Here is a 70,951-nt window from a genome sequence, read left to right as displayed (position 1 = left end):
CAGTAATTCACTTAAGCACGGGGATGTAGATAACACCCGGCTTCACAATTGTACTTCTCAGACATAATCAAATTCACAAAATACAATCTTTATAAATTATAGATCATAATATATGTATATGTACACACACATATAGAGACATACATATATTCAGGAATAACCTCATATGAAAACATATGTAGCATAATTATATAACACAAATAAGTAAATTCACTAGCAAACAACATAATTAAAAATAAGCTAATTAAAAATAAGCTTATACATAACTGGAATCAAGTAAAATATGTAATAATAAAGTACAAGCATATAAACAAGCTTACATAAGTAAATATAACTGAAATTGTGTGGACAAATTAATATATATACATAAATATATATATATATATATATATATATATATATATATATATATATCTATAATTAAACTTGAAAGTAAATGTGCAATAAAATAAAGGTACTGCAAATTAAACTTGAAAGTAAATGTGCAATAAAATAAAGGTACTGTAAATTAGAAGTAGTAAGAGAATATTAGTTAGTAGTCAAAGAGTTAGTAGTCCTCTTTTCATAGTATTAGAAATCTTAGTCCGAAGTGTCCATTCGTCAATCAAAATAATAGTACCAAGTACTGTCAACTTTCTGTTTTTATAACTTGTTCACTTCATGTCCGAAATAGTCAAGTGAGGACACCAAGTCATAGGATTTTTCATAAGGAATTCAATGGAATAAGTCATGTAGTCCAGATCAGAGTGATATAGTCCATAAATGGTAAAAGAACCATAACAGTGCTGAAACTGATATTTTTGAAACTGACCTTTGATGTTTAAATCTTTACGTACTGTGTATTTTACCATTACTTCTCAAACTTTCCAGAATAAAAGTAGAGGTCCTAAGCTTCAAATTGATATAAAGTTTGTAGAAAATGGATAAGAAATGAGGGAGATATGAATTTTTGAAGTTGTGATGGCGGTATGAGATTTCCAGCGAGTTTAAAAGTTGAAAACTTGGATTAGCCATAACTTCTTCATTTCTTAACCTTTTTTAGTGATTCAAAAGCCTAAACTGAAGGATTTTTCATGAAGAAACTGAAAATATAATTATTTTTGACAAGATTAACTTTTATCAAACACGAAAATATATGACTGCAGCAAAACAGATTCTTTTCCATTTTATCATCGGTTATGCATTTTGATAAATCTTAAAGGCAAAAGAATATAAAAATGTAATCATGTACTTACTTAAGAAACTCAGAAGTGAAGTGAAGATTTTGGTCTTGGATCCAAGCTTGGACTTCTTTGAGAAAAACAAAGGGAGTTTCTTGAAAGAAAAGGATGAAGGATTTGTGAGGTGAGTTTTCTCTACAACTAAGACTTCCAAATCAGTTTTGCACTTGATCTTAAGGCTTGAAGGAAAAATGATTCAGCTTCATGTTTATAAAGACTAGAAAGATGCATTAAAAATTAATCTTTAGCATCTTACTTGTAAGTCAAAAGTGAGTTGAAAGTCTATAAAGCATTTACAAGGAAATTTCCAAGAAATTTCCAAGGAATGTTATGGTTGTTAGAAAGAAAAATCAGATTAGTTCTTCTAGATGTATTGGCATTTGAATCATGTATACATATATACACATAGATACACATTTTCTCAAACTAATACGAAGATTGATATGTCATTTCGTAATATTCAAAATATGTGTTAGCAATAACTAGTACTAAAATGACATGCATCACAAAAATAATATAGGTAATAGTATTGGGCTCAATAATAAATATCGAGTATACACAAGAAATACGAACTAAGGTATTTTAGTAAGTTCCTAGAACTCTATTATAACTTGTAAGTATAGCATGTGGTATCATCGGTTTCTAATCGAGAAAATAAATGCTTAGAAGATACTTGGATTATTTCTAAGTTTAAGGTATCTTAGAGTGCTCTACAGTGATACTAAGTTTCGGGTTATTACAGTCTACCCACCTTAAAAGAAAATTCGTCCTCGAATTTTACGTACCTTGTTCTATGAACAATTGCGGATGTTTCTTTCTCATTTCTGATTCTAGCTCCCACGAAGCATCACACTTATCTTGGTGACTCCATAGTATCTTGATCACCTCGTCTTGGACGTGCTCATTCCTTGGGTTAGGCACTAGGGCTGACCATTTGGGCCTGAAGAAATCGGACCAGCTGCATTTCGAACCGGCCATTTGGGTTGACCATTTGGGCTTAACATTCGGGCCGAACATTTGGGCTGGAAACTCGGCCCACCAACTTTCAGCTCGGCTACGGTATGAAGTTGTACATACCGTTGGTATACCGTATCGACTTTACATACGTATACATACCGTACATACCATATGAATACCGTACAGACCGTATATACGTATGAATACCGTACAGACCGTATATACGTATGCATACCGTACATACCGTATATACGTCCGTATGTCGAGCATACACGAGATCCAAAAATATTTGTAGGAGGTAAGGTTCGAGCTCCCGACCTCGAACACGAAGGTTTTACTCCCAACCACTGAAGCAAGAGCTGATTTCATTAATATATGCACACGCGTTATATTTATTATGTCATAGGCGACATAAATAAAATAAAGGGGGAGGCAAGGTTCGAAACCTTAACCTGCTGCACGAAAGTTTTGTCCCCAACCACTGGAGCACAAGCTCTTGTACAAGAGCTTTGCTCTTCAACCACTAGAGCACCAGCTGCACTCGTTATTCTCCATGCAACTCCTTTTATTTATTCTATCATAAGCGATAGAATAAAAACAAACTGTCGGTACACTCCACGTGTCACGACACGTCGCTTCCGTGATTTACGGAAAGCAGATCCCTTTCGGCGAAAGCTGTCTGCCACAGCGTCTCGAGATTCGCTCGGTCCCCCTACACGCTCTCCACGCTCCAACAACTTTTCCGTGTTTTAGGGCTACTTTAATCCAACGCGTAGATTGAATCTCAGAGATCGTCCATCCAACGGTGGAGATCTGCTCACCTTGTTCTATAAATAGGTGCATCCTGGAGAAAAACTGTTCACACCAAAGAAAAGAAATTTTCCCCAGCCATTCTCTCTCAAACTCTTCAGCCTTCCTCTCAAATCCTTTCTTCATCAATTTCAATCCTTCTAACAACAATCTCTCTTAAACACTCATCATCCCCGTTCTTCAATTCTCGCCTTCTCTCAACCCTATTTTGTGCTCTATATAAACCCTTTTTTTTTTGTCTCCTTCGGATTGCACTAGGGTTTGTCTAAGCGTGTAGTTTTCAAATTTCTTCTCCTTCCTCATGGTTCGAACCAAGGTTACCGCTCGCATGGGCGTCAATCAACGCCGCGTTCTCTCTCTAGAAGAAGAAGGTCGTCAAGCGGCCACTCGCGCTGGCCTCATTCGTCCTGGGGACCGTCGTCCTATACGTGAGCGTAGCCGCATTCCCCCTCTTCTGCCTCGACGCTCTCCCAGACTGCATCCTAGCGAGTCCCCTTCCTCCCCGGCTGCTCGTGCTTCTCGACCTGTGGCCACCCTAGAGAGCTTGTCTGACTCGATCGATGCTCTGCGTTCCTCTCTCCGCGATGGTATCATGGTGACAGATCGGCGAGTCACATGCATGATCGATCACATCTCTGACATGAACTCCTCTTTGATCCGCTGTCACACTGCAATGAACAAGCTTGTTCAAGAAGTCAATAACATGCAGTGTCATCCTCCTGGGTTTCCTTGCAAGGACGTTGCTGCGTCACTCCATAAGGACCCTCCTCCTGAGGCTGAAACCAGCAAAAGGGCTGCCACTCGCCCGCGCACCGCTCCTCATGTTCCTTGGGAAGATCTTGACTTAACCAGTAGTGACTCGCAGGACAGTGAAGAGGTCGATGATCAGATCACCAAACTCAGGGAGGAGATTGCTGAGCTTTCCCAATTAAAGGGGAAAAAGTAAAAACAATTCATCTTTTACTTATTGTATTTCTTTTTCTGCATTCTAACTTTCGTTGGACAATAACTTTATTTTGCTTCTGGTTTGTAATAAGACTGAATGAATGTAGAGTCCTCCTCTTTTGCAATTTTCCAAAATTACAATAACATTCCAATATCTTCGAACATAACAAGATGAGATCCAACCTCGCCGAATTACTCATTAATTGTCACATGGTATTGCACACACAAACAAAGTTGTAAAATACTCATCTGTAACAACAACAAAAAAAAAAAAAAAAATATAACATGCAACATACTACATAGAACAACACTTCACAAAAGGAAGTCACTCACTAACATATCCTTCACTGGAAAGGAAAGTATATGTTCCAGAAGAGTCCTACAAAATCCTTCCAAATCATTATCGATAATTCCTTATCCTTAGTACCAAATCCCATCATCGTCATGCTTCACCCTAAAGAAGGGACATAACTATATTCTTCTATCGGCCATGGTCCTAATTAAAGAAAGTAATCTACAATTTAAACCAAAATATTCTTAAACCAAATGTTTTACACTAAACAAAATCTAGCATAACGGATTACACACAGGTTAGAAAAGGCTTCTAAGAGCTACTTTCTAAAGACAACTTAACTACAAGCATCAGACAAGGCTTTCCTAAAATATTAACCATATAATTCAAACACAAAACTTCAAGATGCAACAACTATAAGTGAGAAAGTAGATGCAACTTTTATATTTCGGACAATACATGCACATATAAATATAACCCTCCCCGTTCTTGTTAAGTTTTACAAAAATATATATATATATATTTGTTTTAGGCAAAACTTAAGAGAACAAATGCTCTGATACCAATCTGTCACACCCCCAAACTTGAGACCAATATTGTACTGAAATATGGTACCCGAATTTGGGATGTGAGCCAAACTAAATAGAACTTCCTTTTTGAAAGAAAGTAAAAGACTATATATAGATATATCTGAATAGTACTTTTATTAGAAAATGACATCATTAATTGTACAATACCAAAGTTTAGCAAAATATATTACAGTACTCATTCTCTTGAAATAGTAGTAGGAAAAAAACTTTCTTTTATTTAGTAGGTTCATCCCCTTTTTCCCCATGCATCTACTCGTTACCTGAAAACATGAAGGTGTAGCATCATGAGTAACACAGACCCAGTAAGTACAGCTTACATTCTTATACTAATGTGTCTTATAAGAAATCAAAACTGAACAACCAAGTAAAAATGTACCGAGAACCATTTATATGTTCACACCAAATCTTAAGTATGTATTTGTATACACACAACAGACACATATATCAATATTTGTAAAACTCATAATAATATCACATAGTCACATCTCTTTTATCGAATCAACAAATACTGCAGCAATAATAGGTGCAAATAACCTCAAAACAATGCATGCTCGATTCTCTTTTCACTTAACACCATAACATATTAACAATATATCATAGATAGATATTTGATCAAAACAATATAAGTACACTTTTCATTTTAGTGAATTTTCGGATTAACTGGTAACAAATTATAAATCCACGTGTTAGGGTCCATAATACCAAAACACGGGAAACCACATGCTAGGGTCCATAATACCAAAGCATGGGTAAGCCGCAGCATACCAGGGTCCAACGTACTATACCCAAGTATGTATACTCAAAGTAAGCAACCTTCCTAAGAGTATAATAGTGCACTATCTGAAGGGACTAGGGCCCAGGCTTAACGTCTCATAACACCAAAACACATTTACCAGTAATTCACTTAAGCACGGGGATGTAGATAACACCCGGCTTCACAATTGTACTTCTCAGACATAATCAAATTCACAAAATACAATCTTTATAAATTATAGATCATAATATATGTATATGTACACACACATATAGAGACATACATATATTCAGGAATAACCTCATATGAAAACATATGTAGCATAATTATATAACACAAATAAGTAAATTCACTAGCAAACAACATAATTAAAAATAAGCTAATTAAAAATAAGCTTATACATAACTGGAATCAAGTAAAATATGTAATAATAAAGTACAAGCATATAAACAAGCTTACATAAGTAAATATAACTGAAATTGTGTGGACAAATTAATATATATACATAAATATATATACATAAATATATATATATATATATATATATATATATATATATATATATCTATAATTAAACTTGAAAGTAATTGTGCAATAAAGGTACTGCAAATTAAACTTGAAAGTAAATGTGCAATAAAATAAAGGTACTGCAAATTAAACTTGAAAGTAAATGTGCAATAAAATAAAGGTACTGTAAATTAGAAGTAGTAAGAGAATATTAGTTAGTAGTCAAAGAGTTAGTAGTCCTCTTTTCATAGTATTAGAAATCTTAGTCCGAAGTGTCCATTCGTCAATCAAAATAATAGTACCAAGTACTGTCAACTTTCTGTTTTTATAACTTGTTCACTTCATGTCCGAAATAGTCAAGTGAGGACACCAAGTCATAGGATTTTTCATAAGGAATTCAATGGAATAAGTCATGTAGTCCAGATCAGAGTGATATAGTCCATAAATGGTAAAAGAACCATAACAGTGCTGAAACTGATATTTTTGAAACTGACCTTTGATGTTTAAATCTTTACGTACTGTGTATTTTACCATTACTTCTCAAACTTTCCAGAATAAAAGTAGAGGTCCTAAGCTTCAAATTGATATAAAGTTTGTAGAAAATGGATAAGAAATGAGGGAGATATGAATTTTTGAAGTTGTGATGGCGGTATGAGATTTCCAGCGAGTTTAAAAGTTGAAAACTTGGATTAGCCATAACTTCTTCATTTCTTAACCTTTTTTAGTGATTCAAAAGCCTAAACTGAAGGATTTTTCATGAAGAAACTGAAAATATAATTATTTTTGACAAGATTAACTTTTATCAAACACGAAAATATATGACTGCAGCAAAACAGATTCTTTTCCATTTTATCATCGGTTATGCATTTTGATAAATCTTAAAGGCAAAAGAATATAAAAATGTAATCATGTACTTACTTAAGAAACTCAGAAGTGAAGTGAAGATTTTGGTCTTGGATCCAAGCTTGGACTTCTTTGAGAAAAACAAAGGGAGTTTCTTGAAAGAAAAGGATGAAGGATTTGTGAGGTGAGTTTTCTCTACAACTAAGACTTCCAAATCAGTTTTGCACTTGATCTTAAGGCTTGAAGGAAAAATGATTCAGCTTCATGTTTATAAAGACTAGAAAGATGCATTAAAAATTAATCTTTAGCATCTTACTTGTAAGTCAAAAGTGAGTTGAAAGTCTATAAAGCATTTACAAGGAAATTTCCAAGAAATTTCCAAGGAATGTTATGGTTGTTAGAAAGAAAAATCAGATTAGTTCTTCTAGATGTATTGGCATTTGAATCATGTATACATATATACACATAGATACACATTTTCTCAAACTAATACGAAGATTGATATGTCATTTCGTAATATTCAAAATATGTGTTAGCAATAACTAGTACTAAAATGACATGCATCACAAAAATAATATAGGTAATAGTATTGGGCTCAATAATAAATATCGAGTATACACAAGAAATACGAACTAAGGTATTTTAGTAAGTTCCTAGAACTCTATTATAACTTGTAAGTATAGCATGTGGTATCATCGGTTTCTAATCGAGAAAATAAATGCTTAGAAGATACTTGGATTATTTCTAAGTTTAAGGTATCTTAGAGTGCTCTACAGTGATACTAAGTTTCGGGTTATTACAGATATGCTTCAGTTCCCAGTTTTAGAAGCTTCTGACGCCATCTTGGCGCGGCGCGTGGCGGCGCGTCGTCGCCGATCTGGAGGTGGTCCGACGTTGGGGCTGTAGCCCGCCTGGCGGTGTGTCTGCATGTCATTCATTTGGTTGGAATTAGTACCTTTGGCGGTACAATGAGCGTAGCCCATTAGAGCTAATTATGCTTGCAAATGTACATGTATGTACAAGCATAAATCCATGCCTACGTCCTCCCAAGAGATACCTGTTCTTCACTATGAGAATAATTACAGTACAAGATACAATTGAGCTAAATCACCATAACCCTTGTACACCCACACTCATAGAATTTCCCAAGATTTCACTGTCACCCAAGAGCTGTATTCACTCTTGAAATCTTTGCTCCCTTACCCAAGAGATATACACTCTCTTGTCGATGATCGCATGCACCGACCATGCCTTGGTTTACTACCCATACCCTCTATATATAGGCACCCCAATTATAATCCAATTGGTAGTAGGAAAACCAAACCTTCTTGTACAGGAGAAAAGATCCTATTCCTGATAGGAATAAACTTTGACATCAACCATGTCCAATTAGGAAGACTAACCAAGTCTAACTAGGACTTGCCCTTCCTAATTAATTCTCATCACATCCTAACAATCTCTACCTTGATGAGAATGCCATGCAAAATTCCCTTGCACCATCTTTAACCATTGGCTTTTTTTTTTACCAGCAACACATAGCCTGAATCAATTGTGGTCCTCCCTGATTCGTAACGGCCAATCCTATGTGTAACTGCACCAAGTCAACAATCAACAACTGACTCTGAAGAGGGACCTCAAAACAACCCCTTCCCTAGCAGGATTTCCTTCTCACCATCATCTGAACTCGGAAACTTGTCAACGACGTCTCTGCTGTACTCGCAAATGAGACTCGCCTATGCGCACTCCTGTTTCCCATTATCCATCGAGGTCTGACATACCAGATGATACCTACCACACTGTTCTCCCTGTATGAGGACCGTACCGCCATGTGTGATTTTTTTCGGCTCCACCTGCTATAAACACTTATAGCCCTTGGAAACCAACTAGCTCCTGAATATCAAATTCCTCTGTAACTTTGGGACATCGTCACACCACCCAAAGTACGCCAATCCCAAATCTAATATCCAGTCAAAGAACATGTGTCACCTATGGAGATTGTGAGAGCATCTCCATATGAAAATCGGTTTCTGCTACAGCAATGCCATCCAAGCCTTTTGCTTCATATGACCCTAGTCACGACGCTTGTAGCATCACTGCCTCTGGATTTAGACCTGCTATGATCACTAAATCCCTGCAGTTTTCCGTGCATTATCCGCTGTCTTCTCCAGTTTCACATCCTTTCCCTTCAACACTTTACTAAGCCCTGTTGAACTAGGATGTCTTTCACTCACTTATACCCAAAGAGTGAAACTTCCTTTTCTGTCAAACTACTCCACCTCAAACTATGAGGCAATACCTGAAGCCATGACGAACAACCACGATCAACATGCAAACCTTCGGCGAACGAATACCACGAACAACGAACAAACACGATCGTTGACACCACGAACCACCTTGGTGAGATATACACTCTTACCAACCATCATTCCCTTGAGTCATATCCTGGTCTCTTGCAACTCCACCTTTGATTAGGATTTTTCCTGAGTCTGGCTCGCACCACCTAGCCTCCGAGTCACTCCACCTATCGACTACCTTCGATTAGGACTTTCTTGAGTTTCTGACCCGCTCCACGTTGCAAGAAATTTTCCTCGAGCTGGCTCCACCTAATGCACTTTTGAGTTAACACCTTAACCATCTAACTGACTCCACCTTGAATGATGAGGTGTCCCTGCCGAACCTTCGGCTCTGATACCACTTGTTAAGGAAATTAGAATCCCTCTCGTCAAGGCTCACAGAGTAGACTGATAGAAAAGTAAACAAACCACAAGACAAGCGACAAGAGAACACCGAGATTTAATGAGGTTCAACATAAATCCATGCCTACGTCCTCCCGAAGATACCTGTTCTTCACTATGAGAATAATTACAGTACAAGATACAATTGAGCTAAATCACCATAACCCAAACCCATAACCCTTGTACACCCACACTCATAGAATTTCCCAAGATTTCACTCTCACCCAAGAGTATTCACTCCTGAAATCTCTGCTCCCTTACCCAAGAGATATACACTCTTGTCGATGATCGCATGCACCGACCATGCCTTGGTTTACTACCCATACCCTCTATATATAGGCACCCCAATTATAATCCAATTGGTAGTAGGAAAACCAAACCTTCTTGTACAGGGGAAAAGATCCTATTCCTGATAGGAATAAACTTTGACATCAACCATGTCCAATTAGGAAGACTAACCAAGTCCAACTAGGACTTTCCTTTCCTAATTAATTCTCATCACATCCTAACAGTTAGTTCAATTGGTGAGGGAGAATGGAAATAAATTAGGTTAAATCAAAGATTTAATCTCTTACAATGTAATAACCAGCCAAAAAAAATTGTTGGTCATTAGAGTTGTCTTAGCAACTTTAGTGTGTATATATGTATTATATATATATATAGAGGGGGCTTCCACTAAGGGATCCCTTTTTTGGGTCTTTTATAGGGATAGGCATTAGACCAACTTTTCGATCATATTTTCACATCTTAACCGTTCAGTTTTTAGGTCCTAATGTATAGATCACTTATGCAAATTTTCAGCCAAATTGGTGATCGTTAAGGCATCCAAAACTGCAATTTACACGAACGGACCGAAATCTGTGGAACCGGAACCGTCCGTATTTATAATGGTAAATTGCTGTTTTGCATGCCTTAACGATCATCAAATTGGCTGAAAATTTTCAGAAGTGATCTATACATTAGGACCTAAAAACTGAATGGTTTAGATGTGAAAATATGATCGAAAAGTTGGTCTAATGCCCTATCCCTAGAAAAGACAAAAAAAAGGGATCCCTCACTAGAAGGGCCCTGTGTGTGTATATATATATATATATATATATATATATATATATATATATATATATATATATACTCATCGTTTTTTCCACCTTGTTTGACATGAGTATTGAAACTCATGTTAAATCATTTGGTTTAACATGAGTGTTAAAACGTATTGACCCTGTTGAAATTGGTTTGATCTTTGTTATTGACTCTTATAACGTTGTAAATAGACTATACTCATTTTTAATTCGCAAGGATTTGTGCATGCATGTTCACTGGCTCTTCTTTTTTAACGAAAAAGGTCATCCTAATATGACCTGAGTAAATGAAGCTGTATAAGGAGTTTCTGTTGCCATTTTTATTTAGATTTGACGGTCTACACCTCATTGTTGTTTCTCATGTTTAAATTTATGGCATGTTTACTTACCTGAAATGAGAATGAAAATGAAGAGAATGATTTCGGTGTATGAGATTTCCCGCGTTATGTGGGAATGATTCCAATGTATGGGATTCCTTTGTTTACTATCATATCTAGTATTGGAATGGGTGTGGGCAGGGCCGGCCCTGAGTTTTTAGGGGCTCTAGGCCAAAAATAAAAATGGGGCTCCCCATTGTAACATAGCAATATAGCAATTCCAATATCATTTACCAAAATATTATATTAATTCAAATAAAGAACTTAAAGTTACAATAATCAGTATTTTTGTTACTGAAAAATTACCCTTCTTGCATTCTTAGCTGCAAAAGTTTCAATGAAGCTTGAATATTCAAGCTTTTCGACTAAATCTTTTTCAATTGGTCGGTTGGTCCCCCCAAAAAGCTTCAAAATTTAGCATATAGGACTAAAATATGATGACTTTATACCAAAGAAGACTAATCATATATTCATGATATATGTAAAGTGCTAGCTTGCATCATTGATACCACTACGGCAGCACTAGTATGAGTTACCCATCATTCCATTTACAATTAACAGGGAATCCAGACGAATCAAATAAGGGAAAAAAATCAAGAAAACAGACCCAACATCTTAATCATTGATTCATTGAAAATTATTTGAATTTTCAAAGAATAATTACAAACTTACCCAACGAAATTGTTGTGTTAGACTCAAAAATCCTTCTTGGCTCTTCCGCTCTTGCCAATTCCCAAATCTGCTAGAAATTCAGAAAAACCAATAAAAAACAACAAACATATGAAGAACAAGAAATTGAGACTTTGATGATGATTGCAGATGATGAAATTAAAGTGGGAGAAATTGAGACTTTGATGATTACCTGTTAGATTTGAGATGGGAGAATTTGGGATTCTGGAATCTAGAGAAGTGGAGATGGGGAAGATGATGATGATTGCAGGTTTTGCAGATGATGATGATGATGATTGTTGGCAAAGAACAAGACGGAAAGAACAAGACGGCCACTTTGGGAGTCAAAGAAGAAATAAAAGAATGAGAGTATATTGATATGATATATCTCCAGGTTTTTTTTTTTTTTTTACATATATATATATATATATATATATATATATATATATATATAGGATTTTTCTCAGGTAAGGATGTCCTTAGTTTTTCTTATGGAACGGATTTACTGTTTTCACCCACTTTCTGATCACATTTTCACATCTTAACCGTTCAGTTTTTAGGTCCTAATGTATGGATCACCTCTGCAAAATTTCAGCCAATTTGGTGATCGTTAAGGCGTCCAAAACTGTAATTTACACGAACGAACCGAATCTGTCGAACCGGAACCGTTCGTTTACATTGTTTTAATTTGCAGTTTTGGATGCCTTAATGATCACCAATTTGGCTGAAATTTTGCAGAGGTGATCTGTACATTAGGACCTAAAAACTGAACGGTTAAGATGTGAAAATTTGATCGAAAAGTGGGTGAAAACCGGAAATTCGTACCTAAGAAAAACTAAGGACATCCTTAGTGTAGCCGGACTGTATATATATATATATAACTTAATTTGATTTAGGGGGCCCGTGAAAATTGGGGGCCATAGGCACAGGCCTGTTGGGCCTATACCCAGGGCCGGCACTGGGTGTGGGTCTCACCTCATTATTAGAAATCGATTCCTGAATAACTTTTAGTTTGATAACCAAGGGGAGTATGGGATTAGGAATATTTTTTTCTTCTCCCATTCCAGTTGTCTCCGATTCATGACTTGGAATGAATCATCTCCGATTCATGACTTTTTCCTTTCTAAGTAAGTAAACGTGTCAATATGAATTTAGTTTTTAAGCACATTTAAATAGAGGATAATGTTGGTTTTAAGGTTTTAAGTTTGCCTTGCACCCTAAAACTTTATATTTTTTTGAGTTATGTAAGTTAGGGTGGTCAAATATTCTTGAATTTCAGAACATGTAGATTTTTTTTTTTTTTTTTTTTTTCCATCGTACACTCTCGTACCCTTGGTATTCTATAGGTCGGGGTTCAGGATTGACCAAGTTATTAAAGAGTGAGGAAAGGAGCTATAGGATTATCAAATATTGGCTGCTACTTCTATATTTGATGTAAACCAGTTTATAGGACAGGAAGATTCTTAGGTCATGTACTAGTCAATGTCTCTTATTATCAATCACTTGCTTGAGGATCTTAGTGTTTAAGAATATAGATAAGCAAAGTAATTGCCAAAAGGTAGTTGAGATAGTTAGTAGTCCATATATAACTGTAATCCATTTTGTAATATTAATTCAATTTCATAAAATGTAGTCATTTTGTATTGTTTTTCCCTCACTTGAAATACTTTTACTCTATCTGCATATTGCTAATGTGACAGGACCTGTGTATAATGATATATACCTAATCTTTCACCTAAATGGTAATTTTTGGGCTCATTCTCTAATTCTGCAGGTTATCAGAGCTGGTCGACAAGTTCCAGTTTCTATTTGCGATATTGTTGTGGGTGATGTTATATTCCTTGAGTTTGGTGATGAGGTTTGTAGATTCCTTATAATCCTGAAACACACCATAACTGATTTATTGTTTATTTAGTTTGTTCCTTTTTCGTCTCACTAAGATATTGCCCCATCATCTTTGGACTATAATACGAGTAACACTTTAATTACATGGCTCCAGTGTTATGTAATCTATTATATATTTTTGAATTTCATTTTAAATGCAAAATGTGTTGGTTCTCTGATTGTATCCCTAGGTCCCTGCTGATGGCATTTTAATCCGTGGTTGCTCACTTGCAATTGATGAGTCCAGAGTCACTGGAGAGAGCATGATTGTGAGCCTTCATGCTTGTTCTGCATCCTTGTTTATTTGAACTTGTCCTTTTTTCATTTTTTCCTCTGTTTCTTTTTTTGTGAGTACAATATTTTGTTTCTGCAGTTTCACGAGGATTCAAGGAAACCATTTCTACAGTCTGGCTGGAAAGTAGCAGATGGCAGTGCTACTATGCTGGTAAAGATTTCAGATTTTTCTTGTGTGCAGGTGATGCGGGAAGCGTGAACACGATAGTAAGAGGCTCCGTCAAGCGTCGAAAGCCATATGAGATGAGCTAGAATCCACTAGCAATTACGGGCACAACCGTAAGAAACACAGAGAAACTTCTCTAATATTTGGTTTTTTATTGATAATTTGAATGAATATTACAATCTAAGATGTGCCTTATATATAGGGCACATAGCATAAACCTAATACAACTAGAAAACAAAAAGAATAATTTATTATAGACTAAAACTAGAAAACTTAATTAAACCTGATTAAATAAAAATCGAAAATAAAATCCTAGATACTAAATAATATTACGCTTGGAATCCCAATCAAGATTTTGCTCGAGAATCCCGATATATCCAAAAGAGTAATTTATGATTAATTCCATCATTAAGAAGCCTATTTGAATACCAATTTCCAATATTCAAATTATTCTTATTAATGTGAAGACGCTTCTTTCTTTTCGAGATTTTTGGTTGAAATTGGCTAAAATCTCGTCCTACATCAGTCTCCTCCACTTGAAAAGAACTCGACCTCGAGTTCCTCTTGTATGCAGCTCGATCATTAGTAGGAATAAAACATGATAAGCCATCAACTTCAATATTCTCGAAATTAAAAGGTATCACCATGAATCCAATACCGTAGACAAGTTTAGAATAAGCATCTTGAAACTTGAACTCCTCCACTTGAAAAGGAATGGGCAATGATTTCTCCTTGGGTTGTTCTTGAACACAATTAGGCAAGCATGACATGGATATCGATGTGATGAATGAATCAGCTTCCTTATCCTTAATGAGTTTCTCTTCAATCTTCAAAGTTGCTTCTTCATGTTCCTTTTCACACACCTCAGGATGGTCATTCTTGACGTTCTTCCTTCTAGGCTTGATTTTAATTTTGTGCGACTCCCACCTAAATAAATATGTGTTGTCTTTGCAATAACCACATTTGACGCTTTCATGCCATGGTCTTCCAAAAAGCACATTAGTGTCGTCCATATCAATCACATGACAAGTAATCTCTTCTTTATAAAATTTTGCCATAGAGACAGGAACTTTACAAACCTCTGTTACTTGTGCATATTCATCCTCCCCAAATGGAATCCAGTATGGATCACTCAGCTTCACTGTCGGCAATTGAAAATAATCCACAATTTTGTTTGCTACAAAATTCTCTCGTAGACCACTGTCAATTATTACAGAGCATACCTTGTCTTTGATGACACATGTAGTTCGGAAGTCGTCGTAATCTGGCGTTGTGAATATCCAATGTTCCATGTTTCTTCTTTCTTCTTCTTTTTTTTCCCTTTTTTTTTTTTTTTTTTTTTGATTGATGAGGTTGTCCTAGGGCAAATCCCTTGGTATGTTCCTCTTCAACGAAACTTTCTTTGATAGATACTCTACGACCAGCATCGTTGAGGTTGGTGGTAGTGAACTTCTCCCTTGGATCGTCGTCTGCTAAGAAGCGGGCGATACCCGCTCTGATACCAAATGATGCGGGAAGCGTGAACACGATAGTAAGAGGCTCCGTCAAGCGTCGAAAGCCATATGAGATGAGCTAGAATCCACTAGCAATTACGGGCACAACCGTAAGAAACACAGAGAAACTTCTCTAATATTTGGTTTTTTATTGATAATTTGAATGAATATTACAATCTAAGATGTGCCTTATATATAGGGCACATAGCATAAACCTAATACAACTAGAAAACAAAAAGAATAATTTATTATAGACTAAAACTAGAAAACTTAATTAAACCTGATTAAATAAAAATCGAAAATAAAATCCTAGATACTAAATAATATTACGCTTGGAATCCCAATCAAGATTTTGCTCGAGAATCCCGATATATCCAAAAGAGTAATTTATGATTAATTCCATCATTAAGAAGCCTATTTGAATACCAATTTCCAATATTCAAATTATTCTTATTAATGTGAAGACGCTTCTTTCTTTTCGAGATTTTTGGTTGAAATTAGCTAAAATCTCGTCCTACATCAGCAGGGCACTGTCTAAGCTCACTAAAGTTAAAAATGTTACAAAAGTTGTACATGGTAACACGTAGCAGAAATTTTACACATCTATAGGTGGTTTAATTTGTAACTAAGTAAACACAAACAATACCATTGACCTTTGCACACGTACAAGCATCACATGCAGATTTTGCCAATAGAAGGGGAACGTGACCCAAACTAGAGGGAAAGATTATACTTTTCTGTTTCTAGTCTTTAAGTGTAATCTGGTGATTGTATCTATATGTATGGTTGAGCTTCTTAAGGGTCCAAGAGCACTCTTAAACTAAATTTCACTGGCTGAGAGAAATCATCAATGGTCATAGGTCAGTGACTTTAGTTATGAAAACATAATCCTTCGCAAAGTTATACAGAAGTCCTACCTGATTTTCTGTGTAGTATAGAATATGAAGTAGAGTGTACTTCAATAGAAAAGTGATCAGTCTGGGTCTTTGGAATTTTATTACGTAGTAGCTCTATAGGGCCAATGGCGCTAAATCCCTCCACAATTATAGCACCGACGTACCCCCTAGCTACCAACAAACAGACTTATCCTTTATATATCACATGTATGGTCATTTTATTACCATTTCTACTGCGCTGACATACTCTTGATATATTTGTGTGATCATTGCCTCATTGTTCTTAACAGCTTTTGTTACTTATTCCTCTTCGTTACAGGTAGCTATGTAGTTTCTCCAGACCCATTCAAAATATTATATCAAACCTTACCTGCTTGTTGCTTCTCTGTTTTTGGTAGGCTTGTACTTTTCCTTTTTCACTAAGGGTTGCTTTGATCAGGTAACTGGGGTAGGGAAATTTACTGAATTGGGAAGGCTCAGGGCTAGCGCCGATTCAAAAGACACGGAGAAACGGAAGAATAAAACCCACTTGCAGGTCAGCTCACTCAACTATTGTTGTAACAGATTTTATTCTCTTAATTGTAAATGCGCGATATATTAAACCATAGAGGACTCTTCATAGGTGCTTTTAAAGGAGGTTGCTACCTTCATGGGTGCTGTCGGATTCATGGTTGCTGCCATTGTTGCATATGTTGTTTGGATCAGGTATTCAACCCCCAGATTAATTTGGCTAACTCCCCCGGTATTTCTTTAGAATGACCTATGATTGCATAAATACAATTTCTGCAGAGACTTCTTTACTGGTGATAGTTCAAATGGAAGTCGTGAACCTGGAAGTACACTTGAAGAAGTCATTCGAATTAGTATTATTGCAGTATGTCTGTACATATATCTACATATCTATACACACACACGTACAGGTTTGCTGTTGACTGATAAGTGGATATTTATTCAGGTCGCCATTTTTGTCGTTTCATTACCTGAAGTGCTTCCTTTAGCTTTAAACATAAGGTAAGTCTACCCGACTGTTCATGTTAAAATAGGTCCGAATTATATTTACTTCAAACCTGTTTGCAACTGATGACCTGATTCAATAATGGCTTATCGATCCACAGGCTGATTCTGAAGAGGGAATTGGCAATTGTGGATGTGCAAATTAACACATCCCAATCAATCACTGCATGTTTATGCCAGTTGATCCGCATGTGTTAATGTGCACATACACACACTTATCCAAGTCCTGTTGATCAATGATATAGTGTCCTCTGATTTTAATACTCAGCATGCCACTTTTGGCAGTACCATTTAGTGCTAATGTTAACTAGTTGTGTTTAGTAGATTGATTTTAAATTACTTCGTTTCCAATTACTCATCTCATCCTATTGTATATATCATGAGTTGGTGATTTAATAAGTAAATGCGAAAGAACCCACATTAAATGCGATTATGTGACAGTTGATTTATTTGTGAACAATTTCCATTTATTTTAAAACGATAAGTATATGTTAATTACCATTATTTGGTCAGCTACTGTGGTATGAAAATATAATCGCATTGACATTACTTGTTTAGAATGTCATCACCCAAAGTGCTAGTCTTAGTTCTAGTGGGCATAAGGTGGATGGAATTAGATCGAGAGAAGTACACTTCTTTATAGTTAGAGGAAAACTTGACAGCATTTTATGAATTATTATCCTTATACCAAAGAATAAAAATTGTCTGCTAAGTTTCTGTCATATGTATTCCAAATTTGATTTTTCTTTCACTTAATTGTCTTTGACTGTGACACAGCCGTCTCAGCTCAATGAAAAAGATGAAGGCAGACAACATCTTGGTAGGTAACTTATTTGTTTGTGATTCTTCATATGTATACTTTCATTTCCCAAGTAGCTATAGTCCCTTCAGTTTTGTTATGGCCAGTATTCTTTGCATTCAATTCATATGTTTAGTTGTTTTTGCATTTTTTTGTGTTTAGGCCAAATTGGCCTCCTTTGTAACCAAAAAAAAAAAAAAAAAATTCATATGTTTGGTTGAACTTGAAATGTAGGTGCGGAGGCCAGCTGTATGTGAAACCATGGCCTTATGCAATGATGCTGTCTGTGACATGACTGGAATTACTTTGGACAACGTGGTAATTTTTTATTACCGCTTGAAAGTTCCGTATTATGATTATAGGCGAGTAATCACAACAAGAAAGGTAAACTTAATAGTATTCAAGAAGTTAAAACCTTGAGGATAGTTTTCGCAAAGAAGAGAAAGGTATGGATGATGTTTTACATTAACATCTAGTGTTTTTTGTGTGGTGGAGGTTGGAGTTTATTTCCTTTTTAAAAAAAAAAAATTATATTACTGTATTAGTTTAGCTTATGTAGACAACATATTGCAGGATGATGTTCAAGCGGGGATCACGGAAATGCAAAGAGCTGGCATTAAGGTACTACTTGGACACTTGGTAGACACTATTGACTATTGTTTATAACATCAACTTATTACAGAGTACAAGTAAGCTTCTACTGTTTTGTGTGGAAATGTGATTAAAAAGTAGGTCTCACAAAAAAGTCTTCATTAGAAGGCCTCAATTATTTGCCATTTCTTTTTGTCCCTAACAGACAAATTCCTTAAGGTCTCTACTTAGTTGTTTGTGCAGCACCTTTGTCATTTGGATTTTTATCTCTTTCTCTCTCTTGAAAACTGAAAGTTGATTTAATTTTCAATGTTATCTGAAAATGAATTCGTTTTGGAACCATTGTATAATTCGTTTAGGCTTTTTTCTTTCCTCAGCATGTGTTGTTTTATTTTTAGCGACTGAAGCATGTGTTGTTTTAATTGAACTATGTTTAAGTATCATGAGGATATCATATGGTTACAAATAATTGTGATTTCTAAAAAAAAAAAAAAATTGAAAAAAAAAACACTAAAGTTGTAAAACAGATACATGAGCGCTTGGGTTTGATAATTTTCAATTCAATATGATTTGAATCTGAAGAAATTTCCCACATCATGAGCCATATATAGGTACGCCTTGTTACGCATGACGATCCTCAAACTGCAAAAGCAATTGCTATGGAATGTGGCATACTTGCTTCTGATGGGTCAGATGCTAGTGAGGTAATTGTTGAAGGAGAAGTGTTCCGACTATCAGAACCTTGTCAGAGAGATGAATTAGCAGAGAAGATTTTGGTATGTTGAGAATCTCATATCTATTCTTCATAACTGTATTACTTATTGATGATATTAAGAATTAAAGTATTATGAAATTTGTGTTGAATATATATCATTCAATATATACATGTGTAGGTAATGCCACGGTCTACCCCCGATGACAAACTTTTGCTTGTGCGAGCACTGCGGAAAAGAGGAAAGGTTGTTGCTGTCACTGGATCTGTCAGTAATGATGCTCGTGCACTACAAGAGGTTCGAGAGCATTTTCTTATTTGCTATATATTCTTTTTTCTTAATTATGAAAATGACCCGTGGAGTTTTTGTCGCTCATTCGATTAAGGCCCGGATGTTTTAGCGTTGTCATTTGTCAATTGCTCATGTAGCTGTCAAACTGTTGCAATTCGAGCACAGGGTGTATTTGGCCTTTTCTTTTTGCTTTTTTCTTGTTATTTATTTTGACAGCTATATATAATCCTGCTTGTCACCATGATAGAGTTAATTTGTTGATTTACTACATTTCTATAAAGTTGGGATGTGAGTCAACAGTAGATTTATATTCTGACATGTGATGCGTGATGGTGTTTCTTATATGTTATATCTATTTCTTTCACATTTAGGCCGACATTGGTCTTGCTATGGGTGAACAAGCGACTGAAGTTGTTGTTGAGAGTTCAGATATCATAATCTTGGATGGAAATTTCGCTACTGTAGCCAAGGTTTGTTTATGCTGTTGCTTTCTTATCTTCCTTTTCTTCACTATTATGTGCTCATATGAATCTCCACATGCAAAATTCGTGAGGGAATGATTGAATTGAAATTTGTTCAGTGGGGGATTTTTATTTTCCCTTCTAGATACTTTCTGGGAGAAAAAAAATGGTGAGTTCTTGATGGACAGTTGTCAGGTCGTGATCAGCAGAAAATAATTCCTGCGAAAGTCTTGCTGGCTTGAAAAATAGTTTATACAATAGTACTCGGTTTTAACTGAATTTTCTGTACCAAATAATATTCCAGTAAATATGAGAGTATATAGTTGTTATAATAGTCAAATGAGGTCCAGACTCCAGAGTAAGCCCATATATGATAAATGAAATATTGCAATACAATTTAAGAGAAATTCTACGGTACCTGTATGTATGTGATACACTCATTTACTGTTGTTGTCAGTGTGGTAAATAGAGTTATTTTTTGGGTAATTTTAGTTCTATTTGAGGTAATTACTCCACCTACAATATTTTTACAAGTTTATGAACAAATTGTTATCGATGTGGTAACTTGGTTCAATTATATATGTAAATGTGTAAAACAAATATGATAACTTTGTTGTCAATGTTGTAAATTTGGTTCAATTAGATGTAAATGAGTGTATGATAAACATCTAAGTACTATAGACAACCCCTACAATTTAGCTACAAAACTTGATGACTGAATATGGTGAGAAATAAAATTCAGTGTAGCGAATCCTACTTCCAAACATGTTTATTATGTCCCTGGATGTTGGATCTTCTTTTTATTACTTTAAATTGCTGATTCATCAATGACATTAAAATTCTTCAGGGTTTCAGATGGGGACGATCTATGCATGAAAAGGTTCTGAGAGTTATGCAGCAGCAACTGACAGCCAATATTGTAGCAGTAACTATAAACTGCTTGGCGGCAGTTTACTATGGTCACATTCCGCTCAATGCTGTGGAGGTTTTCTCTCTGTTTCTTGCACTTTCTGTTTTATATCTCTCCATTGATGCACCTAAGGATGTTGATGTGTTAATTTGTTTTGCTTGTCCTTTGCACAGTTTGTGTGGGTGAATGTTATCATATTTGGTCTTGGACCACTAGTACTGGCTACTGAATATCCGGCTGAACGCCTGATGGACGAACCCCCTATTGACCAAGGGTAAGATTTCTTTGTGTGTGTGTCTAACTTTACAATTCTACATTGTAAAAAAAAAAAAGTCCAACCGTCTATTTTTATAACTTTACAATTCTCCATTCAGTGATTGTCCTTGCAAAAAATCAGTCAGATATAATGGTAGCAAACCCCGGTCGAAAAATCATAATCTGCCTCATGCTCAAAGAAGTAATAAACTAATTAGTTTTGATGATTATTTTTCTAGTCTCTTCACTTTTGCTTTTCGCTGATATAGTTATATTATGCTCTTGCTTTCAATATGGTTGCTTAAACTAGACCCTTCTTCTCAAAAAAAAAAAACTAGACCCTTATCTCTTGAATTTTGAGCTCAATAGTCAATAAATCCAAATTCTGTGATGGTTGTAGTAACGCGCTTCTGGTGCAATATTTTACAGACAACCTCTTACAAAATATATTCGGTGGAAGAGACTGTTGATACAGGTACATGTTCTTTTCTTGAACTAAAGCAACCAAAACTATTACCATTGTCTTTGTGATAATTTTTTTACTGTAAATGTGGCTTGGAACTTTCAGGTTCTGTACCAAATTATTACCCTGCTTGTCATCAATTTTCAAGGAGGGAGTTTACTGAAAAATGATACCAGAGACCACGCCACCAAAGTGAAAAATACAATGATATTCAACACATTTGTTATATGTCAGGTACTTTAGTCATCACTAGTTAAATAGAAAGTGATTTCTCTTTTCTTTGTTTTTAATCAGAAGAAAGCTTCTGGGTTTGATTTAGGGTGTTATAAAGCATAGTGATTTGTAATAGTTCTTTATTCATTTGCGGTTCTAAACATCAGAAGTTCCTGATGCTGCCTATGTTTGTATTTTACTTTTTGAGGTATTTTTTCTGTCTAAATTTTTCTAAAAGGCACCTTACTATGCCATCAGCAATATGAGGACTATGACAAGCTTCCCATTTTGATTTTGGATGTTATAAAGCAAAATGATTTGAAAAAAGTTATCTTTTCATTGCGTTCTAAACATTAGCAATCCCTGATCTGCTGCTCTCTTCCATTAAATTCCATATGCTGCGTTATTATCATTTCAAGGAATCCAATTTCTTCATATCTCAGATTTCCATTGAATTCGAAGTTCGAAAGACTGGTTGACTGGACCATCCTTTGAAATGGATTACTGCTAACTCCGTGTTTCTGGGAATAGTGGGAATAATTCTTGTGATTCAGGTGCGACATTTTGTACTCTTTTTCTTTTCTGTCGTGTGTGGCATACATACACTCCCATCTGTTTACACTTTATGTTGCTGTTCTGTAGTTTATCATCATTGAGTTTCTTGGGAAGGCGTTTTTCGTAGTCAGGCTTGACTGGAAAGAGTGGCAGTTTTCCCTCACTCTTGGAATTGTCGAGTAAGTTGATGATTGAAGATTACAGTTTTAAGGGTGTTACCCAAATGTTATTTGTTGTTACTGAAGAGTTTTTTCTTTTAAGATTTCTTTTTATTCTCACCCCACCCCTCCTGGATACCAGTAAGATTTGTGTTGTTAATGAAGATTATCACATATAGTCATATGTGCTCGAGTTTCCTGAATTTCATGTTTGGGTGCAGGATGGTATTGGCTATCAGGTTAAGAAAAACAAAATAAATAAAAAAGATGGTTAACTCAGTGTCACAAGTTGAATATGCAAGTGATTTATCTTCTTTTGTTTGCTGAAAACTCTCTTTCTCTCTCCCAGGTTGTTTTTTGCACTGCTTCTATTCGTAAAGCACTTGACACAAAGGAATCATCATTAAGATTCGATATCGGTGATGTACTGATGTTCAACCTGATGATGTTCATGAAAATCTTGTGCAATCTGATGATGTTCAACCTGCCAGACGTTCATTGCTGAACTCGTTTACCCTCGCACCTTCTCTTCATCTTCCTCATTTTATGACTTGGTTCCTTGGGTGTATTTTCGTTATTGATACAGACTACATGTTGAATAACCATTCATTATCAATTGAACTTGAATAGTATCATTGTGTTGTCTAGGATCCCGGCTTCCCTATGCTGAAGCCAGGAAGGGCCTCATACATGACAAGTTAATAGAGGCTTCTAGGCTTCTAGGCTTCTAGCCCAATTGCAGAGCTAACTTCAAATTACCCAATTGTCAAGCATTTTTTTGGATCAAATTAATGTCAAGCATACTTGCTTGACATATGGGTATGCTTGACATATGGGTCATCATTTGACCCGTAGGCTGAAAAGCTCATTCGACATTACCTTTTTTTTTTTTTTCTCTCACAAATAAAGCCTACATTACAATATTCTTCGAGTTAAATTGGTATGGTCTGATACGGTGCGGTTTTTTAATTTTTCCATGAAACTAATGTTGGTACTTTGCCGGATTCATAGTCTTCATGGTCTACATGAGCATCTTTCTAGCCTCACGGTGTATTAGAGATTTATTAGTTTCATTGTTGTCCTATTAGACTAAAAAAGCCCGTTAGTAGCTCCTCAATTTTTTTTCTTATTTTATAGATGATCAAAATATTTCACTCATACCCCCATAGTGACTCTATATTCACATACTCAGTGAATTTTATGCTAAGTTGTAATGGTTGATCTATTTTCATCAAGTATTTTACCATTTTAGTATCGTTTAATGTGCCTTAAATTATATAAATTTTGGGCATTTTTGATAGTTCAAAAATTTAACACTTTTAAAGAAGAATTGACTTAATTAATAAAGATAGATATAGATAACTGGGTAAATTTTAAGAACAATTTATAAACTTTTCTCTACTGAGAATTAAGCTTACTTAACTTCTAAAACTATCACATAAAGTATATAGAGTATAGACTAATGAATCCACTCATTTTTGATACATTCCGTTAACTCCTCAGTTACGGAGTATGCTATTATCAAACAAGCGAAGGGTCAAAATGTATTTTCTCATACCCAACTCATTCTTACCTCTTCTCCTTCACCATTTCTGCTCTCTCTCTCTCTCTCTCTCTCTCTCTCTCTCTACCTCGCCATACTTCATTACCCAACTAATCAGACATGGAATTACTCAGCCTAACTCCATGTTTTGCATGTTTGCATCTTCTGCTCTCATCTTCTTCTTCTTTCCATCATCGAGCTCTTCCTCATTTCCGCTCGCCGCAAAATCCCACTTCCTCCTGGTTCCCTCGAGTGGCCTTATATCGGCGAAACCTTCCAGCTCTACTCTCAAAACCCAAATGTCTTCTTCGCCTCCAAAATTAAGAGGTAGCTAATCAATTACAGGTACTTCACATCATTTCATCAAAGTAGTCTTACTTGTGTTTGTAATTGATACAAGTTCAGGTATATCTTCAAGAGTCAAGACCTACATCTTGGGATTAAGAATGAGCAAACGGGGGATTCCCCCGCCCCCGTTCCCCATCTAGGGATATTTTCAAATGGGGGATTCCCTGCCCCGCCCCCGCCCCTGCATTTGCCATTTTCTCTATATGAACTTTTTTGGTTTGCTATTTTGAAATTTTTTATTTTCTATCTTTTTAGATTTTTTTTCCTTTCCTTTTTTGACAAAAAATAATTCACAAATCACAATTATACGACGATCCAACGGTCGGATCCTCACAGATCACCTAGAGGGATCATCTTTACCGATTTATACTATGATCCAAAGGTCGGATCCTCACGGATCACCCTTAGGTTCATCCTCTCAAAATTATACGAAGATCCAACGGTCAGATCCTCACTGATCACCTAGAGGATCATCTTTACCGATTTACACTACTAGCAAAATGAGCAACCCACACTGATGTTCACACTGATAAAACATCTGTGTGATTTGATTTCTAGATACAGACATCCGTGTGAATTGATCAACTGGACCCTACATAAGCACATGTTCACACTATTGCCTACTGAAATCGGTGTGATATAAAATCTCTCACAGATGTCCGTGTGTCCCACATATTTAGCAGATACTGACATCTGTGAGAGATTTTTACACACGGATAATTGTGAGTGATAACAAAAATAAAATTTATTAAATAATTTTATACTCACAGACATCAGTGATAAAAGTTTTACACAAGGATGTCTGATTGTCTGTGAATAATAACAAAAATATAATTTATTAAATAATTTTATACTCACAGACATCTGTAACTAGGTTTTACATACACGGATATCTGTGAATAATAACAAAAATATAATTTATTGAATAATTTTATGCTCACAAATATCTGTAACTAGGTTTTACACACACGGATGTCTATGAGTAATAACAAAAATGCAATTTATTAAATAATTTTATACTCACAGACATCTGTAACTAGGTTTTACACACACGGATATCTGTGAATAATAACAAAAATATAATTTATTAAATAATTTTATACTCACAGACATCTGTAACTAGGTTTTACACACACAGATATCTGTGAGTAATAACAAAAATATAATTTATTGAATAATTTTATGCTTACAGACATATGTAACTAGGTTTTACACACAGATATCTGTGAGTAATAACAAAAATATAATTTATTGAATAATTTTATTCTCATATAGTCATAGACGTCTGTAGCAAACATTTTTCATACAGTTATCTGTATGAATAATTTTTTTTTTCCTTTTTTTACTCTAATACTAGGAAAATGTAGAATTAAGTTGGAAAATTATCGCGGTGTACTCTGTATAGGATTCATCAGAGAGCACGGAGGATAGTCATCTTCATTTCAATAGCAGCTCAACAGAAACTCCGGTAGGTGTTTGGAGACAGAGAGAAAGAACCCAGATCTGATTTTCTTCGAAGCGAATGAGAGCACGACTCCTCCGTACCGGATCGCTTGATTTTCTTCCTCTCTCTCTTATATCTTTAACTCCAGATCTGATCTTGGATTTAAGAAGCAGATCGATTCCAGGTCTGTTCTTTGATCCTTTATCTCAATTCTCTATGTTCAATTTGTTATTGGATCTTGAATTAGTGAAATAGTGAAATAGCCTTTCATGGTTCTTTTCTGATCCGGAATTTCTTTGGATTTTATATAAAATCATACTCCGTCGTCTTCCTCCAGGTATTTCACTTCCAATACAATAAAAAGTGGGGTTCTGCATCATGGGTTCCAAACTCCAAGTCAAACTAAAGTTCCTCTCAAAAAAGCTGCTCATAAAATGAGTGAATAATTTTGGTTTAAGTTACCCCCGTGCCTCGTGCTCTTGTGGTTAAATATAAGCATCATTCTTCTTGATTTTTTTTCAGGTTATAAATTGATTTATAATCTGATAATCTGATCGTCGATGCTTATTTGTTTTAAATGGCTAACATTCCAAAAGATAGCAAATACTTGGGTCTTGATCTCAGGTGTCATTTGGCATAAGGTAATATTTTTTTCCCCTTGATTTTTGCATCTGCACTCATGCCTTTCCAATTGATATTGATCATCAATTGACAAAAACAGAGGGGGTTCTGATCGATCTTCTGTAGATGCAAACAGAGGGGGTTCTGGTCTTCTGGAGATGCAGCAGACGAAGGGGAAGATGAAGAGAACGGGAAGATGAAGAAATGAAGAATTAATCTGGAGTGTGTTTCTTTGTTCAATCATGTATATTTTGTTTGTATATTTATTGACATTCATCCCCTTCTCCCTCCTTGTATCGAATATGATGAGAATTTTAATAATTAGTTAATATTATTGGTTGTTCTTCAAATATATATTGTTGGTTAATAACTTAATATTCAACATTATTTAACTAATTCTATTTTTACTGTGTAGTTTATGCAGATTTAGTTTAGTGATTAATATTCTCACTGATTTTTAAAGATAAATTTTATATTATATTTATATGTATCTCATGCGAGCATGTGCTGGTCCCACAAAAAAGTTCACACTGATTTTTTTATCAGTGTGGAGAGACCAAAGGCCACCCCCCTCAAATGGGACAGAAATCCAATCCGTGAGATATTATACTCACTGATTTTAATCAGTGTGAATAGTCAAATTTGCTAGTAGTGTTATACGATGATCCAACGGTCATATCCTCATGGATCGCCCTTAGGTTCATCCTCTCAAAATTATGTGAAGATCCAACGGTTGGATCGTCTTAGATCGCCCTTAGAATCATCCTCACAAAATTATATGACGATCCAACGGTCGGATCCTCAAGGATCGCCTTTTGAATCATCTTTTCACAATTATACGAAGATCCAACGGTCGGATCCTCACGGATCGCCCTTAGGATCATCCTCTCAAAATTATGTGAAGATCCAACTGTTGGATCGTCCCAGATCGCCTTTAAAATCATCCTCATAAAATTATACGACCATCCAACGGTCGAATCCTCACGAATCTCCTTTTGAATCGTCTTTTCACAATTATACGAAGATCCAACTGTCGGATCCTCATGGGCAATCAGAAAAATTATAAAAATGCCCTGGTTGAAAAAAATAAAAAATAAAAAATGGGGAACCCACATGGGTAATGGGAAACCCCGCCCCCGCCCCCCGTTTGCCCATTCCTACTTGGGATGTCCTTGCGTGATGATTTCGAGTCCAGCAGCTGTGAAATTCCTGCTCCTGACGAAAGCCCATCTGTTCAAGCTTGTTCTCCGACCCTTTATGTCGGCAACCCTCAAAAACAAAGTCGAAGACATTGACTCCATCGACAAGGACTCCTTTCAGTCCTGGGAAGGCCAGTGTTTCGTCTTCCACCATCTGAGTTTTTCTTCATCTCTCTGTATTGGGTTGACTATCACTAAAATTATTTGTATTGGGTTGAAATGGATGAGGATTGGAATTTCTCAGATAAGTCTGAAATAGGTTGGGATATTTTTCTCAAAGGTGAGTCCTTGTGAGTAGGTGGGGTGAGATCTGAGTTGAAGAAATTATTGGGATTGGGCTTCACGAAGGGCGAGTTGGGCCATATCTTAGAGGTGGAGACAAGGCGGCCGCGGTTGATGGTGATACTGGCGGTGAGGAGAGGAGCTGGTGAGGGTGTCTGTATCAACTGTTGTGTTTCAACCCTTTTTTTCGACATCCTTGAAGAGACAGATTAAGAAATATGACGGAAACCACACAAACTAATGGAGCAGATGACGATGTATTTAAATTGGGTCGGGTTTTCAACTCCATGTACTTATGTGATAGTTTCAGAAGTTAAGCAAGCTTAATCCGTCAGTGTAAAAAAGTTCATGTACTATTCTTGAAATTTTGCTCAAGATAGATTACAATAGGGATTTCCATTTGGCCTACGAATCAATGGGTCGAGGAGGCCCGTGAAAGCCTGGCCCGTTGGTGTTGAGGGTCGGGCTTGGTTTAAGAGTTTTAAGCCCGACTCGCCCCATAGACCTAACCCGCCAAAGGCCCGAAGAATCTCATTCAATCAGGCCCGTAAATACCATTTGTCCATAAGTCCGCAAATAAAATACTATACTCTATGTGTAGTTATATATATATATATATATAGAGGCCCGATCAGGAGCGGACGTCCGCACTTTCGCTAAAGTGCGGACGTCGATGCAGCAGCGGATTCCAGGCGGCAGCGGCGGCGCGGGGCTGGCCGGAGGGAGGCAGGAGGCGTCCCAGACCTCTTCTGGGCGGCGTTCGAGGTCGGAGGAGGTCGGGCTTGCCGGTTTCTGGGCAGCCACCTCACCTGCAGTTGCAGGTTCTGTGCAGCACCGCATAACCATCGCCGGCGACTCCACCGGACCGCAGACCCCTCCGCACGACCCCCAGCGTCCCTCCGGCAAGCCGCGCCGCGCCGTCGCCTTTCGATCGAGGCCGGAGGAGCGACGTCCGCACTTTTTCTGGGTTGCGGACGTCCGCTCTCGAACGGCTTTATATATATATATTAGACAATACATAATATTTTATACAAAATTGCTCACCTAAGGGACAATTTTAAGGGATTGTGAGAGACAAATGCATCTTAACCACATATATTAAATATAAAAGCAGAAATTATAATAACTTAAAACTGTGCATTTATTTTCAGCCGTCATATTCACTTGTCCCTCACAGTCCCTTAAAAACTGTCCATTAGGTGAGCAGACCTTATATATTATATATTCACAATACACACACACATATATATATAAAGTGCTTCTCTGCTAAGGACCTCCGGATATATTAAAATATGCAGATTTCCTTGATAGACTCACTTTTCGATCGCATATCTATATCTCAACCGTTCAGTTTTTAGTTATATATGAGTAGATCATCTCTGCAAAATTTTCAGCCAAATTGATAATCATTAAGGCATTCAAAACTGCGATTTACAATTATGAACACGAACGGTTCAGCTTGGACAAATTCGATTCGTCCATTAATTTAATCTAGTTCGTACCTTAACGATCATCAATTTAGCTAAAAATTTGCATAAGTGATCTATACATTAAAACTTAAAAACTGAACGGTCGAAATGTGGATATACGATCGAAAAGTGAGTCTATCAAGGAAATTCGCATATTTTAATATATGCAAAGGTCCTTAGCAGAGAAGCATTATATATATAGACACGTGTGTGTGTGTGTGTGTGTCAATGTGTGTATTGTAATATATTAGACAATACATGCATATATATAGTGAGGGATCCTTATTTTTTTAATTTTAAGAGATATCTTATTAGACCCACTTTTCGATCACATCTCCACCGCTAAGTTTGTAGGTCTATATGAGTAGATAACTTTTGCAAATTTTCAGCTAAATTGATAATCATTAAAACATTTAAAACTGCGATATAAAATTATAAATATGAACAGTTCAGGTTGGACAGATTCGGTTCGTCCACTGATTTAAACTAGTTCGATACCTTAATGATCATCAATTTAGCTGAAAATTTACAGATTTGATCCATATATTATAACAAAAAAACTGAACGATCGAGATGCCGAAATATAATCGAAAAGTGAGTCACACGAGGAATCAGAAACTCCAGTTTTAGATGGTTTTCATTTCCAACGACCAGACGGAACTGGGCGGTTGCAGTTACAGGGGAAAAGCAAAAAAAGTCAAAAGCACAGAAGCATGGAAACGACGATGACTATGACTATGGCAAGCCTCAAACCCAAACCGATGCGACCCAAAAGCCCTTACCTTCCCCATCCATTGAACTCAAGAAGAATCTTCAAGTCCTTGTCTCTCCCCAATCATTCAGTGGGAGCCCCGACACTGGTGGATCAATTCGACCCGACAATCCCAATAGAGCGAGCCGTGACTCCACCCAGCTCATGGTACACCGACCCTTCCTTTTATGCTCAAGAACTCGACTCCGTTTTCTACCGTGGCTGGCAAGCCGTAGGTCAGCTCCTATTTGATTCATCTCTCTAATGATTACAACAATCAGTCTATGAGCTTCTGAAATTGTTTTCAATTTTTTCAGGATATACTGAACAGATAAAGAATCCTGGGGACTTTTTCACCGGCAGGTCTGCTTTTCAAGATTGAAGCTTTTTGACGAGTTATTAGTAGTTGAGTTGTGTTTGGATTTTTGGGTTCTAATGACTTTTGATGAACTGGCAGATTGGGGAATGTAGAGTTTGTTGTGTGTCGAGATGAGCATGGCAAGCTTCAAGCTTTCCACAATGTTTGTCGTCATCATGCCTCAATTCTTGCCTACGGAAGTGGCCGAAAGTCGTGTTTTGTGTGCCCTTATCATGTCAGTTTTACTTTTTTACATTGAGATTGCTCCATGTTGATTGCTAGCTTCTACTTAGGAACTTGTTTTGTAAATTATTTCTTTGACATGATTACACAAACATGCTGACCATATTGCAGGGGTGGACATATGGATTAGACGGCGCACTTCTCAAGGCAACTAGAATAACAGGAATACAGAACTTCAATAAACATGTATGCTCTGACATTTTTTTTTTAATGCAATCGTATTCTGCTATTGAATAATTACCGTCTAAATGGGGGGATAATCTAGTTGATATGTCTGACCATGAAGGGTAGGAGTTTGGGCTTACACCAGTAAAAGTAGCTACTTGGGGACTGTTTGTTCTTGCAAATATGGAGCCAGAGGTTGACAGTGATGTAGAAATCGTGGAGAGCGAATGGCTTGGGAGCTCCTCAGATGTTCTGAGTACAAATGGGGTTGATACATCATTAAATTATGTTTGTAGACGTGAATATATGATTGAATGTAACTGGAAGGTACAGTTCTGTACTTGTCTCGTTTAAAATTTCCACCCTATTTGATCTTCTCTTTGAAACCTAAGTAAAAAAATTTCTCTGCTATAATCTTCTTTGAGGTCTTTTGTGACAACTACTTAGATGGGGGATATCATGTGCCTTATGCACATAAAGGCCTAGCATCTGGTCTTAACCTTGATGGTTACTCTACCACAGTATGCTTACTTTTGGATGTGTACTTCATTTACCGTTTCTTGACCAATTGAAGTGTCGGTAACCCTCATGTAGCCCATCTGTGTATTTGGCCTTTTCTTTTTGCTTTTTTCTTGTTATTTATTTTAGCAGCTATATATATTCTTGCAATCCTGCTTGTCACCGTGATAGAGTTAATTTGTTGATTTACTACATTTCTATAAAGTTAGGATGTAAGCCAACAGTGGATTTATATTCTGACATGTGATGCGTGATGGTGTTTCTTACATGTTATATCTATTTCTTTCACATTTAGGCCGAATTGGTCTTGCTATGGGTAAACAAGCGACTGAAGTTGTTAAAGAGAGTTCTGATTTCATAGTCTTGGATGGCAATTTCGCTACTGTAGCCAAGGTTTGTTTAAGCTGTTGCTTTTTATCTTCCTTGTTGCTTTTTCGGTAAAATTCGTGAGGGAATGATTGAATTGAAATTAGTGGGGGATTTTAATCCAATGGTGGAGAGTTTGAACCTCTTATTCCCTTCTAGATTCTTTCTGGGAGAAAAAAAATGGTGATTTCTTGAAGGACAGTTGTCAGCTCGTGATCAGCAGAAAATAACTCCAGCGAAAGTCTTGCTGGCTTAAAAAATAGTTTATACAATAATACTCGGTTTTAACTGAATTTTCCGTACCAAATGATATTCCAGTAAATATGAGAGTATATAGTTGTTATAATAGTCAACTGAGGTCTAGACTCCAGAGTAAGCCCATATATGATAAATGAAATATTCCAATACTATTTAGCTACAAAACTTGATGACTGAATTGGTGAGCTGCGGTAATTTAATCTGTAGCAATTAGCACATGGGATGCTTCATTCAAGAATAAGCTCTATATCTGTTTAAACTGGAATTTGTAAGGACTTGTACTGAAATTTGGCGAATTTTTCTGAAACCAAAAAGGATTAGCCAATATCAGTTTGCATTGGTTTATTCGGTGTCTGGACACACCAAAGGCCATGATATCAAAGTTTTGACATCAAAAGATGTGACTTTTTCTAAAAATGTATGAGGCATGTGATTCAAAAATAAAATTTAGTGTAGCAAATCCTACTTCCAAACATATATTTTATGTCCCTGGATGTTGGATCTTCTTTTTATTACTTTAAATTGCTGATTCATGAATGACATTAAAATTCTTCAGGGTTTCAGATGGGGACGATCTATGCATGAAAAGGTTCTGAGAGTTATGCAGCAGCAACTTACAGCCAATAGTGTAGCAGTAACTATAAACTGCTTGGCGGCAGTATACTATCGTCACATTCCGCTCAATGCTGTGCAGGTTTTTTCTCTGTTTCTTTCACATTCTGTTTTATATCTCTCCATTGATGCACCTGAGGATGTGGATGTGTTAATTTGTTTTCCTTGTCCTTTGCACAGTTTGTGTGGGTGAATGTTATCATATTTGGTCTTGGACCACTAGTATTGGTTACTGAATCTCTGGCTGATGACCTGATGAACGTATCCCCTATTGACTGAGGGTAAGATTTCTTTGATGGTCAAGTAGAATCAGTTGGTTTCCATTGACCCCATATAAGAATAGATACATATGTATGTACGTATGTATAGGTGTGTGTGTGTGTGTGTGTGTCATGGTTTCCCACTCTACATTGTACTTCATCGATCCAAGTCCAACTGTCTATTTTTATAACTTTACAATTCTCCATTCAGTGATTGACCTTGCGAAAAATCAGTCAGCTATAATGGTAGCAAACTCCGGTCAAAAATTGTTGTATCATAATCTGCCTCATGCTCAAAGAACTAAGAAACTAATTAGTTTTGATGATTATTTTTCTAGTCTCTTCACTTTTGTTTTTCACTGATATAGTTATATTATGTTCTTCTTTCGATATGGTTGCTTAAACTAGACCCATATCTCTTGAATTTTGAGTTCAATAGTCAATAAAACCAAATTCTGTGATGGTTATGGTAACGCACTTCTGGTACAATATTTTACAGAAAACCTTGTATAAAATATATTCGGTGGAGGAGACTGTTGATAGAGGTACATGTTCTTTTCTTGAACTAAACCAATCAAAAGTATTACCATTGTCTTTTTGATAAATTTTTTACTGTAAATGTGGCTTGGAACTTTCAGGTTCTGTACCTAATTATTGCCCTGCTTGTCATCAATTTTCAAGGAGGGAGTTTACTGAAAAATTATACCAGAGACCATGCCACCAAAGTGAAAAATACAATGATATTCAACACATTTGTTATTTGTCAGGTAATTTAGTCATCACTAGTTAAATAGAAAGTAATTTCCCTTTTCTTTGTTTTTAATCAAAAGAAAGCTTCTGGGTTTGATTTAGGGTGTTATAAAGCAAAGTGTTTTGTAATAGTTCAATATTCATTTCCGGTTCTAAACATCAGCAGTTCGTGATGTGTTCTCTTCATGATGCTGCCTGTGTTTGTATTTTTACTTTTTTAGGTATTTTTTCTGTCTAAATTTTTCTAAAAGACACCTTACTATGCCATCAGCAATATGAGGACTATGACAAGCTTCCCATTTTGAATTAGGATGTTATAAAGCAAAATGATTTGAAAAAAAGTTATCTATTCATTGCGTTCTATACATTAACAACCCCTGATCTGCTACTCTCTTCCATTTAATTCCATATGCTGCATTATTATCATTTCAAGGAATCTAATTTGTTCATATCTCAGATTTCCATTGAATTTGGAGTTCAAAAGACTGGTATAGTGGACCATCCTTTGAAATGGGTTACTGCTAACTCCGTGTTTCTGGGAATAGTGGGAATAATTCTTGTGATTCAGGTGCGACATTTTGTACTCTTTTTCTTTTCTGTCGTGTGGCTTGATACATATACTCCCATCTGAATACACTTTATGTTGCTGTTCTGTAGCTTATCATCATTGAGTTTCTTGGGAAGGCGTTTTTCATAGTCAGGCTTGACTGGAAAGAGTGGCAGTTTTCCCTCACTCTTGGTATTGTCGAGTAAGTTGATGATTGAAGATATCTTTAGTTCATTACAGTTTTAAGGGTGTTACCCAAATGTTATTTGTTGTTACTGAAGATTTTTTTTTCTTTCAAGGTTTCTTTTTATTGTCACCCCACCCCTCCCTGATGCCAGTAAGATTTGTGTTGTTAATGAAGACGATTATCACATATAATCATATGTGCTCAAGTTTCCTGAATTTCACGTTTGGGTGCAGGATGGTATTGGCTATCTGGTCAAGAAAAAAAAAAAAAAAAAAAAAAAAGATGGTTAACTCAGTGTCACAAGTTGAATACTCAACTGACTTATCTTCTTTTGTTTGCTGAAAACTCTCTCTTTCTCTCTCCCAGGTTGTTGTTTGCACTGCTTCTATTCATGAAGCACTTGACACAAAGGAATCATCATTAAGATTCGATGTCGGTGATGTTTAAGATTTGAAGGTTCCATGTATACATCTTCATGAAAATCTTGTGCAGTGGAGTTGCAGTAAGTGAACTTGAAAGTTGTGTCATATGGTGTATATAAGAAATACGCTTCCCACTGAAAGCCTTACATTCATGTAAATTCTGATATTATGCAGTTGATTTTATTACAAAACTGCCTTTCGTATACAAGAATGACTGCTAAAAATCTCAACCACATAACCACCAATTAGTGGGCTGTTATAGAGTTGCAATGGATCTTTTGGGATACGTTGTTTCTTTCCTAGCTTAGTGTTCCCTATTCTTGGGTTTTTGATCAGCAATGACAACATATGGCAGGTTGTACATTATAGTGGAACATCATGTGATTTGATGATGTTCAGCCTCCCAGACGTTCATTGCTGAACTCGTTTACCCTCGCACCTTCTCTTCATCTTCCTCATTTTATGATTTAGCTCCTTGGGTATGTTTTTATTAATTATACGACCGACATGTTGAATAGCCTTTCCAATTATCAATATATTGAACTTGAATAGTATCGTTGTGTATAAATAGGTTGTCTAGGATTCCAGCTTCAGCATAGGGGAAGGGCCCTTAGATGAATCGATCTGAACCACAAAACGCTGGCTAATTTAGAGTATATATGAATTTTGAGTTGATGGATTAAACAAGACAACGAAGTTACTCATGTAATACGTCCCTCTTAATCTTCAGTTTGCCGGTAAATTGTCTCATACATAAGAAGTTAATTAGGTTCCTAGCCCAATTGGATGGCTAACTCCAAATTGCCCGATTAATATCAAGCAAGCATGGCTTAGGTCCTCATTAGGCCGCGCCCGCTTTAACATCAAGCCTTGACATTAAACCAGTTTTTTTTTTTTTTTTTTTTTTTCACAAGTAATGCCTTCATTACATTTTTCGAGTCAAATTGGCCTGGTATGATTATACGGGTGAGGTTTTTTAATCTTTCCATACCAGTCATTTACTTACTTCTTTTAGTACGCCCCACACGCGAAAGAAAAAGTAAAACTTAATTAGAAAGAGTTCTCGGCCAAACGCTATTGGAGTTATTGCTACAGCGTTCTGCCCAGAGAGGAGATTGTTTGCGTGGAGCTCACCCATTTTTGAATCTTGGTTTAGGTTTAGAAGCGGAGGATGGTGGTGATGTAGTTGACGTGAAGGTGGGAGCTGCAACTGAGTTTCAAGAGTGGGCCTGGAATCAGAAACCTGAGTTAATTTGGTTTAGTGCTCTTCGGCTTGGCTCTGACCCTGGTTCTCTATTTCAGGCCTGGTTCCCTATTTCGAGCCTGGCCTTGGGCTGAGTCTGGGCCTCTGGGTGTAGCACCTCTATGCATTATTTATTTATTTATTTATTTTCTCTATTTAGGTTTTTCTGTTTAGTTTCTTTGTTGTTTAATTAAGTCTGAACATAAGTGGTCGTGTTATTGGCTCACTACAATACCCCGTTGATCAATTGATGACAATTTTCACACCTTTTTATCACGTGTATTCACTGCTCAGGATGTGGAATTGACTCAAGCACATGTCAATCCTTCACATATTTAAAGCCACTTATCCGGTTGGTATGTTGATGTTCCACTTCTAACAATGTTGGAACTTTGTCGGATTTGTAGCCTTTATGGTCTATGTGACCATCTTTCTGGGCTTATGGTGTATCAGAGATTTATTAGCTTCATTATTGTCCTCTTAGACTGAGGACGTTATGTTTAAGCTTGTTAGTACGTAGCTCTTCATTGATAGAAAGATATGATATTCATATACTCAGTGAATTTTATGCTCAATTGTACTAAATTATCATTTGATTCATCAAGCATTTTACCATTTTAGTACTGTTTAATATGTACCTTAACATCGAGTAATTGTATAAATTTTGCGCATTTTTGGTTGTTCATAAATTTAACAATTTTAAAGGAGAATTAACTTCATTAATAAAGACTAGTCTTGCCCGTAGATTTTCAGTTTTTATTTTTTTCTTTTAAAATTTATAAATTAGAAGTATATGTTAAAGTAAAATGACAATTGGAATTGGTCTGCTCATTTCATTTCATAACCTCTTTATATAGGGAGAGAATTACAATGGAAAGAACAATTACAATGATGACATTAACTACTGATTGGTCCGTAATCCATGCTGATTGATGGTAATTGCTAATTGCTTGATTCCATGTCCGTCAATCACTTTGACGAAGGCACATAATGTGTTTTTCCTTTAACACTCCCCCTTGTGCCAAGTCAAAGATGAAATGGTGCATGAGTTGTTGCCTCACTAAAAACCTTGCCAAGTAACAATAAAAACCCTGTGGGACAAAAAATACACCTTGGTCGAAGGAAAAGAGCACAACGCATCTTTTACATTTGAGTATGACATGTGTGTGTTAGACTCCCCCTGACGTCTACACCTCCCCCTGATACTTACATTAATCTAGGGAGCTTGGAAAGTCTTCGCATTCCTATGCTTTTCACATGTTTCTCAAATGTGTCCTTAGGCAGTGATTTGGTGAACAAATCTGCCACATTCTCCTCAGACCTTACTTGATTCATTTGAATCTTGAGGAGACCCTGTTGTTGCTGATTATAGGAAAACTTTGGCGATATGTGTTTTGTATTATCACCCTTGATATATCCTACCTTCATCTGTTTGATGCAAGCTGCATTATTTTCATAAATGCAAGTAGGCTTTTCAGTGGTAGAACTCAAACCACTAGTCCCTCGAATATGTGTAATGATAGCTCTTAACCATACACACTCACAAACCGCCTCATGTAAAGCAATGATCTTTGAGTGGTTCGAGGAGGTAGCCACAAGGGTTTGCTTGGTTGATCTCCAAGATATCGCCGTGTTCCCAATGGTAAATACATAACCAGTTTGGGAACGATCTTTATGTGGGTCAGAGAGATACCCAGTATCAGCAAAACCAACCAAAATGTCATTTGGCGTTTCGGTGTAGGGAGTGGCGCTTTCTCCATCAACATTTCCTTTAGGGATTGTAGTTCCATCTGCGGTCCCTCTTGTCTCTCTGTAGGGAAAGAACAGTCCCAAGTCAATGGTTCCTTTTAGGTATCGAAAATGTTCTTGATACCATTCCAGTGACGCTGCGTTGGCGCTGAGCTGAATCTAGCTAACAAGTTCACTGAGAATGCAATGTCTGGTCGAGTACATTAGGCTAGGTACAATAATGCGGCTATTGCACTTAGATAGGGAATTTCCTTTTCGTCATCTTCCTTTGGACGAAATGGATCTTTCCTTGCATCCAAGCTTCGACCGATCATGGGAGTGCTAGCAGGATGCGCTTTGTCCATGTTATATCGCCTGACTTTTGGACATACGCAGACTGGTGGATTAGTATTCCACAAACTCGGTGTTCTAGTTCAAGGCCTAGATAGAATCGAGTTTTCCCAAGATCCTTTATCTCAAATTCGGATTTCAAGTAGCTCGCGGTTTCTCTTATTTCGTCAAGAGTACCTATTATGTTCATATCATCGACATATACAGCTACAATTGCAAATCCGGAACTTGTTTTCTTTATGAATACGCAGGGGCATACTTCATCGTTCTTATATCCCTTCCCAATCAAGTAGTCACTTAGACGGGTATATCACATCCGCCCGGATTGTTTCATTCCGTAAAGTGAGCGTTTCAACTTAATTGCAAACGCACTCCGTGGTTTACAGTCACTTGACTTGGGTAATGTAAGGCCATCAGGCACTTTTCATAGATATCTCTGAATCTAGATCCCCATAGAGATATGCAGTAACCACATCCATGAGCTGCATTTCTAGTCATTCGGAAATTACCAAGCTAACTAAGTAGCGGAACATTATAATGTCTATTACGGGAGAGTATGTCTCCTCGTAGTCAATTCCAGGGCGTTGTGAGAAACCTTGCGCCACAAGGCGAGCCTTGTACCTCAGGACTTCATTCTTCTCATTACGCTTTCTGACAAAGACACATTTATGTCCTACAGGCTTTACACTTGGTGGGGTTAGCACTACCAGACCAAATACCTGTCTCTTTGTCAAAGAATATAATTATGCTTGGATTGTTTCTTTCCATTTAGGCCAATCTGCTCTTTGTTGACATTTTGCAACAGAGCGTGGTTCGATATCATCGTGCTCTATGATTCCTTGAGCAACAGTATATATCATCAATGTGTATGGAAGATCTTTCTATCAACTCATACGCATTCTCATAATCCTTTGAGATTTCTTTGTTCTCTGGAATCATTTTAAACATCGGAGCGTCCTCCAGTATTGATTCATAGACATAACTATAATCAGAGACAATCTCATGAGAGGGATTCTATACATTGATGATTGGTTTGTGCCTTACTCGCCCTCTTCTTCCTTGGGTGAGTGTCAATCGAACCAAGTGGCCTCCCCCTCTTCTTTGGGGAGCCACGGCCTCAACCACACCTCCACTAAGTGTGGTTGCAGTGCCTCTATCTGCGGCACCGTGCCCCTTGTTGGGGACTTCTAACCTTGCAGGCACATTTGCAGCTGGTATATGTGATCTCGTCACTTTTGTGATATCAGTAAACGCATCAGGCATCAAATCTGCTACGTTCTGAAGATCGATTATTCTTTTCACTTCACTTTCACTTTGTGAAGTGCGGGGATCAAAATGAGACAGAGTGGGGACAAACCACGATAATTCCTGTCGTTCCCTTGGAAAATCCTTTTTCCTATCTCCCCCTAACGACGGGAAGACTGTCTCATCAAGTGACAATCCGCAAATCTAGCGGTAAAGAGATCGCCTGTCAAGAGTTCCAAGTAGCGGATAATTGTTGGGGATTCGTATCCAACATAAATACTTAATCGTCTCTGAGGACCCATTTTGGTGCGCTGTGGGAGCGCAATAGGCACATATACTGCGCAACCAAATATGCGTAAATGTGAAATGTCAGGCTCATATCCAGTTACCAACTGGTACGCAGAAAATGGTTGGCTAGCAGTAGGTCTGAAACGAATAAGTAAAGCTGCGTGCAATATTGCATAACCCCAGGCAGATATAGGCAGGTTGGTGCGCATAACCAATGCCCTGCCACCATCTGTAGCTTTTTGATGGTGGCTTCTGCAAGACCATTTTGTGTATGCACATGGGGTACAGGATGCTCTACATCGATCCCAATAGACATGCAATATTCATCAAATGCTTTTGATGTAAACTCTCCAGCGTTATCAAGCCTTATAGACTTGATAGGGTGATCAGGGTGATGAGCCCTTAAGCGTATAATCTGTGCTAGGAGTTTTGCAAATGCAGCATTTCTTGTGGACAATAAAATGACATGTGACCAGTGTGTCGAAGCATCCACCAGAACCATAAAGTACTTGAATGGTCCGCATTCTGGATGGATAGATCCACAGATATCTCCTTGTATCCTTTGTAAGAATGGAATGTTTTGTATTTTTAGCATAGGAAGGTCTCGTTCCTATTTTTGCTAAAGAGCAGGCTTTGCAAAACGAGTAATGTGCCTTTGAAATAGTCAATGAGGCATAATGGGATGGAGGTAGTGTTTCTGGTACTTCAGAAAGCAATGACTGCATTTGAGCAGTACTAGGACCAACACCGTGCAGTGTGGCGAATTTTTCTCCCATTTTATTTTTAACTCGATGTTTGCCTCAAAATCGTCTCGGCCAAAATTAGAGGCCGAGGGACTTGTGGTCCAATTGTCCTTCTTGATACGCAGGCGTGCCAACTCGCGGCCAATTGGCCAAGCGAGGTTTTGATAAGAATTGCGCTTGATCTGACTTCTTTCAAGTGACTGTGGGCCGAGGAAGGAACCGTCTCGGCCGCTGGGTTCTCTTGCCTTTGTTGCAAGGACTTTCGGCGTCTTCACCGATGTTGCTTCTAAAAAGATATTTTTGATATAGGTTGCAGAAAGTAAAGTGCGAAAAGTGAAAGAACAAGAATCTAAATGCGAATTAATTAAATTGCATAAAATTTAAAGAGACTGAAGAGTAAATTGCAGGAAAGATAAAGTGCGGAAGGTAAAGAAAGCGATAAAAATTAAAGTAGGCTAGAGAAAGAATGAAAAGATTGATATTGTAGAGAATTTGATGTATTGATTTTGAGTTGTGTTGGTCGGGGACCTTTTACAATGACCTAGGAGGGTCGTATTTATGCAGTCACATACATAAGGTTTAGGAAATAAATTACAACTAAATTAAATGAATTTCGATCTTAATGACCGAAATTAAGATATGCTCCATATTATCTCATTCCTTAACCGCACTATTAGTACTTCCTTCTTACGACACCATTATATTTGATTTGTTTTAATTTCTGCAATATTGTCTTCAATGCCTTCAAACTCAATAACATCTCGGCATTAATTATATCAAAGAATAATTATTGCCGTTATTTCCTTCCCTTCTCATTTCTTCTCCAAAAGTTAATATCTAATAAAATCTCATAAATATGAAATTTATCGAGTATCAACAAGAAAAGCACTATATTTTCCTCATCGATTCTATCGGCCAATTGATTTACGGGCCGGTTTACCAAAAATAGGTACAAACATAGCCCCCCCCAGTTCCTTGAGCCTCGGCTTGAGCCGAGTGGTTAAGGAACTAGTGAATAATGTCGGCCTCGTTATCGAGTGAACTCTTGGGCAAGAGAAGAAAATTACTCTTGGCCTAACATCAAAAATATTTTCCAGCCATAATCATAGAGAACCATGGCCTTTTACGGCTGCCGAATCACAAGATGGCTGCCGACAAACAATTCTTTCTCCTCTTGGTGGTATGCTTATAAATGTTTAGCTCCAAAACTTTCAAATTTACAAATGCTTGTTGCATGATAGCACTTTTGCAATTGAAAATTAAAATGAGATTCATACCTTTATTGGCTACACGTCTCCATTCCACAATTAATAAGCCATCAAGGTCACCATTCACCTTTAAATATCGGCTCTAGTTTTGCAGTAGCATGCTTACTGTTTTTACAACCATGCATCACCAACTTCTCCTTTTTATAAAAGCTCTCGGCCACTTTACTTTCTTTTGGCCGTTAAAAATCGCTTGTATTTTTTTTTTTTTTTTGGAAACGAAGGCAAGAAAACAGAACGTGAAAATTATCGTAGCCAATTTGGAGGAGGCCAACGATGTTTTATTGCAAACTTGGAATTTCTTTTGTTTGTGGCCTTTGATTCAAGCAAATGGAGGCACTATAACATTGAATTTGAATAACTTATATCTTCTTGATCTTCAACCACTAAGTAGGCTGAACGTTGAAGCTCACCAAGTGTATTTAAATGACCCACTTCGGCTTTCATTTCAAACTTGGCCGATTTTGATTTTTCTAGGTCAGTTTTATCTCCGACAATCATGTCAAAGTGTACAAGCTCCTCACTTAAATAATCAACTTCTTGATGGTGCATTAGCCCTCCGAGTGGATCAAAGCTATGAATTCCGTCATCTTCATATGTCTCATAAATAGGCTCAATGTCGAAATTAAATTTGGGCTCACCATCTGGAGGAAAATCAACCTCCTTGTCAAAAATGCAACAATATTGAGGTTGCGTTTTGGGTGTTTGTAAACGGCATGGCTATTGAAATCAACAAAACTTTTGCACGCAGCATAACTGTACCTCCCATTGACACCATATATTGAACTTGAGCCGTTTGAATTCCGCTCAGAGAAACTCATTGTGAATACGCCTAAAACATTAGTGTCCCACTGGGCGTGCCAAAAGATGTTTGCCTCAAAATCGTCTCGGCCAAAATTAGAGGCCGAGAGACTTATGGTCCAATTGTCCTTCTTGATACGCAGGCGTGCCAACTCGCGGCCAATTGGCCAAGCGAGGCTTTGATAAGATTTGCGCTTGATCTGACTTCTTTCAAGTGACTGTGGGCCGAGGAAGGAACCGTCTCGGCCGCTGGGTTCTCTTGCCTTTGTTGCAAGGACTTTCGGCGTCTTCACCGATGTTGCTTCTAAAAAGATATTTTTGATATAGGTTGAAGAAAGTAAAGTGCAAAAAGTGAAAGAACAAGAATCTAAATGCGAATTAATTAAATTGCATAAAATTTAAAGAGACTGAAGAGTAAATTGCAGGAAAGATAAAGTGTGGAAGGTAAAGAAAGCGATAAAAATTAAAGTAGGCTAGAGAAAGAATGAAAAGATTGATATTGTAGAGAATTTGATGTATTGATTTTGAGTTGTGTTGGTCGGGGACCTTTTACAATGACCTAGGAGGGTCGTATTTATGCAGTCACATACATAAGGTTTAGGAAATAAATTACAATTAAATTAAATGAATTTCGATCTTAATGACCGAAATTAAGATATGCTCCATATTACTTCATTCCTTAACCGCACTATTACTACTTCCTTCTTACGGCGCCATTATATTTGATTTGTTTTAATTTCTGCAATATTGTCTTCAATGCCTTCAAACTCAATAACATCTCGGCATTAATTATATCAAAGAATAATTATTGCCGTTATTTCCTTCCCTTCTCACTTCTTGCCCAAAAGTTAATATCTAATAAAATCTCATAAATATGAAATTTGTCGAGTATCAACAAGAAAAGCACTATATTTTCCTCATCTATCGGCCAATTGATTTACGGGCCGGTTTACCAAAAATAGGTACAAACACTCGAATGAAGGGATGTCTGTATGAGTTCTTTAAAATACGGATCATCATGTCACGACCGGGATGCCCTACGTGGTCGTGTCAAAGCATGTATGAGTCAGTGTCCCACATTTCATTGTTGGTGACAACATAGGATTCAATAATCTGAATCGTAGTGAAGTACAGTCCACTAGATTGACTCATAAGTTTCTCTAAAATGTGTTTCCTTCCACATTCATTAGAGGTAATATAAATGTATTCAGTTCCATTCTCACAGTGTGTTTCTACATGATAGTTGTTGGCACAAATATTTTTGAATCTTTAACAAGGTTCAATTAGCTCTTGGTGCATACAGAGCGTCTGTGACATTAAATATATCTCATATTCTTTAGAGTATTTCTATGTTAGGTAGAATGATAATCTTTTCATTCTAGTAATTTTTTTTTTTCTAGATGTATTGCTTTACATCGTTATAGTGCTTTTTCGAACCCTATAAATATGTGTAGTAAATAAATTTGAATAAATTCAGTGCTTCAGAATAAAATTCAAAATTTATTAATAAGCCAACGATAATCAAATCAATGTCTTGTTCTAATTCATCAAACCATTATTGAAATAAACTTTAAGACCAAGTAATAGTCTAACTAAAAATGAGGCATTATGCCTTCACAACTGATTTTGGAAAATAAAGTAAATAAAGCAGATCAGTCAAAATCTGGGGCATCGGTTGACTGAGCAAGTTCCTTGTTGCCATTAAAGTCTGCAATTGTGAGGTTGACGTCTGGGTCATGGCCTCCTTCTTCCATATAGTGAGCCTCTTGTTCTTTAGACTCCCTATACCTCTTGTAATTGGCTGCTACTCTGTTGCTTGCTTGGCAGTTCTTGTACCAATGCCCAATGACTCCACACCTATAGCATGGTTCATTGCCAACTGTATTCTGTTTGACTGAAGGGTTCTTAGGTGCCCTTTGCACCTTGTTTCCATGACCACTAGGGCCAACACCACCATCTCTGCGCCATACATTGGGAGGGCCTCCACGGCCCATATCACGACCCCCATGTCCCTTGCCACGTGGTGCATTGTTGCCACGTGGGTAGGGATCAGCACGTCCAACCCTCTTTGCATTGGGGTTCTTTCCACCTTTCACTTTGCCATAATTAGCCTCAGGAATTTTCTTTGTTCCAACAGGCCTGGCATTGTTGTTTAACAGAACCTCATTATGCCTCTCAGCCACTTGCAGTAGGTTGATCAGCTTGTTGAAGGTTGTGATTCGTTTGTTATCATACTCCAGCCTATACTGGTTTGCTAGTATAATTACTGAAGTAGGAAAAGTGGAAAGAGTCTTCTGGATCATATCATCTTCTGTGAGTTCATTTCCACAGAAATTTAGACGTGCCTTTAGGCGCAACATGTCCTTGTTGAAGTCATTGACCCTTTTGTAGTCAAGCAAGCGGATTTCATTCCACTGAACGGTCAGTTCTGGGAGTAAGGTGTCATGAATGTTCCCAAAACGTCCCTTAAGGGCATCCCACAGTTCTTTAGGTGTCTTCAACTGAAGGTATTCCCAGCGTAGGCTAGGATCAATATGTCACCTCAAAAACATTAAGGCATTTGCTTTCACCTTGTCAGACGGTCCATTGTCTTTGGGGTCGGTAATGGTGGCAGTGTAGTCTCTTGCCACAAAGGCAGTTTCCACATCGGAAACCCAACGGTGGTACTCAAGTCCGTCTGAGTCCAAAATGTCAAATTCAGGTCGAGGTGGATCAGCCATCTACATAAACAAGAGAGAAGAAATAAATTACGCAGTCATAAAGACATCCACGTGAATTATTTTCCAAACTTATGAATTAGATTTCAAGACCAAGATTCGTAATGGTCACATTTTTTTTTCTCGATGCTATGTAAAAATACTTTATCATAGTAAGTGTGTGTATAATGCGCATGAATTTTCATTATCATGGCAAAATGGAATTTTATATGTTGCATTACAAAAATAATTATAACACATTTAATAATAAATAAAACATAGCATACATAAAAAAAAAATAAACTACATGGCATGCTCAAATTTCATAAATAATATATAACAAAATATATATATATGGCATGCTCAAAAATAAAATATATACAATAAAATATATAATCATATTTAAAGATAATCATATAAAGCATAAATAACAAGACATGCTTTAAATGATCAAAATTATCTAACTAAACATGCTCAATAACAAAATATAATAAAGGCATAAAAAGCATGCTTAAAAATAGAAAATAAAATTCACATACTTGATTAAAATCATAAAATAAAATAAAGAAAACATACTTGATTTCGAGAAAATAAAACAATCCTAGCACACGCGCGTGTTGATGCAGGCGTGCGTGGCGATGTTTTTGGGCTTGAGAAAACTAGGCCGCTTCCTCTCCCTTTTCAGCAGTGGGCTTTGATCTTTTTTTTCTGGGCCTGGTCTTTTCTTTGGGCCTTCTCTTTTTTCTTTTCTTTTTCTGTTTTTTTTTTCGTTTCTGGGCCTGCAAGGCCTGCTTTTTTTATTTTTTTTATTTGGGCCGGGTGTATACTTGGGCCCTTCTCTTTCTTTTTTTTTCGGGCTGGGATTCCCCCCTTTTTTTTTCCGACCGGACCTTTTCTTTGGGCCGGTTTACTTTTTCTTTCTCTCTGTTTTTTTTTTTTCTCTCTCTTTTTCTTTCCTCTCTTCTTCTTTCTCTGATTCTTTCTTTTCTCTCTGTTTGTTTTTCGGTTTGCAGGAAGAAGAAACTTGTGCAGATGCCGGTCTGGACGAGGGCGCTGGGGCGCTGGGTTTGGGCTAGGCCGGGGCGGGGCTGGGACCGGTGCAGGAGACGAGCGGATCCCAGCTGGCCAATCCGAGCGTTGGCGGAGGCGCTGCTGCAGATGGGCTGCCGGATTCTTCAGCGATCTGTGCTGGGATCTGCGCTGTGGGCTGCGCGGGTGGGCTGGCCGCGTGGGTAGGAGGACGGACTAGGCTGGAGCAGGGTTGCTGGCCGGTTTGGATCGGTGCTGCTGGCCGGTTTGGATCGGTGCAGTGATGGAATTTGGTTGAGGCCGGCTAGAATGGTGGGTCAGCCGGTGTTGCAGGCTCAGGGGGCGGTCTGGGCGAGCAGGAGGTGGCTGCGCAGGCGGTGGCTAGGCAGGGCTTGCGGTCCCCGATCTGGTCGAAGGCGTGGGTGTAGGCTGCAAGATTTTTTTTTTTTTTTGAGAATTGTTGGTGGTGGCAGAATAAGAAATTTTTTTTCCTCTAGGGTTGTTGATTTTTTTCTTTGGCTATTGGCTCTGAGCGTGCTGATAACGTGTTAAAGTAAAATGACAATTGGAATTGGTCTGCTCATTTCATTTCATAACCCCTTTATATAGGGAGAGAATTACAATGGAAAGAACAATTACAATGATGACATTAACTATTGATTGGTCCGTAATCCATGCTGATTGATGGTAATTGCTAATTGCTTGATTCCCTCTCCGTCAATCACTTTGACGAAGGCACATAATGTGTTTTTCCTTTAACAGTATAATATTTATGTCTTGCTAGTTATTTGAAAAAGAGAAATACAGGAAGTTACAGATGAGAATAATGGGAAGTTATCGAGAGATGATGGTAGCGGGAAGTTATTTACGTACATATAGGCTAAGGTTAGTAGAAAAATATCTGCAGATGAGTTTTTATCAAATAATTTTTTTTATTATTTACTATAATAACCTTTAAATATTAAAAATTATTTGAAACCTAATATTATGATGTGGGGTTTTTATGTGTTTTCACTAATGAAATTAAATTAACATTACACGTACTAAAAATGACATATACATTCCCATCTCAACTAGGCCTCATCATTTAACCCGCAGATCAAATAGGCCTATGGAGGCCCGCCTCGGTGGGTAGAGGGTTGGGCTTGGTTTAGGGGTTTCAAACCCGGCCCGGCCCATAGCCTGATGACCTGAATTTTCGTTATTTAATTCTTACAAATGAACCAGTTGTACGATGTTGTTTGTGAAATGGAATTATTTTTGGACGAATAATTATTCAGAAAACGTCATTTAAGGGGGCGTGAAGGTTGACTTTTTATACGTTGAGTTTCTCCAAAAACTTTCTTCACAAAAGTCATAGAGCATTTCGATACAAATTCGTGGACATGCACACATAAATCGGAGTTTGTACGAGAGAGTTATGATTAACGGAAGTTTCTGCTATTTTTGGTAATTATTATAAACAAAATTTCCGTTTTGGGAAAAATCATAATTAACTTTTTTAGAAACTTTCCAAAATTAGGAACCCCCCAAACGCTCCATTCTCTCATTTCGAAAGCGTCGACTCGACCCGGACCCGTTTCATTAACCCGGCCGGAACTCGCTCCTCCAGCAACGCCAGACCACAGCACCTACAGTGGCCTCTAGCGCGGATTCTCATCCACCATGGCGTATCGAAGCAGCGAAACTTGGTGGCGGTAGACTCGATCGGTTCTCCCGATTAGGGCGACGGCAGGACATGAAACCGGTCACGTTTTGCTCCTGGTCGTGTTCTCTTTCGATCCTTGGTGGTGGTTTTGATCGATTCTCAGTGTAGAGTTGCAACTCTCAGTGAACAGTGATTTTTGGCTTGCGGCGACGATCTAGGCCGAATTGGCCCAAGTCTCAGGTATTAAAGTTGATCCCTGTAGTGTAAACTCCATTTTGGACAGTTGGATCAAGCTGGTTTTGAGTTTGGAACAGCGGTGCGTGCGGTACATGTGCAGCTGCCTGTGGCGACGCGTGGCTGCGCGTTCGGCCATGTTTGGGGAAATTTATTTCTTCCTTTTTCATCTACTCATCGATACGAGCATTTTGATATATAATATGTAATTTTTGGAGATCGTTTAATAATGCTAGGGTTTTCTGTAATTTTGAATTATTCAGTTTTTGTTCCGTGAGGATCCGACCATTCGATCGATTGGTAGTTCTAACATATTAATCGTAGGAGTATTCTGGAGACTTTGGGTGATCTCTGTTGAAGTTACGCCTTGATTGGCTTTACTTATGAGTTTTAGTTCAAATGAGAGATTCAGACTTTAATCGCTTTGTGATTTGTGTACTGAATTGAGACCGTATTTTCCTTAGATGCTTGACAGAATGCGTTATGTAAGTATCTAGTTGTGTGGAGACGTTATAGGAATTTCGAGGTGACTAATCTCACAACGTTAATTTACGAACGGACTTACCTTATCGTTTTGGGAGTTATTTATTTAACTGCAAACTGTAATTGGTCATAGTGGCTTTCCTGAGCGAATGACTACATGTGTGTGTGTGTGTGATATATATATATATATATATATATATATATATATATATATATATATATATTCTTGTGATGTGATGTGTGATGAAGCAATATGCATGATTGTGTTCATATTATTGTTTTGAATGTGACTGTTTGGGAAACAATATCGTAGGAAAATATGTTTTCTATTGTTTGAAAAGTATTGAGATTGATGTGACATTTTTGAGTCAAGCGTGACTTATTTTAAATGTATTGGTCTTTATACCAAGAGTCACAGATAGTGATCAGGGAAGGGGAAATTTTTTATTAGATTTATGTAACATTTTTAGGTCAGATGTAACTTATTCAAATGTTTGGTTCGAAGACCAGATGGGTCTAAAAATCAGATGTCACAGATGGTGACCAAGGCATGTAATCGAGGACCAAGCCTTTGGCCGGGCAATTGGTTACGATCAGTTAGAGCTCTAGTCTGTCTGTCATTGTAGCTTATGGGGGTAACGGTAGAGGTTGATTGAGACACATAAGTATGTAGTTTAAAAGAGAGTCTTGAAAGTATTCTTTCTTTTATTGTTTGTGAGGGACTTTGAATTTCATATTGATTTGTTGAGTTATCAAATAATATGTTTTTGTCACAAAGGTGACTTGTGTTGTTCCTTCTAAGGAAAGGACTTGGAGAGTGGGAAGGAATCATGGTTAAGTTGTATCCTTATGTTGATTGGTGGTGTTATTGTGATTGGTGTGAGTTGCTTAATTGATGTGTTTGAGTTACTCATATGAGTTTTCATAAGCTCATTGGGTTTGTTGTGTGACAACTCGGTGCACTATTCGATGGTGTAGGAGTTCATCCTGCAGGTCAAGATAATCGTGGCTGAAGCTGAGATTGTGTATTTGCAGCTTTACGGTAGGAAGCCAATTTTTTGACTTTACCGTTGATAAGACTTCCATTATGTAGTAAGCTCTGAGGAGCATTTAAGTTTTATTTTGTTGTGGCAATTTAATTCCTAAATTTGTGTAATAGATGACTCTATAGAGTAAGTATATATTGACATAGTGAGTTCAGAGCATCAGTATGTACTTGGTTTAAAAGGAAAAAGTTTTCCAGGTATTTTGTATTGATGGTTGAATCATCATGCATGCATAATTCTGAGATTATATTGATTTTTAATTATGTTTAAAAATCGGGGCGTGACACATAGGCCCGGCCCACCAAAGGCCCATAATAGCCCTCCAGGCCCAGCCCGTAAAAGCCAGCAAGGTCTGGCCTGAAAATGCCAGTAAATTAATACATTATATATATTATACATATACATATACGTATACATATATAGAGTCGTTCAGAAGCGGATGTCCACAACCCAGAAAAAGTGTGGGCAACGCTCATCTGAGCTGCATCAAGCGCCGACGGGCATGACGCTGCTCGTGCCCGACGGAACCAGGCCACGATGTCGACCCTCTTCTTCCTACTCGACTAGTCGATGAAGGGTTTGAAGTAGACCTTGATGGTGTTTCCATGGTTTCAGGCGAGCTCGCTGAGCATCGTTGATAATCCGATCACCTTCGCCTTCGCGTTGATGGCTATGCCGTCTGGGATGTCCAGAGCCTTCGTCTGACAACAGAAACGTCGCATCAACGCCTTATTGAGGCCAGAGGAGCGACGTTTGCACTTTTTCTGGGTTGTGGACGTTCGCTTCTGATCGATCAGGTACACACACACACACACACACACATATATATATATATTAAGAAAACAATCTGTTTCCTACCGTTGGATCTGCATACCAGCTGTCTACCACCTAAAGACTAAAAGACCTGGACCTAAAAGATCTCCCAGTTGTCACTCTCACTTTCTCAGCTGCTCTTCACATCTCGACCTAAGCCTCCATCGCTCCTCATACTCCTCTCGACCAAGGATTAAAGTATCTGTATCTACATATCTATCAGAACTTTTTAAAAGGGAGATATCGGAAATATTGAGGATATAGGAGAAAATATATCGTTTTTGAAAGAGTCAATCTATCAGAATTACATATAAATACATATGAATGTTAAATTCTTTTACATCTAAAAAGAGACTAGGTGGTTGAAAAGCTGCTCGCTGGTCTACAAAAATGCAATAATCAGACCAAAACATATGACCCATATAGTACGAATTATAGTGATGAACATGATAGTTATAGATCTCTTTATAGTGGCTGATTGTTTCCCCTATAAGGGGATAACTACCTAATAATCTGTTCTCATTGTCTGAAACTTTAATATAATTGAGGCCAATCCCATATAATTGAGAACGATGAAGTGAATGAGTTACTTTTTGAAATTGCTTCATCAAGGATTCTCCTTGTCCAGATTTGTCTTCAGAGAATTTTTCCTCACTTGAATTCCACTCCTCACTCGGATTTTTCTCAAAGTGAATACTCCTCATCCAAATTCGCTTTGAGGAGATTTCTCCTCACTCATATTCGCTTTGAGGAGATCTCTCCTTACACCGATTTTCATTTAGAGAATTACTTCTCACACAGAATCGCGCTTTGAGGGTATTTCTCTTCACCTGGATTCATCTTGAGGGGATTTCTCCTCACTCAGATTTTCCTTGAAGAGATCTCTCTTCACACATATTTGTATTTAGAGAATTACTGTGTAACGTCCCGTATCTCAATTTACCTGTTTACTAGTCATTTGGACGGTAAACGACAACTACTTTCACTTTTCAATTTGTTTCGATACTTTTAGTGGCCCTAAAAGTTGACTTTTTGTTCGGGTCAAAATTTGTGAAAATTTCCTTCTTGAAAGTTGTAGAGGACTTTAAACTGAGAGCGTGCATATGTGGTACGTAAAAATCGGAGTTCGTATGCAGAAGTTATAAGCGAAATTACGAAAGTTATTGTTTATGGTAGATGGTATAAATTTGAAAAAGTTACTGTGGCCGGTAAGTTTTCATTTCTTCTCTTTCCTTCCTCCCGCGTTTTCTCTCTCTCCTCGGCGCTCTCTGCAACTCTGGCCACCTGGTGGCGCAAGGCTAGTACCATTGGACTCGCCTCCTCCACTTCTCGGCGCTGGCGGTGGTGGCTCACGGCGGCTTGGCCAGAAAACGATGCATCGAGCCCTGAAAGTTTACTGTAGCAGTTTGAGTCAACGCCGGTTTCTTCCGATTCCGGCCACCCCAGACGATCAAGTTAGGTTCTTTGGAAGCGCCTTGGGACGTAGATGATGCTCCCCGAACCTTTTACAGCGATTTGACACGAGAAGGAAGAATCGAAGGTTTGAAATTCTGGGTCACTATTCACGAATCGGGTTCAACCTTCTCCTTAATTGTTGAGGTACTTCTACTCATTTTGTGACTTTGTTTCAGTTGAGAAAGTTGTTGGGTCTGTTGAGTAGGTGCTACTACCAAAGTTTGGTGGCCATTGGAGCTGGTGACGGTGGCGGCGGTGCCGCCACTGTGGACGGCAGCGGCGGCGCGTAGGGTAGCTTTTTAATTGCGATTTCTGGCTAGTTAAATCCTAGAAATGTCGTAGAACTTATATTTGAAGTTTGGAACGATATCGAAGAGGATTGATGGAGTTGAGATTATGGGATTTGGGATTGAATTTTAATTATCGTAAAATTATTTTCCGTCCGGTAATTATTTATGTACGAATTATTGTGTACAGGACAAGGTACCGACTCATCACTCGACGAGGATCCTTACGCTTGGATATCACATTAGCCGTATACTGTGAGTGGACTTTTGTTTTTAAGAATTGATGCATGCGATTATTTTCCCGAAATAACGATTTACTTATTTGTTTATCATTTTATCATTTTGCTATAATTTGTTTTTGGGAAATTGATTTCGAGATATCTTATGGATTTTCTTGCATTGTTGATTTACAAAGATTATGATTTTTCTCGATTATCATTTTGGTTTATGATTCATGCTGATTTTCGACGAATTATTTTCCGAGGTGATTTATGGAATTAATTATTGTTTTCATTTGTCGATTTTGAGTTTCCTAAAGGATCTTCAAAAATGGGATTTTCGTTTGGATTTATGGATTTACTTTAATCTCGCATATTGGTTTATGAATTCGATAATATTTTGGCGTGCGGGGCCACGTCGTTGGAATATGTATTTTCTCGTGAGATATTGGGGAAGCCCTTACTGACATTTCGATTTTCATATGATTTTAACCCACCATACCTGGGTCGTCATATTTATTGCTAGCTAGCCTATTAGTACTCCTCCCCACTTACTCTGTGTTTGTGGGTGAGTTGAGCAGAGCATGGGATGCTCAAGAGTGTGGGACACTCCGACTCGAGCTTGGGAGGCTCCCTTACTCGTATGATGATAACTTCTTCCCCATACTCTACTACTACTTGACTAGCGGGGCTAGTCTGATTTTAGTTTAACCAGCGGGGCTGGTCTTATTTTCTTGAGTATCAAAGTTTCAATCTTTTTACTTGGTTGTTTGTGACTAGCAGGGCTAGTCGGTTTTCTTGAGCTGAACATCAGTCGGTTTGTTTTCCTTAATTGTTGCATGCATCGGGTTTTTAATGAAATAAACGTGGGAAAGTATAAATTCCTTTTTCTTTACAATTACTTATTTTTGTCCACTCACGCTAACGTTTTTATGTACTTTCCCCTGGGCCTTTCGGTTTCAAATGACCAGTCTGCAGAGTAGCTGGTTCGGGATAGTAGGATTCGAGGCATAGCATCTGCTGCTGTTGTTTTCATATTGTAGGTTAATCGTTGGACCTACTTGTATATGAATTCTTTTTCTCTTTTAGTTTGCCCTGATAACCTGTGGGACAAATGTTGTAAAGTTGAGAGTTGCACATGTGTATTTGGTTTATGTTGTATGATTCGTATTTTAGTTGTAAATTGTGGAGTTGTTGTGATTTGGGGAGCAGGGCGGCTCCAGAAGAATAAGGATGGTTTATTAGAAGTGTGAATGTGTTTTACAAGTTTTTGGGTAGTCCATTTTAGGGGTGACTCTGCCGAATTTTTGGTAGAGTTATTCCTAAGGTGGGCCCCACAGGGCCGCATAGGATTTCAGGGTGAAATTCGGGGCGGGTCCTGTCAACTTGGGATCAGAGCATTAGGTTGTTAGGTTCTGTAGACTTCTTTCTTTCCTGATACTTTATATGCTTAGTGGCGCCTAGTACCTATCGAGTGATGGCCCGACCGCGGCGGATCCCCATCATATACTCTTCGGTGCTAGTGTGTTCATTATGTATATAAAGTAGATAGGTTAATGTCCTAATCCTTGAACTTTGTTATCCTTCTCTTCTTCAGGTGCTATGCCTCCTAGACGCCGAAACCGCAGGGAGACTCCTCCCGCTCCAGGAGATGGGAATGCTCCTGAAGGATTGGCGAATGCCTTGGGACATATTTTCCAGCAGTTGACTGCAGCGCTTCCTGGTTCCAGAACTGATTTTACCATGGAGCGAGCAAGGGGACATAGAGCGTATAGTTTCTCTCATGCTCCTAATGCTATGGACGCGCAGAATTGGTTGAACAAAATGGAGAGAGTTTTTACTCAGATAAATTGTCCGGAGGACCAGAAAGTGGGCTTGGCAGTAGACTTTCTTGATGGTGTTGCTTATGATTGGTTGGACATGTCTAGTAAGGAACCAAGGAATGCTGGCCCAATGACTTGGGAACAATTCAAGGTACACTTTAATAGGCGGTATTATGACACTGCCATTTGTGACAGGATGAAGAATGAGTTCTTACATCTAAAGAAAGGAGACAAGACCGTGTCAGAGTTTGAGCAGCGATTCACCCAACTGTCCCAGTTTGTACCAGACTTGGTAAGCACCGAGGAGGAACGGATTTCTAGGTTTATTGAGGGACTAGGGGGTGATTACCGTCTGCAGCTGACGGCTGTACCATTTTACACTTATCATCAGGTAGTTAATGCTGCTTTGAGACTCGAAACTATGTTTTTGTTTGGTGTTCGACCTCGAGATGCGGGTGGCCCTAGCCAGGGTCCATCCAAGAGAGCTGCTTCCACTTCTGGTTCAGGATCTTCTGGGGGTAGTGGACGTGTCAGTTCGGATTCGACCACCCTATAGGATTTTGGAGGACTTAATATGGGAGGTGGACAGTCTGAGTGGCAGTTCAGTGATGGCACTAGTCAGTATGGTGGTACCTCAGAGAGATTCCATACTTGGAGAGATTATCCCCAGCGTCAGACGAGGGATGTGACGTGCTATCAGTGTGGACAGCAGGGTCATTATAGAAGGGATTTCCCTACATTGACTCAGGGTGTTACTCCAGACGTCGGTCAGGGTTCTAGTTACGCATCAGGAGGTTCATCTAGCGGCACTCACACTAATTCTGCCACGGGCGGCACTCCCACTAGTTCTGCCAGGGGCGGCACTCAACGAGGTAGTGGTCGCCGTGGACGTCCAGCGACTCAGACGAGACTTCATGCCACGTTTCAGCGAGAGGATCACGTTCCTCTATATACTCCCGACGGTACGACATTCTTTCCCTTGAGTTATTTTCTTATATTATTTCACCGGGGGATGGTATTCAATAGAGTTGGTTTAGTCAAGCCTTTAGTTGTTCGTGTGAATTTCGAGGACGAAATTTTTATAAGGAGGGGAGATTGTAACGTCCCGTATCTCAATTTACCCGTTTACTAGTCATTTGGACGGTAAACGACAACTATTTTCACTTTTCATTTTGTTTCGATACTTTTAGTGGCCCTAAAAGTTGACTTTTTGTTCGGGTCAAAATTTGAGAAAATTTCCTTCTTGAAAGTTGTAGAGGACTTTAAACCGAGCGCGTGCATATGTGGTACGTAAAAATCGGAGTTCGTATGCAGAAGTTATAAGCGAAATTACGAAAGTTATTGTTTATGGTAGATGGTATAAATTTGAAAAAGTTACTGTGGCCGGTAAATTTTCATTTCTTCTTCTCTTTCCTTCCTCCCGCCTTTTCTCTCTCTCCTCGGCGCTCTCTGCAACTCCGGCATTCTCTCTCTTCCGACCACTTGGTGGCGCAAGGCTAGTATCATTGGACTCGTCTCCTCCTCATCTCGGCGCTGGCAGTGGTGGCTCACGGCGGCTTGGCCGGAAAACGATACATCGAGCCTTGAAAGTTACTGTAGCAGTTTGAGTCAACGCCGGTTTCTTCCTATTCCGGCCACCCCAGACGATCAAGTTAGGTTCTTTGGAAGCGTCTTGGGACGTAGATGATGCTCCCCGAACCTTTTACAGCGATTTGACACGAGAAGGAAGAATCGAAGGTTTGAAATTCTGGGTCACTATTCACGAATCGGGTTCAACCTTCTCCTTAATTGTTGACGTACTTCTACTCATTTTGTGACTTTGTTTCAGTTGAGAAAGTTGTTGGGTCTGTTGAGTAGGTGCTGCTACCAAAGTTTGGTGGCCATTGGAGCTGGTGGCGGTGGTGGCGGTGCCGCCACTGTGGACGGCGGCGGCGGCCCGTAGGGCAGCTTGTTAATTGCGATTTCTGGCTAGTTAAATCCTAGAAATGTCATAGAACTTATATTTGAAGTTTGGATCGATATCTGTTAATGTCTAAAAGTTCAGCGGTAGCTAAACCTTTGTTAACGTTGATCCAGTAGGTGGATCAATACTTGTGACGTTCTCAAAGCTTCCGCTACCTGTCAAGTAAAATACAGAGGGCGTCAGAGGGAGACCGCGCTGGGCGGTCTTCGACTCTCCGATGCCTAAGTTAGTCAATGTATTTATGTTGACAAAGTAACAGTAGGTAAGTATTAAATGCGTGATTAATGAGGAGAGAGTAGAGAACCTTTTATAGGTGAGGAGGAGGTTGATCTTCTCTTTGTTTTCGATGTGGGACTGATGTGCTTCAGTCCCCAGCTCTGGGAGCTTCTGATGTTATCTTGGCGCGGCGCGTGGCGGCGCGTTGGCGGTGATCTGGGAGTGATCCTAGGCTCAGGCTGTTGCCCGCCTGGCTGTGTATCTGCATGTTATTCCCTTGGCGGGAATTAGTACTTCTGGCTGTACAGTGAGCGTAGCCCATTATAGCTAATTATGCTTGCAAATGTACATGTATGTACAATATCGAAGAGGATTGATGGAGTTGAGATTATGGGAATTGGGATTGAATTTTAATTATCGTAAAATTATTTTCCGTCCAGTAATTCACTACTAGAAATTTTCCCAATAGGGACTAACTAGTAGCCACCAAAATTTATCAGTGGCATTTGAAACAGTTTCACACTGTTTAATTGCTTCAGTGACTTATCAGTGGGAATGAGAAATTAAAGCCAGAAATGGAAATTTGGTGGAGCGATGTGAGCCATGGATCCACTCACCGCTTGATCTGGGTCGTCCATTGTTAAATGGACCAATTTGAATATAGTTGTTGATCAGATCAAAGAGAGAGGGAGAGAGTAAGCTCGAGAGAGAGAGAGAGAAAAATCACACACACACTCGCCGCTCCCAAAACCCTAAGAGAGACAGACAGAGAGCAACAACTATGGCGGCTCCCCCGATCAAATCGGTCCAGTGCTTTGGGCGCAAGAAGACTGCGGTGGCCGTCACCTACTGCAAGGAAGGCCGCGGCTTGATCAAGATCAACGGCTGCCCAATCGAGCTCGTGGAGCTGGAGACCCTCCACTTCAAGGCCTACGAGCCCATCCTTCTGCTCGGACGACACCGTTTCGCCGGCATTGACATGAGGATCCGCGTCAAGGGAGGAGGTCACACGTCTCATATCTACGCCATTCGTCAGAGCATCGCTAAGGCCTTGGTCGCTTATTACCAGAAGTTTGTGGATGAGCAGAGCAAGAAGGAAATCAAGGACATTCTCGTCAGGTATGACCGTACTCTTCTCGTCGCCGATCCAAGGCGCTGCGAGCCCATGAAGTTTGGTGGTCGTGGTGCCAGAGCTAGGTTCCAGAAGTCTTACCGTTGAGCCTCCAATCCAATTTATGTTTCTGCTGTTTAGTCATTTCGGTTTTTGATTCGGAGCTTTAGGGAGCTTTGTTATGGATTATTATTATTATGTTTTGATATGGAACTTCATGTCTCTTTTTCTGTTATATTGAAGTTTACATTTGTTATCGATTTCGAATGCAATTGTTGGAAAGGTAAAAGTTATCACTACTAGAATTATGTTATTAGACATCGCATGTTTTAAATCGGTCAGACTTGCCCACGATGTAAAAAAGTAATCTAACATCGTTTTACGAAAATACCGATTTAAATGTATATTATTAACATCGGTTCTTAAAATGACTGGTGTTAAAAATTTTGTTCGAAAATTTGCGGGAACCTATTTTTGCAAAAAGCGCTAAGTTTTTAAGTGAAATGAAGAAGCGGGGAAAACTTTCACACTTAGAAAAAAATTGCGCCCGACCCCAAAACTGAAACAGATCGAAAACCCGACCCCAACTCTCGCTCGACTCCTTCATTCTGAGCTCACCCCAAAACAGATCTCCTCCCAAACTCGATCTCCATTCTCAACCCGACCCCAAACTTGACCTCCTCCTCCATTCTCTAGCTCAGACCCGGACCCAGCCTCCTCCGCCTTTCTCCGCATCCGCCTCCGACCCCAACCTTAACCCCCTCCTCCTTTCTCCTTCTTCGTCTCAGAAACAATGAACGCGAAGAACACCCCCACAGAGACCACCGGCGAGTCTCGATTCTTGGGAACCATCTCCGCCTCATCGATTCGAAACCTCCACCCCAGATCCATCTCAACCAAGCACGGAAAATCCTTCTTCAGCCCCAAAATTGCGGCACCAATTGCCCCAAAATTGCTCGCCCTCGAAAGCGTTTCGTCGAACTCGTTGAAGGACAAGGTTTATAGGATCTTCTGCAGGGAAAAGCGTAATCTCGCCGGTAGAAAGGGTAAGCTTCGTGATCCTTCGCTTTTCTTTTAAGCTTTATCGTGAACTGGATCTTTCAATTTCCGATTTCGGATTTGTTTGGAATCATTCGGTTGTAGAGAAACTGTATTAGAGGGATAGGTAGCTAAGTTTCTTATTTGTGGATCGTACTTGGAGATTTTAGTACCTGAAATGGTATGCATTCAGATTCTTTTTTCCGATGGATCTACATCTGGTGAATGAAGCTTGGGCTTTGAGTTGTCAGTTCTAATTTCTAAGAAAAGAATAAAATTAGAACGATGGGCACTAACTATTCTGGGGAAGGAAGCACTGGCGGAATCATACAGAAAGTGATGGAAACTATTTTCAAAAGAGTGGAGACAACGAAAGATAACACGGAGTTCTTGATCAGGGTATCGTTTATTGAGGTAAATGTCTATTACTTTTTTTAGCCTGGTGTAAAGTTATGTGGTGTATATTGCTCATGATGAATTTGTGACACTCAGATATTCAAGGAGGAAGTGTTTGACTTGCTTGATCCAAATTCATCAACTCTCTCTAAAAATGAAGGGGCAGCTACTACAAAGCCTATAGCAAGAGTGCCTATTCAAATTAGTTAGAGAAACAGTGAGTGGAGGGATAACACTTGCTGGTGTGACTGAGCCAGAGGTTAGGACGAAGGAAGATATGGGATCATATCTGGTTCGAGGTTCTTTAGCTCGTGCTACAGGGAGCACAAACATGAACAGTCAGTCAAGGTGCAATGCCTGTTCTTTTTTCTGTTAAGACTGAAGCATTTAAGTAGATGACTAATTAACAAATATTAGTGATATATGTATGTCTTTAAGTTCAGGGCATATTATATTATTGCACTTTCTGTTTTTGTTTTGCATTTGATTTGTGGAACCAGTATTTGTTATGTAAATAAATTTGTCTATGTATAGATATCCATGCTTTATATTTTTATTACTTCTTTATATATGATGGGGGTGGATAGACTTTGTCTAATTGATCATTAATAGGAAGTGTTGCTTTTGGCTTGTGTAATGACATACCTTTTGTTTTCATAATTCATATGTTGAGACATTAATTAACTCAAAAAAGACCATTTGTGTGCTTCTAATTAGCTTCATTAGGAAGGAACTGACATATTATTTCTATTGCTTTCTCTTTTTCTTCTCACAATGCAGTCGCTCACATGCTATATTTACAATAACCATGGAGCAAATTAAAGAAGATTTCTCACTGTCTGAATGGAGCAAATAATGATGATATCGGTGAGGTTTGTGGCTATTCAATCTGTAGTGGTGTTGTGGTTTGTGGAAAGAGACTCAAGTGCTTGGGCCTTAAACCCTAAGTTAAGGTTGTTTGCGGTTTTATAATCAGCAAGTAGATAAGCTAAATTGACGACAATATGATGCTCACTTTGAAACTTACTCAAACTCTCAGTGATACTATTGCAGGGAGTTTTTGGCTCAGCGTTCCAGGTTGGTGTTCCAGGTTGGACTTTTTAGTCTTGTTCCGCTTCGCAAGGTAACTACTTGCACTGTGGTTTGTTCAATCTTCCAACAATGTTGGGTGTTTTGTTCTTCTATGTTGTATTTGCTGTGTTCCTATTAGTTGCTTGTTAGCTTCCATGGTTCTACTTTTCGCAATGTCTTTTTAGTTTGCGATAGATGTGGCTGTTCAATTTATATACCTAAGTAATTATGTTAACCTTTCAGAGGAACTGTTGTCTCTTATTTTGTAAGGCATTGGCCACGCCATTTTTAAGACTCTTAAAGTTTGACATGCCTGTTGGCCACCATGATTGGCATTCGTTGTAGTTGAAAGCATCCTCACTTGTATATGCTTCTGAAATCAGGTAATGGTTATGGATTACAAACTTACATACCCCAGTGGGACTGCCACAACAATGTTGATCAATAGCTTTCACACTAGAAGTGGTGCAGAGATTGCTGGGTAAACTCTTATGTCTCAACTTCATGAAATGCCACCACTGAAACTGGTCATTCTTTCCCCTTCAAAAAAAAAAGATTTAATATCCGAAGCCCTTTCTATCTGTTTTCATTCAAATAGAGGCCTGAGTTCAAAATGAATTATTTTTTTTTTTTACTTTTTTTGCACTGAATATATATGTACTCTTTTTATTGCAGGAAGCAAGTGCAATGTCTTGGAAAGTATCTAAGCATGAGTTTAATTTGGAGCTGCTTTAAGTGGTTCTTCAGTGGTATTGGAGATTCATGTGGGTTTGACAACTTTCCTAGCCTTGGATTGACACTTTTTAAGAACACGTAAGTAGCTTCTTTTTAAGAACACGTAAGTAGCTTCTATGTGCAGGTTTTATTTCGACTCCAGTCCTACTTATGTCGGATGTGGTCTTATTTGCCCTCACATAGTCAACTGCTCAGTACTTCTTGGGGCTATCATATCATGGGGTTTCCTTTGGCCTCTCATATCCCAACATGCTGGGCACTGGTATCCAGCTGACCTTGGTAGCAATGATTTCAAAGGTCTTTATGGATATAAGGTATTGTGGAATCATTTTTGTTGGAGGCAACAAGGTGGTCATTATAGCAATAATCTTGATTATATTTGTGGTTTGGCTCAATCCGTAATGTTTGTTTACAGGTCTTCATAGCTATTGCCCTTATTTTGGGGGATGGTCCATACAATTTGATCAAGATTATAGCCATTACTATCAAGGAAATATGCAATAAAAGTAGTAAACAGAACAATCTTCCTTTGGTTAAAGAAAAGTTGGGTGAGTATTCATATGATGTACAATATTCATGGATAATTTATTTGACACCCTTTAGTTCTTCACATTGAATCATATACGGAAGGCATTAGTTCAGTGTTGAACCTTTTTTTTTTCCCCCTCTTCTTAGCTTGTAGTAGTTATCTAGTAATCTGGATTGAGTTGTGACGTAAGAGCATAACTGGCTTAAACATCATTGTCATTTAATATTGTTGTTGTAATTAGGAATGCTAAAGTAAATTATTTGACTTAAGAGTAGCATTCTATATGTATTTACTGCACAGGCATACTGTGTGGTTTATTCTGCTAGATATAGATAAAGAGAACTTAAATTGAGTTCTGATAGTTGAGCCAAAACTAATTTTAATTTTAGGTCCTGAGTCAAGTTAATTGTTCAAGGCAGCTTTCATTGGTTAAATTATCTTATCAGTATCTTCTGAACTCACATTTATTGTCTAGTTATTCTTTGTGGGAATGAATATGTTTTCTGCTGAAGATTAATAGTTGTTATGTGCTTAGCAGATGGTGAGAGTTCTGAAGTAACCCTGGAACAAAAAAAGAGGGATGAGGTATTTCTCAAGGATAGAATACCTCGAGGTGTGCATTGAAATGGCTGATTATATACAGAGTTTGGTGTAAGACTTTTGGCTTCCATGATTTTGAGTAAGGCTAGTTTTTGCTTTGAAGCAAAGTTTGGTGTAGAACGTACTTTTGTAGTTGGTTGCTAATATGTTTCTAAGCTAGCCTTTGTAGGTTTTGGGTTTTATTTTGTGAATTATGTTGAATCATGAATTTGGAAAGAAAATTAATGGAAAGCTCCAATTTTTGGGTGATGAGAAATGTATTTCTTTTTCCAGCAACTAGATGAAATCGATGTCCTATGATTATCAATATATTGAATTGTAACTCAAAACCGATGTAATCAAAACTACTGCACATCGATTTCTCGATTTCTAATCACCAAACCGTAATCTATTATGAACATACAAATCACCTACCATGGAGGAAACCGATGTGTGGTCAAAAGGTGAACATCGGTTTTGGAAAGCAAAAACGATGTCTTCAATGAACTAACACATCAGTTTGAATAAAAATAGCCGACGTACATAATACCATTGAACATCGGTTTACTTAATTGGAAACGATGTTCTGTCTTAAAGGAAACATCATTTCTGAATAAAAAAATGATGTAGAATAAAGATACAGACATCGTTCCTAGGAAAATAATGTGGCAACCTACATGTAAAAATGACCACGAACAAACAATACTCATGGGAACTGATGTCTACAAGTGTATTGGACATCGCTTCTGGAATAGAAATCGATGCAAATGTTCAAGTAGGTATTGTTCGACATATACTTTTTTAAGCATAAAATGTGAAAATATGAAGAATTAGACATACCTAACATACAAAAATATGATGATTATAACGATTATACATCGATTTGTTTTTTAGAATCGATGTTGGTTGTTGTCTGGGACATCGGTTTAAAATGCACTTATACTGATGTCTATACTTTTCTCTACACCCACTAAGACATCGGTCGAAAATTAGTTTAACATCGGTCCTGAACCGATGTCTATGAACAAAATTCTAGTAGTGTATTAGAACCTATTGTTTGTTTATTTGTCTTTAGTTTTTATAATAGTGCTTTTGTGTGAGGACCTTATTGATGTAGTTAAATTAATTAATTATAGTTTGCAGGGGTTGATGTTAAACAAGGAAGGGTATGCTTCTATAGGAGGTGGTTCACCCTTGCGTAAGATGACAGATGAGCAGGTAGATATAATGCGGCTTAATTTTTGTTGAAATTCTTTGTTTAACTTTTGTTTGCATAGTCTGTATTGCTCTGCAAGAATGAATCTATTTCTATAGTGTTTGCTGGTATTCAAGTTCTATTATGTTCATGAATTTTTGTGCTAAAAAGTTTGTTTACTACGTGATATATAGGCAAATGCACTGAAAATGGCTTTGGAATCAAAGGACATGCCGGTGAATGTCTATGTGGGAATGCGGTACTGGTTCCCGTTCACTGAGGAAGTTTTTCATCAAGTGAGTGTTCTAAGTCTTGTAGAAATAATGTGTAATGACTAGGTTGGTTGACTGGTTGGTCCTGTCATTGTGAAGGACATGAGAAATTACTAAAATAGAGTACCAATATATGTGTATTTTGTCTAATTGAATGATTCAAATAATTGATTTTTATTTTTTCTCAATTATCTGTGCCAGATTAAGAGGGACAGAATAACCAGATTAAGAGGGACAGAATAACCAAGCTGGTGAAGGAATGGATGGATTTCAAAACTTTTTAATTAGTGCGGAATAAGTTTAACAATTAAACTACTAACTAAACATAAAATCCATTCCTTTAACCCATGATCTTGGCTTATTGTGATATGTATATAAACATAGCATGCATGGTAAGGAAGAACAAAGAGGGAGTTTATGTTCTACTCACCCTTGGAGCGTGATTTTAATCCGATCCAAGTGAACCACCAAAGTTCCTCTCCTTGATCTCTCCTTGTGTGTGTTTCCTCCACCTTGAAGCACCTTGAATTAAGAACTCATTCTTATACTCCTTCTTGTGCTTGTAATCTCCTCCTTGATGTAACAAGTAAAGCCACAAAAATATATGGCCTCTAAGGATCTTCACCAAGTGAATCAAGAGATGAAGAAAGATGAAAGAAAAGAAGAAATTATGCAAGTGTTCTTCTTTCCTTTAATTTCTGAAAAATGGACCAAGAGAGAACTCTCTTTCTCTCTCTCTAATCTGAAAATAATAGTGTGGAGACACACTCTTTTCTTTGTCCATGCTTTCCCTTTTATATAATAGGAAATAACTCCAATTACTAAAAGAAAAATATTGACTTTCATAAAGCCAATATTTTGGCTGGTCCATACATGTTATTGGGCACTAAAAATGTGTCTTGGGCTTTCATTTAAATCTCATTTAGTGAAGCCCAAGTCCACACCAAAAAACCCGACAATCGTTTAGGCCCAATAGGTTCGGTTTTACCCGAAAATCCTAATTATGTTCAAATAATAAATCTAATTAATTATTTGCTCATAACCAACTCTTGTTTAATCTTCTTCATATATAATCTCAATGATCCACTTATATGGTGTGCGATCTCTTAGGTTCTAATTAACAAGGCAGTGAAGTTTATAGAAACCATTCTATTTTGTTTACGAATCAAAAACTCCATTTTTGATTCTCCCTTGTTATTAGGATAATAAATGTTTATTAATCCTCGGGGACTTCACAAGTCATGAGTGACGTCTTGCAACATATCATGACTACCCTAGTTAATGTAGAATGACAAAGAACCTATTCAATTGGAATTACAATACAATACGGTCCTTCTCTTACACTATGTTCTAAATCACATCATCGGGGTATGGAATTGATATGTCAATCCCCTAATGTGATTTTCATTCTTATGTGATTCTTAGAATGTGATTAAAAACTCCTTTTTAAATCTCATTCAATGCTTTGGCCAAAGACTCATTGAATCACATCTTTGAACATACACCTTATTTACTTAAGGATAGAGATTCCTTGTTGTACACTCACATGTCTCCATGACCGAATTGATTATACCAATGAATGCATCTATTATATCCATTAAGGGACACAATGTTATTGCATCATCAAGAGATAATCCATTCACTCATAAGACAACTATGGTGTCTCAGGTCAAAGGACTAATTTGTATTATTGCAATTTAGAGTTCAAGTTTGACATGTAAGTAAGACTCCATACAAGAACTCTAATGATCGCGTTCAGTATACTCTTTAAGTTAAGAGCACCCACATACTTGTATTAGTGTCTCTACACAAATGACAAGAGACATATCATCCTCCATATTGAGAATACATAGTATGTGCTAGTCTTTCCGGATTATCAATGTCCAAGTGATAATCCTATGACTAGGAACCTTTTAGGATAAGAGTGTGAAAGAGTAAATGTCTCACACATCTAACTCTTTAGATTACTTTCTCTTTAACTCATATTCCTTGGACATTGTTCAATCAAATATTAAGTATAAGCAATGAACAATAAACTTGCCCTTTTGAATAATAATAATTACAATAATAATTACATCAAAATGATTGTTTTAGGACACAATTCCTTCAGCTGGTACTTCTTTTTTGTTTTGCATTTATCATATATGTACCGTATTCTTTATCTGGTGAAGCCTGGTAGTAGCTTCATGACATCATTACTGTTTCCAAAGCCAGGCTAATATAACTAATGTTCTTATTTAATCTAACATTGTGTTCAAGTTCTTATTTTTATAGGTAATGTTCTTTCTCTCAAGAACAACTTGGGGTTGAGTCTAGATAAGGATCAAGTTTCCCATCAAGAGTTGCTTGAGCTTCTTGCCTCTCGACTACATGCTGCAATTGATATCCCTGTAAGTTGTGATTTTGTTTTTAAAGTTGAAAATAATGAAGTTCTTCTTGTAGTGTAGGATGTAAGTGTATTTATCTTTAATCTAGTTTGAGGATCACTTTTGAATTTTAATTATCGTTGTCTGGTTTTGTTATTTGCAAAATTGGAACTAAAGAAGTTACTTGGTTTTGTAGGGAAACCAGTTGAGGGGGGGGGGAGGGGGGGAATATATACAAGATGTTGTTAACCTGCTTCCAACTCTTAATCAATGCCATCCATACAGTAGATTCCGATGGTATGTTGTTGTCTTTCTTTGGTAACTATATTTATTTTGGTTGTAGATAAAATTTATATTTGTTATTTGTGCACCTTCTGCCATCTTATGTAGTGGTTAATGCGTCAACGCCAACATATTGCACTATAAGACATGCCTTTTTTACTTTATATATCTTTGTCATCCCTCGATCATGATTGTATATATTTTAATCCTAACAATGCTACCGGAGCTGGCCCGGCCTAAACTAGTCTGTGTGAGTCAAGAATATTCATTGAGAATTTAATGTCCTTTATCAGCCTAAGCTTTCAATTGCATGCACATCATGTTGCTAGGAACTTGTTAGGTTAATGATGATTCTATCTATTCATGGTTGCTGTAGTTCTTTTTGCTTATACACTGAAAAATGGTTGTCTTGGTAGCTCCCTACTCCACAGAACATAGATTGGGATACCAATTAGATTAGATCATTGGTTTTGGGTGCTTTTGTTTGTCACATTGGCTTTTTGTGGAGATTATACTGGATATATAAATATGTTCGGTTACACTCAAGAATTAATTGGGTCAATGTTTATTTGACAGGGTTGCTTTTCAAATCTGAGCCTTCAATGTTTGTTTGACAGAGCATAGAAAAGTTGCTAGAGATAACAGATGCAGCCATGGAGAGGAACATGAAGAGATTTATGTTTTCTGATGTATTTTATTTAAAATTGTATACAATGTGTACAATTCATTGTATAAATTATAAATACGTGGTTGTAGGTGTTTGAAATGTTTTTTTTTTTTAATTTATTCTCCAAATTAAGCCACTGATGTTGGTGGCATTGAAAAAACACACTGATTCTGTAACAGTGGGAAAGAGAAAGGTGTATTGCTGCATTGGGTTTTGGTATGCCACTGATGTTTTATCAGTGTGGATTGCCCCAATAGCACCTACAATAGAGGGCACTGATTCTTCATTAGTGGCTGCATAGTGGCTAATTGCATTAGCCAATTTTATCAGTGTGTATTGGGACAAAAGGGACTAATTCCTATTGGTGTGTAATGGGGAAATTTCTAGTAGTGATTATTTATGTACGAATTATTGTGTACAGGACAAGGTACTGACGCATCACTCGACGAGGATCCTTACGCTTGGATACCACTTTAGCCGTATACTGTGAGTGGACTTTTATTTTTAAGATTTGATGCATGCGATTATTTTCCCGAAATAACGATTTACTTATTTGTTTATCATTTTATCATTTTGCTATAATTTGTTTTTGGGAAATTGATTTCGAGATATCTTATGGATTTTCTTGCATTGTTGATTTACGAAGATTATGATTTTTCTCGATTATCATTTTGGTTTATGATTCATGTTGATTTTTGACGAATTATTTTCCGAGGTGATTTCCGGAATTAATTATTGTTTTCATTTGTCGATTTTGAGTTTCCTAAAGGATCTTCAAAAATGGGATTTTCGTTAGGTTTCATGGATTTACTTTAATCTCGCATATTGGTTTATGAATTCGAGAATATTTTGGCGTGCGGGGCCACGTCGTTGGAATATGTTTTTTTCTCGTGAGATATTGGGGAAGCCTTACTGACATTTCGATTTTCATATGATTTTAACCCACCATACCTGGGTCGTCATATTTATTGCTAGCTAGCCTATTAGTACTCCTCCCCACTTACTCTGTGTTTGTGGGTGAGTTGAGCAGAGCATGGGATGCTCAAGAGTGTGGGACACTCCGACTCGAGCTTGAGAGGCTCCCTTACTCGTATGGTGATAACTTCTTCCCCATACTCTACTACTACTTGACTAGCGGGGCTGGTCTTATTTTCTTGAGTATCGAAGTTTCAATCTTTTTACTAGGTTGTTTGTGACTAGCGGGGCTAGTCGGTTTTCTTGAGCTGAACATCAGTCGGTTTGTTTTCCTTAATTGTTGCATGCATCGGGTTTTTAATGAAATAAACATGGGAAAGTATAAATTCCTTTTTCTTTACAATTACTTATTTTTGTCCACTCACGCTAACGTTTTTATGTACGTTCCCCTGAGCCTTTCGGTTTCAAATGACCAGTTTGCAGAGTAGCTGGTTCGGCATAGTAGGATTTGAGGCATACCATCTGCTGCTGTTGTTTTCATATTGTAGGTTAATCGTTGGACCTACTTGTATATGAATTCTTTTTCTCTTTTAGTTTGCTCTGATAACCTGTGGGACAAATGTTGTCAAGTTTGAGAGTTGCACATGTGCATTTGGTTTATGTTGTATGATTCATATTTTAGTTGTAAATTGTGGAGTTGTTGTGATTTGGGGAGCAGGGCGGCCCCAGAAGAATAAGGATGGTTTATTAGAAGAGTGAATGTGTTTTACAAGTTTTTGGGTAGTCCATTTTAGGGGTGACTCTGCTGAATTTTTGGTAGAGTTATTCCTAAGGTGGGCCCTACAGGGCCACCTCGGATTTCAGGGTGAAAGTCGGGGCGGGTCCAGTCATACCGAGTCTTTTTTATTTTTTGTTTTTTTTTTATCAGATTTTACAGATATTTCTTTACTTTATCGGGGATATATCTCAATATTCTTCATTTTATCGAGGATATATTCCAAATATCTAATATATCCGGAATATTTGACGATGTCAGAGAAATTTCGGGGGAAACGGTAAAAGATAAAATATTAATCCCGTAAGATATATTGGTCTGTCCAAAAAGAAAGATATCGGGGGATATATCGGAAATATCGCAGATATTTCAATCCTTGCTCTCGACCTCTCACATTGCTCCTCTCAACCGCTCCATCCTACATCGCTATTTTTCTTTTCTTCCTCTTCCTCATCTCACAACTCACATCGCTTCTCTCAACCGCCTCGCAAATCCGTATGTGAGAGCAAAGACTTGAAACTCACAGTTCTCTTTGTTCATTGTCCATCTTCTAGGTGTTAATTACCACTGATAATGGTGTTAGTTTTATTTGAAAAGACTGGGTTTATTGATATTTCTCTCTTTGTTTTGGAATTTGGAGAAATGGACACGACGATGCTCATTTGCTTGTAAACCAACTCTGGTGAGTGACTATATTCTTCTCAAATATCCGTTGAAAAGGAACGATCTTGGTTTTGTTTGTATAAAAAACTGTGTGGAAATTTGGTTGCAAAGAAAGTGTTGCGACAGTTGTGAAAAGGGATTGTTTTTATGCCCACCAAATGTTCGACGTAAGTTCAATGTGAGTGAACTCCATGTTAATATTTAAAGTTCAGCGGTAGCTAAACCTTTGTTAACGCTGGTCCGATGGGCGGACCGCTACTTGTGATATTCTCAGACCTTCCGCTACATGTCAAGTAAAATACAGAGGGCGTCAGAGGGAGACCGCGTTGGGCGGTCTTCTCTTCTCCGATGCCTAAGTTAGTCAATGTATTTATGTTGACAAAGTAACAGTAGGTAAGTATTGAATGCGTCCTTAATGAGGAGAGAAGATAGAACCTTTTATAGGTGAGGAAGGAGCTAATCTTCTTCATGTTTTCGATGTGGGACTGATGTGCTTCAGTCCCCAGCTTCTGGGGCTTCTGATGCTGTCTTGACGCGGCCCGTGGCTGCGCGTCAGCGGTGATCTGGGGTAAGCCGGGGCTCAGGCGGTAGCCTGCTTGGCTGTGTTCCCGTAGGTCACTCCTTTGGCTGGAGTTGGTACCGCTGGCGGTAGCATGAGCGTGGCTCATTATAGCTAATTATGCTTGTAAATGCCTATGTAAGTACAAGTCCCCCAAGTCCCCAGTCAAGGAGGGCAATCTTGGTTGGGGAGTTGCCTAGCGGTTCGAAGCGTTACTTCCGCCAGACTTGCCAAAGCATAATTAGCGTCAGTGCGTTGTCAACCATGGACTTACTGAACAAACGTTTTATACCCTTTCGGGTGGGCCCCTGCTAGGCCTCCCAGGGAGTCCCCCACTCCCCGGCTAAGATAGACCTCCATTTGGTGGGTGTATTGTTTGTTGAGGGGAGCTGCGCGGAGCAGGGGGTGTTGGGTAGCGAGCCCAATCTTTGATACCCGAGTGGTGGGGGTCAACGTGCCTGATCAGGGTCGTCGTAGACTGTTGACAAGTCCCCCTGTCCCGTAGGGACGTAGTTTCTGCGACACCGCGTGGCGGTCGTCGTAGGTTTTACTGTAACGCCACGTGGCGGTCGTCGTCAGAATGAGGCGTTACCTCAGGAATTTCCGTTGGCGGAATTTCCTCCGCTGATAGTAAGTGGCAAGAAGTGTTGCGGGGACCTGGCTGGTTGCCGTTCAGCGGACTGTCTTGCTTGCAGGATGTAGGGGTTCCGCTAGTGGAGTTGCGCTTAGCGGGGACTCGCTTGCAAGAAGAAAAGGGAAAAGTTCCGCTAACGGAGACTGTGTCGCTTGCCAGAAAACAAGGGAGTAGTTCCGCTAGCGGAATTGCGCTTAGCGGAGACTGTCTCTCTTGCAAGAAGAAAAGGGAAAAGTTCCGCTAGCGGAGTTGCGCTTAGCGGAGACTGTGTCGCTTGCCAGAAAACAAGGGAGTAGTTCCGCTAGCGGAGA

At 38.0% G+C, this 70,951-nt stretch overlaps 4 protein-coding genes and 4 long non-coding RNA genes across 20 annotated transcripts; 7 read left to right on the top strand and 1 right to left on the bottom strand.

Annotated features, from left to right (window-relative positions):
• Positions 1-4,911: 4,911 nt before the first annotated feature.
• Positions 4,912-12,138, bottom strand: LOC133709247 (uncharacterized). The gene is made up of 3 exons (XR_009846187.1): positions 11,972-12,138; positions 11,782-11,848; positions 4,912-5,074 (listed from the first exon to the last, which is right to left on the bottom strand). It is a non-coding gene; the product is annotated as an uncharacterized LOC133709247 (long non-coding RNA).
• Positions 12,139-13,970: 1,832 nt separating this feature from the next.
• On the top strand, positions 13,971-23,631 carry LOC133709241 (calcium-transporting ATPase 5, plasma membrane-type-like). Its single transcript, XM_062134916.1, has 18 exons — positions 13,971-14,107; positions 16,951-17,046; positions 17,134-17,216; positions 17,301-17,385; positions 17,467-17,522; positions 18,303-18,345; positions 18,559-18,642; positions 18,898-18,945; positions 19,527-19,691; positions 19,809-19,925; positions 20,291-20,389; positions 21,228-21,365; positions 21,464-21,564; positions 21,975-22,020; positions 22,114-22,242; positions 22,665-22,775; positions 22,864-22,955; positions 23,284-23,631. Exons 1-16 carry the CDS (start codon positions 14,102-14,104, stop codon positions 22,698-22,700), a joined length of 1,332 nt encoding a protein of 443 aa, XP_061990900.1. The 5' UTR covers positions 13,971-14,101; the 3' UTR covers positions 22,701-22,775; positions 22,864-22,955; positions 23,284-23,631.
• A 2,487-nt stretch (positions 23,632-26,118) lies between these two features.
• LOC133709246 (uncharacterized) lies at positions 26,119-27,277 on the top strand. The gene is made up of 3 exons (XR_009846186.1): positions 26,119-26,453; positions 26,607-26,910; positions 26,991-27,277. It is a non-coding gene; the product is annotated as an uncharacterized LOC133709246 (long non-coding RNA).
• A 3,157-nt stretch (positions 27,278-30,434) lies between these two features.
• LOC133709243 (choline monooxygenase, chloroplastic-like) lies at positions 30,435-35,508 on the top strand. 9 transcript variants are annotated; one of them, XM_062134923.1, is made up of 14 exons: positions 30,435-30,827; positions 30,909-30,954; positions 31,049-31,184; positions 31,304-31,378; positions 31,484-31,684; positions 32,172-32,269; positions 33,057-33,194; positions 33,293-33,393; positions 33,872-33,917; positions 34,011-34,139; positions 34,580-34,690; positions 34,780-34,871; positions 34,969-35,006; positions 35,223-35,508. In XM_062134923.1, the coding sequence occupies exons 1-6, from the start codon at positions 30,554-30,556 to the stop codon at positions 32,235-32,237; spliced, it is 798 nt and encodes a 265-aa protein (XP_061990907.1). In that variant the 5' UTR covers positions 30,435-30,553; the 3' UTR covers positions 32,238-32,269; positions 33,057-33,194; positions 33,293-33,393; positions 33,872-33,917; positions 34,011-34,139; positions 34,580-34,690; positions 34,780-34,871; positions 34,969-35,006; positions 35,223-35,508. The 9 variants fall into 9 exon arrangements, with proteins under 9 accessions (XP_061990907.1, XP_061990905.1, XP_061990906.1 ...); XM_062134921.1 differs by having other exon boundaries at positions 35,090-35,508; XM_062134922.1 differs by lacking the exon at positions 34,969-35,006.
• Positions 35,509-57,583: 22,075 nt separating this feature from the next.
• LOC133711071 (small ribosomal subunit protein uS9-like) lies at positions 57,584-58,169 on the top strand. Its single transcript, XM_062137247.1, has one exon. The coding sequence runs from the start codon at positions 57,635-57,637 to the stop codon at positions 58,070-58,072; it is 438 nt and encodes a 145-aa protein (XP_061993231.1). The 5' UTR covers positions 57,584-57,634; the 3' UTR covers positions 58,073-58,169.
• A 10-nt stretch (positions 58,170-58,179) lies between these two features.
• On the top strand, positions 58,180-66,361 carry LOC133711072 (uncharacterized). The gene is made up of 6 exons (XR_009847055.1): positions 58,180-58,247; positions 63,449-63,530; positions 63,702-63,803; positions 63,981-64,030; positions 66,054-66,169; positions 66,342-66,361. It is a non-coding gene; the product is annotated as an uncharacterized LOC133711072 (long non-coding RNA).
• Positions 58,432-62,591, top strand: LOC133708346 (probable metal-nicotianamine transporter YSL6). 5 transcript variants are annotated; one of them, XM_062133806.1, is made up of 10 exons: positions 58,432-59,010; positions 59,196-59,416; positions 59,495-59,746; positions 60,179-60,351; positions 60,452-60,521; positions 60,853-60,950; positions 61,145-61,233; positions 61,316-61,518; positions 61,620-61,752; positions 62,269-62,591. In XM_062133806.1, exons 4-10 carry the CDS (start codon positions 60,242-60,244, stop codon positions 62,355-62,357), a joined length of 792 nt encoding a protein of 263 aa, XP_061989790.1. In that variant the 5' UTR covers positions 58,432-59,010; positions 59,196-59,416; positions 59,495-59,746; positions 60,179-60,241; the 3' UTR covers positions 62,358-62,591. The 5 variants fall into 5 exon arrangements, with proteins under 5 accessions (XP_061989790.1, XP_061989788.1, XP_061989787.1 ...); XM_062133804.1 differs by having other exon boundaries at positions 58,437-59,010; positions 59,234-59,416; positions 61,145-61,282; positions 61,329-61,518; XM_062133803.1 differs by having other exon boundaries at positions 58,437-59,010; positions 61,145-61,282; positions 61,329-61,518.
• An 18-nt stretch (positions 66,362-66,379) lies between the features above and the next one.
• On the top strand, positions 66,380-67,470 carry LOC133711070 (uncharacterized). Its single transcript, XR_009847054.1, has 2 exons — positions 66,380-66,442; positions 67,004-67,470. It is a non-coding gene; the product is annotated as an uncharacterized LOC133711070 (long non-coding RNA).
• The last annotated feature ends 3,481 nt before the right edge of the window (positions 67,471-70,951 follow it).

This window comes from Rosa rugosa, chromosome 5 (assembly GCF_958449725.1).
Source record: "Rosa rugosa chromosome 5, drRosRugo1.1, whole genome shotgun sequence".
In the NCBI taxonomy this organism is placed as follows: domain Eukaryota; kingdom Viridiplantae; phylum Streptophyta; class Magnoliopsida; order Rosales; family Rosaceae; genus Rosa; species Rosa rugosa.
This window is presented reverse-complemented; position numbering and strand designations above follow the sequence as displayed.

What these genes read in the sequence shown, in the direction of transcription:
- LOC133709241 (XM_062134916.1), top strand. An exon ending in GAATTACTTTGGACAACGTG is followed by an intron (nt 18,643 to 18,897) that starts GTAATTTTTTAT and finishes AACATATTGCAG; the next exon opens with GATGATGTTCAAGCGGGGAT. An exon ending in ATTTCGCTACTGTAGCCAAG is followed by an intron (nt 20,390 to 21,227) that starts GTTTGTTTATGC and finishes AAAATTCTTCAG; the next exon opens with GGTTTCAGATGGGGACGATC.
- LOC133708346 (XM_062133804.1), top strand. Translation starts at nt 60,242, where the DNA reads ATGGAGCAAATAATGATGATATCGGTGAGGTTTGTGGCTATTCAATCT. An exon ending in TTGACACTTTTTAAGAACAC is followed by an intron (nt 61,283 to 61,328) that starts GTAAGTAGCTTC and finishes TTCTATGTGCAG; the next exon opens with GTTTTATTTCGACTCCAGTC. An exon ending in TTTGGTTAAAGAAAAGTTGG is followed by an intron (nt 61,753 to 62,268) that starts GTGAGTATTCAT and finishes TTATGTGCTTAG; the next exon opens with CAGATGGTGAGAGTTCTGAA.
- LOC133711071 (XM_062137247.1), top strand. Translation starts at nt 57,635, where the DNA reads ATGGCGGCTCCCCCGATCAAATCGGTCCAGTGCTTTGGGCGCAAGAAG.
- LOC133709243 (XM_062134925.1), top strand. Translation starts at nt 30,554, where the DNA reads ATGGAAACGACGATGACTATGACTATGGCAAGCCTCAAACCCAAACCG. An exon ending in TACAGAACTTCAATAAACAT is followed by an intron (nt 31,379 to 31,483) that starts GTATGCTCTGAC and finishes CATGAAGGGTAG; the next exon opens with GAGTTTGGGCTTACACCAGT. An exon ending in TGATTGAATGTAACTGGAAG is followed by an intron (nt 31,685 to 32,171) that starts GTACAGTTCTGT and finishes TTTCACATTTAG; the next exon opens with GCCGAATTGGTCTTGCTATG.